Genomic DNA, 72,089 nt, shown 5'->3' on the forward strand with positions numbered 1-72,089 from the left:
AGAGCAGAGGCAGAGGTGGAGGAGAGACTAAAGGCTGAGTATGGAGAGACATTAGGAGCAACATTGAGTCCAAGACAGACTAGGCAGGGCAGGAAACAGAAAGTAAAGTTAGTGAACACAAACGTTACAACTACATATCCATCCCTGACACAACACAAAAAAAAAAAAAAAACATATGGTGTTTCTGTCCCAGAGTGTGAAGATGAAGAAAGTTTTTCTCCTGATCCATTCCGTGAGTGTGAGCATGTTTGACGTCATGGTGTGTGTGAAAAGGTATCCAGCTGGGGCAGACGTGATTCTGCAGATCACCTGCCCAGTGGACAAAAAGGAATAAAATAGTTGTGTGGATGAATGATAGCATGAAGAGTGTTTGGTGTTTCTCAGTCTGAAACAGCTGTAATGCTATTTTCTGTTTTGGAGAAAAGTACAGTTAAAAAAAAAACAGAGAGAGAGAGAGATGTGTGTTGTTTAAGCAGTGATGAGAATAATGAAAGTGTGATGAGAGAGGAACACAAAAACATACAGAAAATGCATTAACTATACTAACCCTACATGCATATACACATACAATGATACTCATGAAGACCAGACAGCATCTTAAGCATGAGATTCTGTTTGTCATCTTGTCCAAGTCACTAGTAAGATGAAAGTGATACATAGACTAGTGGACTGAATATTATAGGAGGACTGATGGTTGCATCATAGAGGAGAAAACAGAATGCTGATGAGAGGTCTTAAATGAGTGAGCTGAGTGAGCTGATTGTGAGTTTCTGGTGTGTGAAGAAGTTTCACCATGGCACACATTTAGTTACATGAGAAGAAACTTATTATGTGCTGAGACAACAGGGTTATGCTGTATGTTGTGTGTACGGCTGATTGGATGAATGTTTGAGATTAAACTGGCTGTTGATTTGTCTTTTGTTATTAAATTGAACCTGCCAATTGGGTTGGTACGATTCATCCCCCTGGCATGAAGAACACGTGTCATGACTTTAACAAGGCCTTTCTTTCCTTTATTTTCTTTCTTTCCTTTATTTTCTTTCTTTTATTTTGTTACTTTCATGGTGCACTGAAAGTTTTGTTTGATGATCTCTGTTTGAGCAGATCTGCACGATTAGAACCGAAGCGTCGTTGAGAAAACTGTTGCAAAGTGAGCTTCTCCAAAATTAAAATGGGCTCTTATTTGGGACAATTAGGAAACAAGTTCCTGTCCAAAAGGATTCAACGAGGAAATCCAGTCTAAATTCTTTTTCTTTTTGAAATGATGTCGTTTTGCTGAGCGTGGAAATGAATGCGACGATAATTTCCACAATTAGCAAAAGAAGGAATCACTGAGTGAATGAGTGAGAATTTTAAAATAAATGGGGAACTGACTGACTGACAAAAGCTGACAAGACTGACTGACTTAACACCATTGTGTGAAGTCAACCCCCACCTGACAAAGGTGTGGATGTATCTCTGTGTGTGTCTCTGTTGCAGGAGCAGAAGGAGACCACAGGAGGAAACTTGGGTCACATGACTATGTGAACTCTGAAAATTTAACCTTTTTAGTTTAAATTCTCTGTCTGTGAATTTACCATGTGTGTGTCATTCACTACCTTGTGTTGCTCACAGAGATTACTGTGAGAAAGAGTGTATACACCTGCGCAGCGCTAACATTTACATTTCTTTTTACAGCAGATGGTTAATCATGTGATTTAATCATGTGATTTACAGCAGGACACAACTTAATGATGTTTCTCTACCACAGGATTACTGAGATTTTGTATGAAGAAAACTGTAGTTACAGGCTATATGTTGATGATGAAATTGCACTGTGTTGTTGAGAGAATGTTGGAGAAAATGTGAATGTTACTGGGGAGAAATTAATGCAGTGTGAGACATACTGTGATGAGACCATTGTTACTTTTTCCACAGCGAGTGTTAACTTTACGACTTTTCACAGCTCCTCTGGAATCTGGATGGCCGACACCTGACAACCAGGACGAACCGTGTGTTTGGCTAATGTTTGTTTTTCTTTAAGAGTGCTTTTAAAGGATTCAGCACAGACAGACAAGTGACGATTGAACAGATGTGCAGTGGTTACAGAATAGTTACATAGAGCTCATTTTCTGACCACACTGTTGGGCTCATGGTGAGTGACAAACTTAAGGGAAGTCACTGATTACAATGTGGAATGACGTTGAGATGTTCAATGATTTGGAACAAGTTATGGGAAAAAGTAGGAGTTTAATGAGTTTAGAATAAACCTGCAATGATACTTGTCTCTGTGATGCTGAATACTTTATTACTCTTATGATCTATAGTTTGTTGCAAATGTGAAGTTGTTTTAATTTTAAGACTTTGTCTTCTAGGATACAGGAGCTGGGAGCTAAACAAGCTGAACATTTAAGTGCTGATTAATGTTTTTACACAGGGTTACAGCTTGGAGTGAAGCTGCTCCAAGGGACAAACCCTGGAGATTGTTTTAGGGAGACTGTGCAACACTCTTGTACATGTCTCATTGGGGAGTTGACACATGGCGAAAGCCGTGTGGCGAGAGGAGTGTCATTTTTTCAATTTGTAGATGTCGTGAGGTGCCATGACGAGAAGGAGTGACTGAGAGGATCGCCCACAAGATGGAAGCTGAGGCCTGGAGAGAGTCTTCAGGAGGATCAGAGATCACCTTCAGCACAGAGAGCTGTGCTACTGGGCTTCCAAAGGATTGTCACAAGGAGATTTTGAATAGCAAATCTTAAATAAGATGAAAGAGTTTCGACGTTGACGTTAAGGAAAACAACTAAGGTGTACGACGTGCTCTGCCCTTAAATCTTCAGCAGCGTTGGAAAATGGAACCTGAGGGAGCGTGCCAAGCTCCAAAAAGTGACAGCGCAGAGGAGGTCCAGCGATGGACTTGTGGTTCTGTGAACAGCACAAATCCCAGGTGACTGTAAAATAACTAACAGCACTTTTTCCACAAGTGAAGCCAGTAACTTACTATCCTAAAAGATAAGCTCTAGTTGCTCGTGCTTTACCTCCATGCGTGGGATCAGTATGTGCAGCAGCTTAAGCTGTACAATGTTTCAGGAAATAGTTCATTTCACCTTTTGACATTGTTAGTTCCACACGAAGTAGATGTTTACTACTGCAGACTAAACTTACATTTCTGTCACCTACAAGACACTTGTCTTTAATGTTACTGTTACTCTCACAACCACACATATTACCATAAAGTGGTGCACAATTCTGAATCTGTCCAACCCTTTTTGCCAACGGAGGAAGGGCACTTCTCATGAGTGTAGAGAGCGCGAGGAGAAGAAGTGTAAGCCGAGGGATGACTTAATAGATGTGTCACTCGTTGAGGGAAAGGTTTGGTTTGTTGATGATTTGAGTTTTACAATAGCAGAGGGACAGACTAGAACAGGTTTTACTGTAGCAGACAGTGAGAGAGAGTTATCTGTGTAGGACAACTAGCATGTTTCATGTTTGCTTGAGCAGCAGAGATGCTAGCTTTAACGGAAGCGTGTAAAGCTGTAGAGAGACAATATACACTGATAGGTAGTATACATTTGCTACTGTACATTTCTTTGTAGTGCAGTGAGTGAGACGAGGTGTGACAACCTCTACAGGGAAACCTGTAGAATACACCAAACTCTTGCAAAATCTGCTGGAGGCAGTGTTATTACCCAGTAGAATTGCCGTTTTGTAAATGTGCAGCACACATGTGAGGGAAAGATTCAGTTACATTAGGGAAAGTTTTTGCAGATAAGATCGCAAGAGAAGCAGCTGTAGTTAAACATGGTGTTAACCTTTTATCAGTACAACATCAGCAGACATGCAGGCCCACTCACCTACTGCAGGAAAACAGTTGTGACTTACAGAGGGAGCGAGCTTGCAGGATGGTGTTTATTATCTGTGTGATAAACCAATACTGCCTAATAATTTATATAAGACTGCTGCTATTTTGAGCCATGGGCCATCCCATGTCTCAACAGGAGGGAGATGAGCAGTAGTTTATACTCACTCTAGGATTATTAAATACTTTAAAAAAAAAAACTTTTTGCAGGCAGAGAGAACTAATGGAACAGTAAAGTTAAGATTTAGGAAGACAGGCAGGACATGGTTAGACTGTATAGAATTAGTTAAGCTGTACATGAGGATTACTCCAACAGAGAACGGTCTGACTCTTTGAGATTACACATGTTAGAGCATTTAGAGTTCTAGTCTTCTGTAGTGATGATAGAAAAGCAGAAGAGAGAGCATATTAGCAGATTAGATGCTTGAAAATGTTTAAAAGTAAAGTAGTCATGAGAACAAATGATCTGCCAGATGATTCTGTTTCTCCGCAGGAGCAGAGTCTGAAGTCTGGAGATTGGATGTTGATAAGGCCATGGAGAGGAAGTGCTGGTCCAGTCCATGGTGGGAAGGTCCATATCGGATGCTGCTGACGACGACCACAGCAGTGAAGATTGCTGGAAGGAACACTTGGATACATCAAGCGCACTGCAAGAAGGTGACACACATCCAGGCCAGCTCGGAGTAAGTGGCAGGAAGACCGGGTACAAAGGGGGGGGGGGGGGGGAAACCTCCAGGGCCCCTCGTCTCAATCCGGTGAAGAAACCAACTGAGCCACAGGTACTCATCAGAATGGCTGGGAATGTGCTGTGCATCTTCTTGAGCCTGTGGACCCTGAGTGGGATGACAGGGAACGCACTGGAACAGAGCGAACCACACCCAGTACCCGCATGGGTTTTCAACAACTACTGGTGGCAGTTTAAGAACACAACCGCTCACATAAAGAACAAGACCAATGGTTATGCTTGTGATGCCACTGGCTACACATTCTTCTGGACTGTGGCCTATAGCATCACTGAGAGCGAGACAGTTTGTTTGGTTGCCTTAGCAACACATACAGGAACACTGTCAACTTTTCAACTGCTCTGAACCTGAATGGAAGGTTGATTCACCAGTAGCTGGGAAGGTGAACTGCTCTGGTAGGACAGACCTGCTCGTCTGACTCCAAGAATATGACTTGTTGCAGGACATTATACAGTTAAACGAACTGGAAACAGGCCAATTGCCTATGTGTATGAAGGACAATGGATTAGCCCAAGCTGGAGATTAACCATGGAACATGGCAACATCACCTATTCTTTTGTCTTCTGCAAGAAGGATGTAAACAGAGAAGCTTTTTGTCTACATTTACATCATGAACACTTGAGGTTTTGAGCCAAGAAGATCAAAACACCTTGATCCAATTTCCTTTACAAAGCTTTTTCTGTGGTGACAACAGGACAGGAGAAGAGTTGTAAATGCAGATAATTCACCAGTTGACGCTAACCCCCACAGGATGCCTACAGTGAGATTTGGGGGGTCAATAAAGAAGGGTGTTGACCAGGCTGCAGCTTTGAAGTTAGCTGAGAGCCACGTGGACAAACAATAAAGTCAACTGATGCGTTTAAATACCTATGTCTGTATACAGTTGGATTGTAGTGACATATGATTTTTGAGAATGATGATTCTTCTTGTTTGACCTTTGACATTCAGTTGTTTACTTGCAGAAATACATAATGAATTGCACGACAGGAGTAGATCCGCCACAAGGCTGGATAGCTTGGTTACTGTCTGGTCCTTGGTGGCATCTTCTTTTGAAAATATTAATTCCTGGTTTTTGAACTGTTGACATTGATTTTCTTATGTATAGGGATGTAGTTTACTGTGCATGAATGAAATCTACACTGACACTGTCCAAACAAAGGGTGCATAAGTTGAAATTTAAGTATACAATGACAAAAAGGAGGGAAATGTTAAGTCTAATTGTTGAATGTTGCCATTGTGTTTCTTAAATTTGTACAGTCTTAGTTTAAGCAGTAGGATCAAAGCCATCCCTTTGATCCTGATCACCTCTCCAACCACTCTGTGCTGGGGGAGGTTTTTTTGTAGCTACATCCTATCTGAAAGATCTGTTTCTTTTGATGCTTCCTGACCTCTGCTGAGGTCAGGAAAGCGATTCCGCTCCCTGAAGACCAACACAGAGAGACTGAGGAAGAGCTTCTTCCCGCAGGCGATACGGTCTCTCAATCACACCACCACACAGTACTGACCCACACATATGGTTCTTACACACACACTGGACTTTCTGGACTTTGGTTTTGCACAACACTGGTCACTATATTCTTCATTTCCGGTTAATACTTGTACAGCTGCTGTTATTGTGTATATATTTATTTAGATTTAGATTTCTTCATACATTCTTATATAGTTCTATATTGTGTATTTTGTTGTACAGTTATTTTATTTTCAACTTTAATTTATATATTTATCTTTATCTTATTCTCCCAGTTAAATTTACCCTTCATTCTAATTTGTGTTGTACAGTTATTTCATTTTTAACCTTAATTTATATTTTATTCCTTCCTAGTTAAATTTACCCTTTTTAATTTTTCATATTTATTTCCTATCTTATTCATAGCCTTTCCTTTTTTTTTTTCTTTAGGTCACGAGCAGTTGTCCAAGCATTTCACTACATATCGTACTGTGTATGACTGTGTACGTGACAAATAAAAATTTGAATTTTGAATTTGAATTTGAATTTGAATTTGAATTTGATGTAAGCTTCCTGGGTTTACGACCCTTTGGTCAGCAGGAGGTCTGACACACACACACACACACACACACACACACACACACACACACACACACACACACACACACACACACACACACAGTGTATACATTTACATACAGTGCCTTGTCTTTGTAATCAAAGGGGGTTGCAGGGGGAGGTGTTTTGTAAACTATTGTTTGAAGTTTGTCAATGAAAGGCAGCGAGAGGAGGCCATCATCGGGGTCATTGTCGTGCTGGACACAGATTGAGGCCTCCCTTGCGCAAGTAATCGATCGATCGACTGTCTTGTTTTCTTTCATGGGAATAAGTCCTGGATACAGCGGGGTCTGAGTTTAGATCCAACATTTCGAAGAGAGGTAAGTGACGGAAGTGATGTTGTAGGTGACGTCAGACGCCGGAGATTTTGGCGGAGAAAAAGCAAATGGTAGCATAGAGTTTAACAAAGGTTTTCCAAGCTTCAGTATTACCAAATATACTAATCAATTGTCATATAACTAACAACATCTGTTTTATCATCTCTAACACCCTGGAGGACAACGGGGAGAGTTTAGACGCTCTCCAAGATTACATCGACCGCTGTTTTCAAGATTTAGTAATGCATAAGGCCCAGAGTGCATCTTCCCCGGCCAAAATCGAGACGCCGTCATCGAAGAGAAGTCGCCAGGCAGACTCCCCCGGTACAACATCGCCTGCCGGCAAAGACATCGCAGAAATCCTGGAGTCCATCGACAAGCGATTGTCCAGTTTCGATGCGAGGCTGTCCCTGGTGGAGATCTTACACCGGGAATTTAAATCTCTGAGAGAATCCCTGGAATTCAGCCAGCGGCAGGTGGAAACGCTTGCCGCTGAAAATGCCACGCTACGGGAGTCGGTTAAATCTCTCACCGATAACGTGACCCAGCTAAACATTGAAAATAAAAAAATAAAAGAGTCCGTTATCGATTTACAAGCCCGTAGCATGAGAGATAATCTTGTGTTTTCTGGTATTCCAGAAACTGCCGGAGAGGACGCAGAGGCAACGGTGAAAAGCTTCATTAAAATCCACCTGAAGCTGCCGGAGGACACCGTAAAGAACATCGACTTCGATAGAGTACATCGCTTGGGGGGCGCGCGGTCGCGGACCGGGAGACCACGGCCTATTGTGGCCAAATTCAGCCAATTCAAACAAAAGGAACAGGTGAAGAGTCGCGGCAGAGAGCTGAAAGGAACGGACTTCAGCGTGAACGACCAGTTCCCCAAAGAGATCCTGGAACGACGCAAGGTCCTGTTCCCAGTTCGACGTAGCTTTATCCAGAAAGGCTCCCGTGCTGTCATCGCTGTGGACCGGCTCTACGTGGACGGACAGCTGTACCGCGACCCCGGCACCACACCGTGGTTATACTGACTGCACTCCAGATAAGAACCCGCTACACTCTTTTCTTATTCATTCACACTTTCTCCTTTAAAATGTGTTTAACCTAGTAATATCAGTAGGATGTCATAGCAGATATAACACCGTCACCCTCCGTCATTGCTTTAATTGGAATGTTTCCGTTTCGTCTCTTTTTTTTTGTTGTCGCTCACAGTTCATGTGGTTTCTTTCTTTCTCTTGTCTTTCACTGCTGTGGTCACCTACTTCCCCACTCACCTACAAACAACACCCTCTATTTCTACATATTTTCACAACACGATCACGCAAACACATCAGCTCAACGGCAGCACATTCACAACAGCCTCACAGCACGCACAGACTTGCAGGACACATAAGCAAGCCACGCTTGTTCATATTAGTGAATATTCACACACATAGTCAGACTTATGGAGTCTCTCACCACACTTCTTTTTCTCTTTCTATTTACAAACAAGGGATGTTTCCATATTCTCTCCACCTGTCTAAACGAAACACCCAGCATACATCATTAGACATACACGCACAATTAAGGGCATGCTGAGGTTTGTCACATGGAATGTAAATGGAGCTGGCACCAGAGGAAAGAGGTTAAAAATATTTAACCAGCTTAAAAAACTACAGGCAGATGTTGTTTTATTACAAGAAACTCACAAACCTGTCACAGGTTTAAATGAACTTAAAACACCTGAGTTTCCTAACGTGTTTGCAGCCGGTTATAATTCTAGACAACGGGGAGTAGCAATTTTAATACATAAAAATGTTAATTTTACAGTACTCGATACAGTTATAGATCCAGAGGGTAGATTTCTAATTATTAAACTATCAATATTGAACAAAAAACTATGTATTGTTAGTATATATGGTCCAAATGTTGATGAACCCTCATTCTTCCACGGTTTTTTTAGTGCACTCTCTGAACACCTTGATTGCACACTCATTCTTGGCGGTGACCTCAACCTTGGACTAAATGAAGAAATGGATAGGCTCAACACAACAGGAACTCAGCGTAATTGGCAGTCCACAAATATAATCAAACAGTATATGAACGACTTTGGTCTTTGCGATGCATGGCGCTCTCTTCACCCCACCAGTAAGGAATATACTTTTTTCTCGCATGTTCATCACTCTTACTCTCGTCTGGATTATTTTTTGGTCAGCAGCTCACTGCTGTGTGACATTTCAGACACTGAGATTCATCCTATAGCTGTCAGCGATCATGCTCCTGTATCTTTAACACTAATGCACAAGAATAATACTACGCCAAGTAAAAACTGGAGATTTAATATATCACTACTTAAAGATGAAGACTTTATTAAATACTTTAAAAAGGAATGGACTTCATATTTAGACTTTAATGACACTCCCGGAATATCTGCTTCTGTTCTATGGGAAGCAGGGAAAGCTGTGATGAGAGGTAAAATAATTTCTTTCTCATCACACAAAAAGAAAGAAGAAAACAAAAATATTCAGGAATTAGAAAAAAACATCAAATCACTAGAAGAAGCCTACGCGTCCCACCAAGATCAGGAAACATTGAACAAAATATGCAAAACAAAACTAGAATTAAATGAAACTATTAATAAAAAAACACAATTCCTTATACAAAGACTTCGCTTGCAGAATTTTGAACACAGTAACAAATCAGGTCGATTTCTAGCTAACCAGCTAAAAATAAATAAAGAAAAAACAACTATATGTGCTGCTAAAGATTTATCGGGGAACACAATATATGATCCTGGAAGAATAAACAACATTTTTAGGGATTTCTATGAAACTTTATACTCACCACAAATAAACCCATCTAAAAATGAAATTGATCTGTTTCTTGACAACGTAACTCTTCCAAAATTACTAGACAGTCAAGCAATGGAATTGGATTCGCCACTGACGCCAAGTGAACTCCAGGAAGCCCTGATAAGTATGCCCAATAATAAGGCTCCAGGTCCAGACGGCTTCCCTGCAGAATTCTACAAAGAATTCTGGACAATTTTGGCACCAGTATTCCACAGCATGTTGCAGGAAATCGAGGAAAAGGGCAGACTACCACCAAATATGAATTCTGCCAACATTAGTCTCCTGCTAAAACCAGGCAAAGACCCTTTATTTCCCTCAAGCTATCGTCCAATTTCTCTTTTAAATGTAGACCTTAAAATAATCTGCAAAGCTCTCTCAAAGAGATTAGAGAAAATGACCCCCCTCTTAATTCATCCTGACCAAACTGGTTTCATAAAAGGTCGGCACTCCTCAACAAACACTCGTAGATTACTTAATTTAATAGACTACTCATACGATAAAAACATCGAAGCCATAATATTATCTCTAGATGCAGAAAAAGCATTTGACAGAGTTAATTGGAAATTTTTATTCGCAACTTTACACAAATTTGGTTTTGGAAACTCTTTCATAAACTGGATAAGAATATTATACAATTCCCCAACGGCTCGTATCAGAACAAATGACCAGACATCCTCCAGCTTCTGTCTCCTGAGGGGCACCAGACAGGGATGCCCACTCTCCCCCTCACTTTTTGCAATTTTTATCGAACCTCTAGCAGCAGCATTTAGACAGGCTACAACAATTAAGGGCATAAAATGTAAGAACATAGAACATAAAATCAGTCTCTATGCGGATGATGTGTTGCTTTTTCTGCAAAACACACAAACCAACCTCTCTGAGGTAATTACTTTAATAAACTGGTTTTCAAGAGTTTCAGATTATTCAATTAACTGGCCAAAATCTACAGTTCTCCCCATTAACTGCTCCTTCCATAATTCTTCCTCTGCCCCACTGCAATCCGGAAACATTAAATATTTAGGTATTAATATCTCTCCTAAGCTTTCAGACTTAACTAAACTAAACCACATCCCACTTCTAAAGAAAGTAGAAGGCGATCTGACTAGATGGAAATCTTTACCCATATCACTCATGGGAAGGGTCGCCACTATAAAAATGATGATCTTGCCAAAAATAAATTACTTATTTTTGATGATCCCTAACAAACCATCACAAGATTGGTTCAGATCTCTGGATTCATATATTTCCAAATTCCTTTGGAAAGATAAACCCCCGCGTATTAGCTTAAAAACGCTACAAAGAACCAAGGATAGAGGAGGATTAGATCTGCCTAATTTTCACCAATACTTCTTAGCCAACAGGCTTCAGTTCATCTCAGAATGGTTAAAACATACCTTCTTAGTTGAGCCCTGGCTAGATGTTGAACAGGCACTATGCAAGGATCTAGAGATTTCAGACCTACCATTTATTAGCTCAAACATCAAAAGACATGAATGCTTTAAAAGTATCAACATCAGCTTTTCTCTAACAGCATGGTGGGAGTTTCTAAAAATAACGGAGTCTTCATTAATCCCATGCAAACGTACACCTATCTGGAATAACCCTGACATATTACAAAACAATAATATGATTAATTTCCCAGAATGGAGTTGTAAAGGAATTAAATACTTAGAACATATATTAGAGGGAACAGAATTTATTCCATTTGACAGACTAGTTGAACAATATGGGATCAACAAGACAAGGTTTTTAGAATATCAACAAATTAAATCCATAGTAAAAAAGAAATTTAACCTCAGTCAAGTTGAATTACAAACACCACTAAGTGCGGCACATTTTCTTACTCTTAAATCCCCCAAATTATTATCTAAAATATACAGAACACTTTCTAAATTAGATGAATCAATATCCCTTCCTACTGCAAAGTGGGAAGCAGATTTATCAGTCAACCTAGACCAAAACTTCTGGTCTCAGATTTGCTTAAAAACTTTTAAATTAATTAAAAATCCCAGTCTGCAATTAATACAATACAAAATACTTCATAGAGTGCACTATACAGGTCATCGGATGTTCAAGATGGGCTTTACATCTTCCAACAACTGCTCACACTGTCAAGGCAATACACCAGACAATTACATCCACGCTCTTTGGTTCTGTCCACCAGTGCAAAAGTTTTGGCGCGAGATATGTGAAGACTTATCAAAATGTCTGAAATGTAACATTCCAACCTCCCCCTTAGTGTGTTTGTTGGGCAGCTTAGATAATGTCACTTCAGAAAAGAATATAGCCCATATGATCTTCACTGCCCTATGCATAGCCAAGAAAACAGTCCTCATGAACTGGAAAAATAAAAATAATCTTAATTCTAACCAATATAGAAATTATCTATTAGATTACATTAGTCTTGACACAGCCTCTGCCACCACATCAGATCAATTGCTCTGGGCCCCTTTTATCAGCTCCATCACCTAGTGGGGGTGGGGGGTCATAGTTTGGTCCCGCCTTCACTGTTGTGATTGGTGAGGGGGTAGGGACAGGCTTAGGGCGTCGGGGGGTTCCCCGGAGGCATCTTCCTTGGGGGGCTCAACCCGGGGTAGCGGTCACGTCCGGTTGAGGGCTCTGTTGGCTCTCAGGTGACTGTTTCCTCGCGGCTGCGTGCAGCGGGGCTAGGGGAGGGTCTGTGCTGACGGACGTGGGTTACTGACCTGGCAACCTGGCTGCCCCTGGGTGGGTCCGGGATGGGCGTGGGGTTCTGGGGGTGCTCCGTCTCTGGGCGGGGGCCCGGGCCGGGCCTCGGGGGCTCGGGTCCTGGTTGGTGTGTTGCCGGGGTTGTGGGCGGGTGGGTGCATGGGGGCCCGGCCCTGGAGCAGGGTGCCGCCGGTGCATCGAGCCGCCTGGGGGGCTCTTCAACTGGTGGGGGGGATGGTCACATCTGGCAGGAGCTTTCTTCTCTCAGGAACTCTCTGCAGGAGGGGGAGATACAGGAGAGGTGGAGGAAGATCTCAGCCTGGGCGTTTACCGTCTTATGTAGTCTGGAAGATGTGTGGTTGGTGGGGTGGGTGCAGTTTTCTCTGTGGTGGGGTTGGGTGGACTGTCCAGGGCTCTGTGGAGCCGGGGGGCGCTACTGCACTGGGCCCCGGTCTGATGGGCCTGGGCCCCCCTTCCCTGGCGGGTCGCGGAGGGTGGGAGTGCCTACTGGGGTCAGCGGGGGAGCTGGCCCCAGGGAGGGGTCACTTGCCCCTCCCTTCCTTCCCTCCCCATCTCCAGCTGCCTCCCTCTTCCCGCTCCTCCACAACCACCCACACATGCAGGGCCTTGGAGTGGGGGTATGTCACCAGGGTGCAGAGGAGGCTACCCCCCCCCCTGTCCCCTTCTGGCTGCCTCTGCCTCAATTTTATCCCACATCTTAGACATTCACATTATTCACACTCTCATTACACATACATATAGGATCTTGGGGGTGGGCACAATCACGGAGTCCAAATCACCATCAGGGTGTATACCTCACCCCTGACGTCGTTGCCCACCTCTCAATTTTAAATACACTTAGTCATTGAGGGTTAGCAGGAGGGACTATGCGCTTACCTGCTGCTCCTTGGCAGGTAGCTCCATGCCCTCCTGGGTTTTAATTGCACCTTAGAACACATATGCATCAACACTACAATGAGCGGGTGGAGGGAGGTTTGGAGTCTTCTCCCACCCCCATTCTCTGCGGCCTGCTGGAGCGGGAGGGCTAGTAGGAGGAGTTGGCCGTCCGACTGCGGTCTGGGGTGTGGGGCCTCCCTGCTGCTGCGGAGTCGGGGTGGTCTGCCTCTCCCCACCGCAGGGAAAAGGGTAACACCACCTGGGTCTGGGTGCAATTCCCCCCTCCAGGGGCAAGGGTACCTAGACCCGGATTGTAGAGTACGCTTGGGGAGTGTGATTGTGTGTACAGCGTCTCTTTATGTCTGTCTCCACGTTGGTTGAGTGTGGAGTGAGTGCATATGAGAGCATGAGGGTGGGAATGGATGTTTGTGTCTGTGTGTGCCTGTATGTCTGTGTCTATATGTCAGGTTGGGTATCAGACGCCACCTCTCTGGGGACACCTCAGGCCCTCCAAGGTTTGGAGGCCTATCTCCACCCACCACCACTTCCCCTGCCGGTGGCGGACTCCCTCAGGTGTCGGTGTGTTGGTGGTTCTTTGTGTCTGGGGGTGGGCGTCCGGGTACACACCGGCTCACTCCTTGGCGGCCGCTTGTCGGGGCCTGGGGCCTGGGGCTCGCTCGGGCCCCCTTTGGAGGTGGGGTGCCCCCGGCCTCTCGGCCTAGGGCTCGGTCACTCAGGCGCAGCTGGGGGCCGGCGGAGCTCACGGGCGCGTCACTGCAACCCCCCCTGGCTTCTGCTCCGCGGCTGCTGAGTGAGCCCTCATCTGGGACTCTCCTCAGCTCTTACTGGAACAGTGGCGCGGCTGCCCCTCTGTTGGTCTTCCATGGTCTTTTGTGTTCTGGGGACCTCTGGATGTCTGGAGTTTTGATCTCCTCCATACCCGCTTCACACCCTGGAGGACGGGGCTGAGGCCCCCCCACACTCCCTAGCAGATCATTACATGGAGAAACCTTTGGAATGCAAGCATGCTGATCCACACAGGTATGCACACATGGGTATTCACAGACGCGGACTAAAGCTTTCTTGGCTGCTGCCTCAAAGCACACTGTGCGCTGTCTATCTTGCGTGCTGCACAATATTGTTTATTACTTAGTAAATACTGATATCTATGACTAGCTAGTTTATTGTGATGGTGCTTTGTTTTCTCTATTATTATGTTGCTCTTTGTTGTTTGCTGTCTCCTCTGTTTGTTTGTTTGTTTGTTTGTTTTTTTTTCTCCATACAGGTGACCCAGGAGTTTTTTTTTTTTTTTTTTTTTTTTTTTTGTCTCTCTTCCCCCTCCTTCTCACCGTCTCTTCTCCCCTTTGGTTTTCTTTCTTTCTCTCCCCCTCTCTCTCTCATTCATTCCCCCTGTCCTATTTATTAAAAAAAAAAAAAAAAAAAAAAAAAAAAAAAAAAATGACAAAGGATGAACTGAAGCTCTGCCATCACGTAATGTCGCATACTGCTGTTTCTGATGTCATTTGAAAAAAAAAAAAAAAAAAAAAAAAAAAAAAAAAAAAAAGATCCAACATTTTCAAACACTCATCTCCTCAATAATTGGCTTGGCGGTAAGCGCTCTCAAACTCACCGAGTCTGTTGCAGGCTCTCATCGTGTGGATACAGTCTTTTTATATTCAGCAGTGGGGAGCTCAGTTTCTACAGTCATGTAGGCACCAGCCTGATAATGAAATTGTTAATTGCCCCTTGAGGATAAATAAAGTCTTTCTGATTCTGAATGAAGACACACATAGTGTGTCATGAAATTGAACACAGCTCACAGTTGTTTTCTCATCTTCACACTCAGTCTTTGTACAAGAAAGTTACAATTACATGTCCAAATGTCCAACCTCCAAAAAAGCAGCACCTTCAGAAAGCCTGTAGAACTCTTGTTCAAGACCACTCTGAGTCTTGTGAAATGCACTTCACACACGTACACACAGGCACAGTTGTTTGTCGCCAGACGTTTATTTCTAGTTTTCATTTGTTATGACCGTGCACAGTCTGACAGCTCCGGTCTCAGCTGATGTCCAGCTCCCCCTCCGCTCCTCTCCCGTCTCACTATAAAAGGGGAAGGAAACCATCATCAGTCCGAACGCCATCAGCTGTTCTCACCTGCGTCTCCAGCACCGCCCCGTTGAGCTCACTGCACCACTCCTCCCCTGCAGCCGTGCCCGGGACCACACCTCCGCCACAGTCTTTCTCCTGGAAAAGAAAAACAATCAGGTGGGTGCTCAAGACTTTTGGACAGTACTGTGTATTTTACAGCAAACAGCATAGATAGAGACTGGATACAAGAGAAACAGGGGGAAGGGACACAGGGAAACAGTTACATGGTATTAATTTCTCATAGTTTATTAGATAAAAGACCATACATACATAAGACAGATGTCATGGTCCTGGGTCGTTGACCCAGCGTTTTGTGTTTTGTGACTATTTCCCTCTGTTCTAGTTATTCTGTGTCCTCCCCCCTTGTGTCCGGTTCGGGTTCTAGATTTCCTGTTTTACTTTGTAGGTCTGTGTCTCGTTATGCCCATTAAGTTCCAGCTGTGTCCCCTCCTGTGTGCCATTTCCTCATTACCTGGTGTGTGTATTTATAGTTGGTGTCTGCCTGTGCTCCTCGTCGGCTCGTCTGCGTTCATCCATGTATCACTGCGTTCCTCCGTGTAGCTCTGCATTCTATGGTGTTTCGTTCCTGTCTCTGCGTCTCTCTGCCCCGCACCCCTTTTGTATGGTCTCAGGTTTGTCTTTAGTTTCTCCCAGTTTAGGTTTGTAATTGCTCATGTTGAGTTGCCTGTTTTTGCCACCACCACCACCTTGTAAATAAACATCACTCTGTCATCAGTTCGCTGCATCTTGGGTCCTCCTTTTCCTCCACACCACACGGCTCCCTCCGCCAGCCGTGACAGTACGAGCCGACCAACATGGACCCAGCAGCATTCGCACCTACCCAGGAGTTTCGGGAGGAGGTAACCGACACGGTCGCAAGGTTGGTAAACCTGTGGCTCGAGCAGGAGGAAGAAGAGTTCCACCGCGCTGTAGAAGCCAGGCTACAGCAGCTACTCTCTGCACACTCCTGGCTGCTAGACTCGCTTCACCCGCTGGCACGGGACTTCCTCCTTCATGAGCTGCACCTTCGCCCTCCAGCCGCTACCGCTTCCCAACCCAGCCCGGCGGTGAAGATTTTGCCCGGCCCGCCGGAGGTTTTGCCCGGCCCGCCGGAGGTTACGCCCGGGAGGAAGCGACGATCGCGCCGTCGGCGCGTCGCCCCACAGCCGGAGAGTAGGACTTCGGAACTGCCGGCTGTGGTGAGTGGAAAAGACACTCCGTCTGTTTCGCCAGCTCGAATGACTGTTTATTCCGGGGCTGTGTTTGTTGAGCCAGCTGCCCAGCAGGTAGCTCAGTTAGCCGCCCAGCAGCCACTAGCTCTGTTAGCCACTCAATCGCCACCTCCATTACAGTCACAGCCAGACCTATTAGACACTTGGTTACAATCCATAGCTCAGTCAATAGCTCTGTTGGCAAGAGACTCATCAGCTTTATTATCAGCTCAGCCACCTATTCAGCCACCATCTTCACCAGCTCCGCCTGTATTACAAGTCGAGTCCATCCAACCGGAAAAGCACTGTATTTCACCTGTTCATGTCAAGCAGAGAGACACACCACATAACGCAGTTGTCAGTCCGCAACAGCTGGCCAGCCCAGAGACTGTGACGCACTCCAGGGCCTCCCCAGAGGCTGGGTCCCAGCCCCCGGCCGACTCTGGACCCCTGGAGATTAAGAAGCCAGCTGAGGACTGTATCCGGCTGTCGCTGCCCGAGCTGGGTCAATGCTCTGTGCAGCTGCAGTCTGCCTTGTGTTTGCCAGAGGCCCGTGTGCCTGCTGGTTCTGACCCGTACCTGCCAGAGGCCCGTGTGCCTGCTGGTTCTGACCCGTGCCTGCCAGAGGCCCGTGTGCCTACTGGTTCTATTCTGTGCCTGCCAGAGGCCCGTGCGCCTACTGGTTCTGAACTGTGCCTGCCAGAGGCCCGTGCGCCTACTGGTTCTGACCTGTGTGTTCCAGGGGCCCCGGTGCCCACTGGTCCAGAGACTGTTTTCGCTGGGGGGCCCGAGGAGCCCGTCCAGCCTCCTACTTCGCCTGCTGGGGGGCCCGAGGAGCCCGTCCAGCCTCCTGTCTCGTCAGCTGGGGGGCCCGAGGAGCCCGTCCAGCCCCAAGACCCATCATCGCCACCAGCTGCAGCCTCTGTGTCTCCATCCTCGCCAGCTGCGGCCTCTGTGTCTTCACCCACGCCTGGCCCAGCCTCTGCTTCTGCTTCAGTCTCGTCTGGTCCAGCTTCTGCTTCTGCTTCAGTCTCGTCTGGTCCAGCCTCTGCTTCTGCTTCATCCTCGCCTGGTCCGGCTCCAGCCTTCGTGTCTTCAGCATCGCCTGGCCCGGCTCCAGCATCCTCGTCAGCTTCGCCTGGTCCGGCCTCTGCTTCAGCATCCTCATCAGCTGCCTCGTCTGGTCCAGCCTCTGCTTCGGTCTCGTCTGGTGCTGCGACGGCCACGCCACCTTCGGGTCCCAAACTGCCGCCTCGACATCGGCGGTCATCTGCCAGGCCGCTGGTGGAGCGTCATCGTCACTATGGACGACCTCCTAGACGCCGCCGTTGCTGTCCGCACGGTCGGCCGCCTGAACTGTTTCCTCGTCACCGCCGTTGCTGTCCGCACGGTCGGCCGCCTGAACGGTTTCCTCGTCGCCGCCGCTGCCGTGTGCACGGTCGGCCCCCTGAACTGCCTCCGCTCCGCCACCGCTGCCTTCCACTCGGTCGGCTTTCGGAGCTGTGTCGCCAACGTGGCCGGCCTCAGAAGATAAACTGTCCTGGACTTCTGAGCTGTGAGCCTCTGGGCCGGCCTCCTGAACTGTGTTTTGTCCTAGTACTCCAGCATGTGTGTTTTTGTTTTGGACAATTCCCTCGGTCCGCTGGAGCTTGTTTTGTTCAGTGTTGGTCCCTCCGTCCTGGGCCCCCGCCGCCCGCCCTGGGTTGGTCGTCTGTTTTTGTTTTGGGCTGTCTGGAGCCAGCCCTTGGAGGGGGGGTACTGTCATGGTCCTGGGTCGTTGACCCAGCGTTTTGTGTTTTGTGACTATTTCCCTCTGTTCTAGTTATTCTGTGTCCTCCCCCCTTGTGTCCGGTTCGGGTTCTAGATTTCCTGTTTTACTTTGTAGGTCTGTGTCTCGTTATGCCCATTAAGTTCCAGCTGTGTCCCCTCCTGTGTGCCATTTCCTCATTACCTGGTGTGTGTATTTATAGTTGGTGTCTGCCTGTGCTCCTCGTCGGCTCGTCTGCGTTCATCCATGTATCACTGCGTTCCTCCGTGTAGCTCTGCATTCTATGGTGTTTCGTTCCTGTCTCTGCGTCTCTCTGCCCCGCACCCCTTTTGTATGGTCTCAGGTTTGTCTTTAGTTTCTCCCAGTTTAGGTTTGTAATTGCTCATGTTGAGTTGCCTGTTTTTGCCACCACCACCACCTTGTAAATAAACATCACTCTGCCATCAGTTCGCTGCATCTTGGGTCCTCCTTTTCCTCCACACCACACGGCTCCCTCCGCCAGCCGTGACAACAGATGTGTGACAGAAAGGCAAACAGAGACAACTGCAGATTGAAACAGTGTTTTTTGCTGCCTCTTTTATTGTTTTAAATATGCTGTAAGCCTCCTGCAGCGTCTTTAAGTTTCTGCCTTCCTTCCCGACTGAAGAATTATTAAAGAATTGTAAGAATATAAATATAATATATGAATATATTATTTAAACACCTCAGTACACATAAAACTGTATTACTGCAAAGTAAAAAACAATTGTGCAGAAAAATGTTCCCCATCAGCATCAAATGAATTAAAATTACTGCTGAATATGTTTAGGGTAGAGCTCATTTTAAATACTTTATATTCTGTTTAATGTCCACCATCATATTCTATAAATCACGTTTGTAGTGGCTGCCCTGTGAGGACCACATGTATGACCTGAGCTCAGAAACACAGGCCTACATCTGGATTAACAGTCTGCAGCAGTATGTGACCTGGTTAACTGTCAGTGTCTACAGGGAGGATTCAAATATGAATGATCAATGAAGGTCAGTCTTGACAAAGCAGCGAGTTAAAGTTATTGCAACCAGACATTGTAACAGTTGCAGTTGTGTGGTGTTTCGTTAATATAGCACCAAAGGTCTCTTTGAGCTTCCTGCTCAAAAAGCATTTTTATCAGCCGCATTTGGAGCAGCCTTCGAACTGGGAAAGCCTTCGTCGCCTGGCTGTGACGGAATCGGCCTTCAAATGCGGCCTCTGGAGGATGCGGCCTAGGAATTGGGACACAGCTGTGGTGTCTGTCTACGTGTCTTTAGCTGGGTCCAAAATGGTGGTTGTTGACAAAAGTGGCTCTGATGCTTCTAGTTAGCTCTCCATTATCAGTAGCTATGCTGGCTATCGGCTAACAGTGAAAACTGCGGAAGGGACGGTAAGCCAATTTGTGTTTTAGCGCATTTGCCCTGCTGTGCGTTTTTGTGGTCTTCCTTTGTGACTGGCTCACTGACTTTTGGTTGAAGCATGATGGAACTTGGTGTTTTGGAGTCTGTGAGGTCTCTGTGAGCTAACGAGCCATTGTTTACCTGGTTACATGAAGTCTGGCAAATTCTGGGCTCAGTTGTCTGTGTTTAGCGGACTTATGTGCATTTACGCAGCTGCTCTTTTAATCATTGCTTGTTTTTGCTGTGTTTGGTGGCTGTAGAAATGGTTTAAATGAGCATTTAGCTGAGATTCTAAGGTTTTGTGGATACTACACATGCTGACATTTGCAAGAAAGGCTTGATGCCATGGAGGGTTGCATGACTCTTGACCTTTAACTGGTTAAGACAGCCTAAGTTAATGTTTGTGATGTCACAAGTATGTGCCACTGCCCTCTGTAGAGTGCGGGGGAATTGTGCTTGCACTTGGACGCATGGACTGAGATGGACTTTATATTTTTACCTCCTTAACTCAAAGTAACATTACGGGTTGTATGAACACTGCTCACTTCATGTATGATAAGACAGCAACTGTTCAACCAGGCCTTGTGAGGTTGGTGAAGATCATGTTTCTTGTTCTTGTTGTGACGTTGTATTGTCATGTCTGCCTCTCATGTTTCCTGTTTTACTTTGAAGATCTGTGTCCTATGTCAGTGTAGTCGGCTTTGCTTGTTATTTCAGATTAGTGTCAGCTGTTTCCCCATGTGTTTCCATTTCCCCTAATCACCCCTGTGTGTTTCTGTTCGGTCCTTGTCAGGTCATCTGTTGTTCTCATCATGTTCTCCACGTCATGTTTCTAAGTTTCATGTCAGGGTTTTTCATGTTGTTTAGTTCACCCACTTTAGGTTAATGTTAGTTTTGCTTCAGTTTGCCTTGCCCTTTGTTTGTACCTTTTTTTTTTTTTTTTAAACAGCTCGCTTTTTGTTAATACGAAGTTTTGGTTCCACGTTCCTTTTGTGTCTGCATTTCAGATCCTCTCCTCACATTCATACAGTCGGCCTCAGCCAGACTGTGACAACTGTTTTATTAGACCGGACATGTTCAGAGCTGTTGTCCCTTCTCCATTATCATCAGATTTTTCCTTTGCTTATGCACTAAAGGAGTTATTATGATGCTGTATCACTTAAGCTTGTTAACTTGTTCATATTAGTTGTGTTTTCAACAAAGTGCAGATTATTATTTTTTTTCATGCACGACAATTAGAGGTCACTTAAGCCAATAGAATCACGGTAACATCACCACATTTACACCAGTTCCACCAAATCAGAAGTTGCATGCTGCAAATCCACTTATCCTTATCAGGGTCATGGGGGGCGCTGGAGCGTACCCCAGCTGTCATTGGGCGAGAGGCATGGTACTCCCTGGACCAGTCGCCAGTCTGTCACAGGGCTAACACACAGAGACAACCATTCGCACCTATGGGCAATTTAGATTGATCAATTAAGCTATCCCCACTAACTGCATGTGTTTGTATTGTGGTAGGAAGTCGGAGTACATGAACATGCAAACTCTACACAGAAAGACCCCGGCCTGATGGTGGAATTGAACTCAGGACCTTTAGCAACAGTGCTAACCACCCTGCCACCATGCTGGAAATACAAATGACCCTAAATTGAAGGCACATGCCGTCGTCCAGTCACGTGTCTGTAACTGGGTAGAAAATGGCAATTGTTGGCTCTGAAGTATTGTTTATCAAAACATGAAGTTTATTAAGCATGAAGATTATGTTTAGCCTTCTTTTGCAGCTGGTTCAGTGCATTTTGATCAGAGCACGACAAAACTTGCAGTTTTAGAATCAGTTAGATCTCTGCTATTAGAAAATGTGTTGTTTGCTTGGTTACATGAAATCGAGAGTATACAGGGTTCGGTTGTTTGTGTGTACGTACATTTTGTGAAGTGACATAACTGTTATTTTAATTGTTTTTTGTTTTTGATGTGTTTGGTGGCTGTAGGAAAGCTTTAGATTTTCTTTGAGCTGAGATTTAGAGGTTTATATGGATACCACACATGATATTATTTATATTTACATAACATACCGGACCTCATGGTGAAACAAATGATAAATGATTCAGTTTGGTTTTCAGATTCTTCTAATTGTGTCTGTTCAATTCAGTTCAATTTTATTTATACAGTGAAACAACAGTCGCCTCAAGGTGCTTTACATTCTAAGGTTGACCCTACAATAATACATACAGAGAAAAACCCAACAATCATATGACCCCCTATGAGCAGCACTTTGGCGACAGTGGGAAGGAAAAACTCCCTTTTAACAGGAAGAAACCTCCGGCAGAACCAGGCTCAGGGAGGGGCGGGGCCATCTGCTGTGATTGGTTGGGGTGAGAGAAGGAAGACAGGATAAAAAACATGCTGTGGAAGAGAGACAGAGGTTAATAACAGATATGATTCAATGCAGAGACGTCTGTTAACACATAGTGAGTGAGAAAGGTGACTGGAAAGGAAAAACTCAATGCATCATGGGAATTCCCCGGCAGCCTACATCTATTGCAGCATAACTAAGGGAGGATTCAGGGTCACCTGGTCCAGCCCTAACTATATGCTTTAGCAAAAAGGAAAGTTTGAAGCCTAATCTTGAAAGTAGAGATAGTGTCTGTCTCCTGAATCCAAACTGGAAGCTGGTTCCACAGAAGAGGGGCCTGAAAACTGAAGGCTCTGCCTCCCATTCTACTTTTAAATACTCTAGGAACAACAAGTAGGCCTGCAGAGCGAGAGCGAAGTGCTCTAATAGGGTGATATGGTACTACAAGGTCATTAAGATAAGATGGGGCCTGATTATTTAAGACCTTGTATGTGAGGAGCAGGATTTTGAATTCTGGATTTAACAGGAAGCCAATGAAGGGAAGCCAAAACAGGAGAAATATGCTCTCTCTTTCTAGTCCCTGTCAGGACTCTTGCTGCAGCATTTTGGATTAGCTGAAGGCTTTTCAGGGAGTTTTTTGGACATCCTGATAATAATGAATTACAGTCGTCCAGCCTGGAAGTAATAAATGCATGAACTAGTTTTTCAGCGTCACTCTGAGACAGGATATTTCTAACTTTAGAGATGTTGCGCAAATGGAAGAAAGCAGTCTTACATATTTGTTTAATATGTGCGTTGAAGGACATGTCCTGGTCAAAAATGACTCCAAGGTTCCTCACAGTGTTACTGGAGGCCAAGGTAATGCCATCCAGAGTAAGAATCTGGTTAGATGCTGTGGAAGACATCCAGATAACCTTCTCCCACCAACGATGTGGAGATCCAACCCTTTTAGATCCAATTAAATTCAAGACACTCAAAAAGATTCTCTGGAAAAGAGCAGAATTCTTGGAACAGAGTTTAATACATTGAATTATATGAACAGCAGGAAAAATACATACAGACATTTAGCAAGAAAATTAGAAAGCAGAAAGCAAGCAAAGCAAAACCCCGGGGTGTACAGCCTTAAGCCCAGACAGTAGAGCAACACAGAGACGGACAGAGAGAAACAGCAGAGGGGAAAAAAGTGCTGGGGTGTCCTCTGGTCCCCTAATATATAGGGACCAGTATCCCCGCCCCCTGCTGCTGGGTAACTTTCCCTCCCGTCCTCCAGCCAAACACAGCTGCAGGGGTCAGGTAGCGGCCAAGGACTCCGGCTACCCTTTGGCTTTGGCTTATCACAACAGGTCATGACACGGTGTCTGTGAAGGTTCTCAGTCATCCAGGTCATCGTAGTCTAAGGAGCTTGGAAAGAAAAGCGTCTGGACTTCTTTAAGTTGCTTGAAGACGTTTCACCTCTTCCGAGAAGCTTAGCACCTCGGAAGAGGTGAAAGGTCACATTGACTGCCCTGTTACTGCACCACCTTAATAAAACATGGTGAAGCAAAATGTCTTGTGCTTAAGACTCTACATGAAAGTTAAAATATATATGTTCAGTGCACACAGATATATATAGTGTATATAGTTACATAGTTATACATATCATACAAAAATCTACCACATTACCATATTTCTAAGATTTTCAGGGCCAAGTACAATAACCTCAGTTTTATCTGAATTTAGAAGTAGAAAGTTAGAGTTAATAATGAAGTTAGTCAACTGTTTTCAGAGCCTCCCTTTCAGCTGCTCGTCAGTGGCTTGACTGAACCTCATTCCCTCCCTTTTTTTTTTTTTTTTTTGGTGATTCTTCATCCCAGTTAAATAATTCAGACAATTCTTGACATTTGATTGGCTCTAGTGTTCTACGGTCTTTAATGTAAGACAGACACTTTTCTCAGGCCTGTGAAGAAAGCAGTGAAGTTTGTGGCTCAAAAGCTGAGGAGCTGATCTGTGGATGTACTTAAAGACAAAGATGATGAAAGTTGATGAAATAAAAGTTTACAGTTTTAGAATAAAAAACAAAATAAGAAACAAGAGATGGACTTCATTCATCGTGAAAAACTGTCACCCTCAGCTGTGGTTTCTTTTCAGAATTAAATTACAACAGTTGAGGTGGAAAAGTTTTCCATTATTCATTTGGACATGCTGATCTAATGAAGATGAATCTGAGGGAAACTGAATTTCTGACAGCAGTAAATAAAAATGGTCCCTGAGCTCAGTATGTTTGTGACTCTGAGATGGAGGTGAAACATGTGAAGCTGGGCTGTGGTTTACTGCTCTCTTCCTGTCACAGACACTGTTTGACATCTGTTCATCTGTTGGTTTTTGTTCAGGCTGCAGGGATCATTTCTCACTGTGGGGAGCTCTCTTCCTACATGTGCAGTAGTAGGTGGCTGAATGATCAGGATTAACTTTCTCTATCTTCAACTCACAGCTGTTCTGTTTATTCTCAGCTGAAAAATCATCGAGCTGAGGATGATAATAACCTAAGTAAACATAACCACTATTCTTATTAATAAAAAGAATCACTCTGAATGTTTCTTTTTCTTTCTTCTGGTACCAGAATATCTGATCATGATCACACTTATTAATCCCTCCACAGCTGAAGGAGACACTTTGTCCAACTCTCCTGGTCAATGTTAAATCCTCCTGAATCAGCTGTTCTGCTGCCATGGTAACCAGTGCTGTAGAGACACAGACAGATAGATGAAGGTTAGTGTGACAGTGTTTGTTACAGGTTGACTTTGTTGGCTCCTGATTGGCTGGAAACACTCACCTGAACACAGACAGCACAGAGCAGCAGCTGGGAGGAAAAGCATTTTGTGCAGTGGTGTTTCCTCTGGTGAACCTGGGGAGAAGTGGCGCTCTGATGCAGCTGAGGCCAAACAAGGACGAGCTGTGAGATCAGACGAGGGCCACGTGGTTTCTAACAGGTCCTCAAAGCTCCCATCAGCCCCTGCGGCCCACAGATAAGACTGCTGCTGCTGATTGACAGCTCAGCTGAAGCTGCTGTGGTTTCATCGTCTTCATTTCAATCTGACAGCAAATCCAAAAATCTGGGTCACATGATGCACAAACACTCAGAAACATTCATGTTGCTGTGAATTTACTAACACACACTGTTATCTGTTGTTGAACAGCTGTGATGAAAACACTAAATATAACTAAACTATAAAGAAAAATACAAACATAAAAAATAATATTCTGTAAAAATCATTTAAAAGTTCATAAATTATAAACAAAGGACTTTAAAAGAATAAAATCTCATGAAACATAATTTATAGTCAAATTCTTTTTTCTTTTTTTTGTTTTTAAGGTTTTAGCTTCTGTGAAGCACTTTGAGATTTTTATCTTGAAAGGTGCTCTATAAATAAAGTTTTACTTACTTACTTACATGTGGTTCGGTTGTGTGTTTAAAATATGTTTATCTTTGTGAATCAAAATGAATAAATAATATTCACAGCATCTCATTTTTAATTGTTCTGTTTTATCGACGACGGTTTTAAGAATCATTAAAATGATGATCATCAATTCTAATATCTATAAACAGTAATAAAAACAGGGCTGTGTTTCACGTCAGCTTCATTTATTTGTACCCATGGTTAGATTTCATCTGCAGCAGGCAGTCATCCACCTTTACACACACATTTACACAACAGTACAAAAGTAGGAATATTTGGAAACATCTCTGTGATCTCTATAAGACAAAAGGATGGGAGAGGCTGGTGTGGTCTCAACACTGTTCACAGTGTTTTCCTTCAGTGCTGCTGACAGCGTCTCACAGCGTGCTGTGATACCTGATACCTTGTAAATGAGTCATTTACCTCAGAGCCGATTTTTAGGCTCTCGCCTTTAGTTCATGTTTGTTTTCATCACTCGTTGTCGTCACACCGAACCTCCTGTAACAAACTTCACTTAATTCTTCGCCATCGAGCGTCTGAGTTTGTCTGCGCCTGAGTCCACTCCTCCATGACAACATCTGTTTCATATTTGGTCTTTTTCACTTCATAGTAAATCACTTAACTTGTTAGAGATTATTTACCCTGACATAAAACACAAATCTGTGGAATAAATCTCATCAGATTTTATATTTGCATCTAAGATTTTAAAATCACAGATTCTTTAAAAGCATCACTAAAGTTCAGCGAATTTCTAATTTGTCCTCCTGCACTTGTGTCAAATATGGACACGCCTTTGTCCTCATGAAGGTTTGCCTTCACTCAGACCCATGCCCTGCTGTTCCTACCATGCCAACATACAGAAACATGTCAGGCAATGAGTTGGAATAAAGTTGAATCAAACCTTGAAACACAGAGATGGATGATATTTTATACCTTTCATTTATAAACAGTCAAAGCAGACGGGGTCATTTTTGAGCCCAAAGGAAAACCTGATTATTTGCTGCCAGTAAAAAACTTGAAGTCGTTTAAAAACAGCTTCCTACATTAACTTTGACATAAAGCCGTCTGTGATCATCTGTTAAAGCGACCGACTCTGGTTGGGAAACAATGATCACAATAACTGATCATTTCATGTATTTTTTACACTGAATTGATCGACAATTTATACTTTAAAAACACTGAAATGAAGTGGGGACATTTGTGACCCTGAGGACCACAGGTGTGTGGAAATCGGGACATTATGAGGGTTAAATCTTAATATTAATATCAACAGAATTTACAGCACAGCGTGGGTGAACTTAATAAATATTCAGCACTGGTTCAATCATCAAATTGATGAATGTTCTTTGTTTGACTTTGTCTCTCTGTGCTGCTCTTAATTATAATAATTATGTTTTATTTCAATTATATTATTTGTATAAATTGTACTAGTCTGAATAATTAAGCTGATTAATCAATGACACATTTTGATTAAACATTTTACATATTTATGATTATTAGAAAAAGATGGAAAGATGCTCAACATCCATCTGAACTGATGGTGTTTTGTGAAATTGTTTTTACAAATCTTGTCTTAATTTATTCCCTTTTTCAGTGTTTTTAAATCATAACGGTTCAACTTGAGTTCTGTGGGATTTAATGTTCAGACTTCATCTTGTATTTGTCTTTTGTGATCGTACTAAACATCAACTGTGTAACAGCTCTGAGTTCACACTTTGTTTCTCTCACACACATGAACACAGATGCTTCCTGAACAACTTGAAGCAGAGTTCATGCTTGTAACTGTCATTGTGTTATTAAAGTGAAAGCCACAGCTAACGGTGTGGAGGCTGCAGAGCAGAAACCCACACAGCCCGTCTGCTGCAGGAGAGCAAGTTTATGATCTGTGAATGCTGCAGTCACACAGGTTATGTATCACAGAAGAAATGAGAAATGCATTCTTAAAATCACAATCTTTATTTTTACTTCAGACAAATAACTACACTGTTATTTTGTTATGGTGGGATCTGAATGCATCAGCTGAGTTTTTCTGCAGAGATGTACAAAAGAAATCTTCACATAAAGAATCTACACTTTTACAAACACATCAAACATGTTTATTTGTACATTTATATTACACAGTTTAAGATGATTAAATGAGAAAAGGTCAAATGCTCAGTAATGAAACATTGAACCAACCAGAAGTTAATTTACATTTCTGACTGCTGACTGGAGGAAATCTGATGGTGAGAAAAGGCGAGCAGGAAACAGTCAGTCAGCATGTGTGCAGTTGGTGGACGCTCCCTTGTTTGTGAGCATCATCAGCAGAGAGAGTCCACAGCAGTACACCAGACTCTTCACTATCAGCACTGTGTACAGCAGGCAGAGCAGCTTCACCCTGCACTGAGACTGGAAGGACACTGAAGGACAGACAGACACAAAGAGACAGACAGACAGTCGGGTTATTCCTCTCAGATCAAGGAGAAAAAGTCCAAATAGAAACAGTCACAGCTTCTTCTTCAAGTGGATGAATTGATGTAGTGTTTGTGTCCACTTGGGGGCAGAAGAACTCCACAAGCAGCTAACAAACTGATCTCTGACATATTATGGTCTGTCTGCTGTTTGGTGCTGAGCAGCTAGTGTACAGTGGCTTTATCAGAGCTTGTTGGATGAAGATTTGATCAATTAGTGCAACTTTAAGAGCCTAAACTTGTTCCAGCTGCCTCATTGGACATTGGAGCTGTCCATGCAGAGAGGCAGCAGGTGATCTTACAGTCAGCTGGCTGCAGAGCTGGCAGGTCTGCTGGCTCTCTCTCTGGAGGACAGGAGGCTGCTGGAGCTGGAAGCTCTGAAACAGAAAAGGAGTCAAATGTTTGGAGCTGCAGTGAGAAATGTCAGTCCTCTGCTGCTCTGCTCTCTTTGACAGCATCTCCACATGAAGCTGAATCACTGCTGAACACAGTCACCAAGCCTTCATTACCTTGTTGTGTTCGGGCCTCCACTGTGCCCCCCTCGTGCTTCACCCAGCAGCTGTATTTATATGTGTCAGAATGGCTCCCATCAACCATCCTGATGGCAATGGTGCGTCCCGCCTCTCTGAGCTCCAGCTGCTCTCCCTCAGCAGGGGGCAGCTCCTCCGCTTCTCCGCCGTTCTTCTTCTGTCTTTTCCAGGAGAACTGGACCAGAGGAGGAAACATGGCTGAGGCCACACACAGCAGGGAGCTGTTCCCCTCCAGGTGGGCTCTGGATGCTGCTGGGTACACGCTCACCACGGGCTTCACTACCTGCTCATCTGAAGTTTGACAGCAGCAACAAGCAGCACAGACACACATTCACACAGTCAGCAGCAGCTTCCAGCACTGCACTGCATTCAGTCTGATCCTGGAAACTACATGGACTCTGATCACTAAACTACTCATCAGCACAAAGTTCACTACATACACTGGATTCAGCTTCATATCAAACACAGTCATCACCTCATGTCATCATGGCTCACATGAGGAACACTCAGCATGGTTTTAAAGTCAAATTAAATTCATTTCAGTTATTTCGTTATGTGCTCTCTAATGGCCAGATCATATGGTGGTTTCTGGCCCTCCAGGCTTTTAAGTTCATAGTGGTCCATAGGATGGGGGTTCAGATGGCTGTGGCTGATTTCCTGCTGGGGGTGTGTGGCGGAGTGTGGTTGGTGGCTCGGTTGCAAGGGAGGAGTCAAACAGAGTGTTCAGGGTGTGGCGACTGGGAAGGCTTGTTTTCGGAGCATAGCAAGCATCATATAATCATCCCTTCCCTTTCAGTGGCAGCCAGGCTGGAGAGAAAGACAGTTTCTGGAGCAGTGAGCACCGAAAAGTGCTAAAGCAAACAATGACATTACGAACAAATAAACAAAAGCCCAACACGAGTTTCTGCGTCCTGTCTGGTCCTTTGGGTTACACACACTTTAGCCTTTCCCACTCATTTTCCTGTTTAGAAGCAACGTCACCCTCTGCAATGTAGGCAACAGAAAATAGAGATATATTTTTTATTTTCCTTCTTTTTTTCAGATTTTAGTATAATTCGATTAAAAAAATAGACTAGAGTTTGCGTTTCCATATTTTAATATTTTTTTATCATTATGTCAATATAGCACAAGGTTCACCTAGCTTTGCACAAAAATTAAAAAAAACTTTTTTTTTTTCATTTCAACTGTTTGATATGCATCAACCAGTTTTAGCCAATCATACTTTTTGTTGGCTCCTCCACATATCCATAAACATTGCGCCGGACATTTTTTCTATCCTCGTGATATAAAAAAGGAAAAAAAATACGATATGCTGTTTCTTAATTCTTATATATAAATATGTGTTTGTTCCCCATAAGCACCGTAACTGTAGTTTAAATGTTTGAGATGTACAGTACATACATTGAACAGCCACAGCATGAAAATCACCTGCCGATCACTGTGTAGCATTAGGCACTGGGGTACTGGATCCTTTGGTCCTGTGGGTTGCTGAGTGGGACTTCCATGGATCAGGCATGTTCAGGGTCATCCCACTGATACTCAGATTGGAATAGGAAGGAGGTTGAGTCAGGGCCTTTGGTTCTTTGCTGTAATCTTTTAATTGTTCCTGAACAGTTCTTTGAGTGCAAGGGACACATTTAATTTAAAATCTGTCAGTGGTTTTACTGTTGTGGCTGATCAATATAACGTAACTGAAGTTAACATTACATTTGACCCATGGGAAGAATCAGTGCCACAAAACATTTTATGACTGAGGACAAAATATATTTTTCCAATTAATCATTGTTAATATGAGTGAGTTGCTGTGTGGGTTTTTTTTTCCCACGCTGATATCCACTTGCAATCACGCCCATTCAGATAACCAATTAAGCCAAGCCCACTAACTGCATGTCTTTGGACTGGACATGGAAACATTCTGATAGCATGCAAACTCCACAAAGAAAGAGCCCAGGCAGATGGTGCATGTGAACCTAGTACCTTCTTGCTTTCGACATCTACGTTTATCTGTATTTTTAAAATGTGAAAATAAATCCAATGCCCACACTTTTGGTTTGCAATGGGATCGTTCTGATGATTATTTATTACAGCTTGATTTCACAAGCTTCTAGTATATTTTCTCAATACTGTCACCTATTGATCCATATCCCATCCCTCATCACAAAAGCATAAAAAACATAATACAAACACTTTAACATAAAAAAAACTCATTACAGAAAATAGATATTAAGATTTAAAATATGTAATTTATTACCAATTTCCTTGAAATTGTTAGTTATAGGAAAAAATACATCCTTCCGTCCGCTTCTGCTGATTCAATTCAGGCTTAAAGACAGACAGCTTTTCACAGCTTTGATATCCACTTGCTACAAAACTAGAACTTGATTAAAAAAACGCCAAAAAAAAACTTGTTGAAATCACTTACATACAAGGTCTTCTGAAATCCCTTCATTTGTTTTACAGCGTTCACATAATTGTCAATACTGTAAAACTGTACTCTACAAACTGTTGTCTGCAGGGGCTATCACCATTTAAAGATATTCTGGCTGGCGTAAAATTAATGTAGCACGTGGCTCTCCCAGTCTGAAGCCTGGATACAATGGCTCAGTGAATTCAGTGTGGAAAGTGTGCAGGTGAATCATGGTCTGTGAAGACACTGCATAGAAGGTCAGCGTGCCAGCTGTCCAGTCTAAGAACACTCCAACCCTCTTGGAGTTGAAATAGGGAACAGATATGGGTGCATCATCATTCTTATTGTGCCACACGGTGTATTTGCCTTTGCAGTAGCGTAGACTCCAGGACTGATCATTGTAGCCAAGGACTGGTTCATTCCCTTTACCTTTCCTGCTGATTCCTTTATATGCAACTCCTATACCCATCCATTCCCCAGACCACTCTATTTCCCAGTAGCACCGATCACGGAGACCCTCATTACAAAGCACTTGTCCCCAGTCTTCAAATCTCTCTGGGTTGTCAGGGTATTTCTGACTTTCTTCCAATCGTTTCATTTTCTTCTTGTCTTCAGAAAAAGATAGTTCTGAATGTGCTGTATTCATGTTCACAGTCAGCTCTTGTGCATCTGAAAAAAAAAGATTTCAGTTTTGTTTTTTGTGCCCCCATCCAGTATTAAAACTTGAAATGTCACTGGTATGTTTGTTTAAAAATAATAACAAAAAGTCTCACATTTCTTCAGAGCTGATTTTAAGTAACACTCCCCACTGTCACTTATCCTAGGTAAAATCAAAGATGTTATTTTCTGCTAATCTAGAGTACATGAAAAAAATAACTTTTATTTAACTGTAAGTGTAATTTAACTCAACTATACCTGATAGTGAGGTGATCAGGGTCGTTCTCTATGGAGGAGAGGTGCTTCATTCCCAACTCCCCAGGATGATTGTAACTCAAGTCCAGCTCCTTCAAGTGTTTGAGGCTGGAGGTCAGAGCTTTAGCCAAAGAGTCACAGCCCGAGTCAGTGATTCCACAGAATGCCAAACTGAAATTTAAATTTAAAGCATATAGAGTTAGTTTCTTTTAGCTATTTGCGTGGCATAAATATCCTGCACCAGGATATTTTCACAAACCTAAGTTTTTCCAGCTGGCATGCAGTATTTCCCAGTCCATCAAGGAGAAGTTTCACTCCTTTGTCTTGCAGGTCATTATCACTCAAGTCCAGCTCCTTTAGACACGAACTAAATAGAACTTTGGAAAGCATCTCACAGCATTTCTCAGTAAGGTTGCATTCTTTAAGCCTTAAAAAACAGAAAAAATAACCACATGCTAGTATATTTTGCAGGGTTAAGAGGCTGCCGTACAATATAAAATAGTAGATGATGCCAAGTTAAAGCACTGTATTAAAAAATTGTTAAATAAATATTAAGTCAGGGCCAATGTCTGTGATTCCACATATTGTCGATCTGAGTAAAGCATATTAAGCTTAATTTACAGTAAGTAACATACGGTGTTATTTTTTTAATTATTTAGCTATGAAGAAGAGAGTGAATTTGATCTGGTGTGTTTGTTTCAGCTGTGTTTTTAGCATCATAATAATTGTCACATTTAAAAATAATATTGTATGTCATATGAACATTACAGAGTATTGTTGTAATTTACTCACAAAGCTATTTTGGATTCCTTAATCACCGGTAACAGCTGCTGGAGACCCTCCTCAGATCTGGAATATTTTCTCAGATCAAACTCATTCAACTCATCCTTGGATGTCAGCAACACAAAAACCAGAGCAGACCAAAGTGAAGGTGAAAGTGTGATCTCTGACAAACTACCAGAACTCAGACACTTCTGGATCTCCTCTACAAGAGACTGGTCATTAAGCTCACTGAGGCAGTGGAAGAGATTGATGCATCTTTCTGGGGAAAGAGTTTGACTGATTTTCTCCTTGATGTACTCAATAACTTCGTCATTACTTGGTAAAGTACTCCTCATGGTGGTAAGAATACTCTTCAACTGATCTGATTCCTGTGAGAGGCCAAGAAGGAAGCGGAGAAAAAGATCAAGCTGACCATTCTCACTTTGCAAGGCCTTATCCACTGCACTTTGGAGAAGGCCAGTTACTTCAGTAGAAGCCTCTCGGACAGTGAGGGATCCTTCTGGTTCCAACAAGTTTAGGTTAGAGCAAATGAAGGTGTGGAAAACATACACTGCAGCAAAATACTCCTGAATGCTGAGGTGCACAAAGCAATATGATCTCTTTAGATGAATTCCAAAATCATTCTTTGAGATCTCTGTGAATACTCCTGAATATACTGCAGTGTCGCTGACATTTATTTCGTACTCGCTGATTTCATTCTCATAGAAGATTATGTTTCCCTTCAGTAGCTGCTCAAAGGCTAGTTTTCCAAGCTTCAAGATATTCTCTTCATTCATTTTGACCTGTGATTGGGTTTTGCAAACCTCTCCACTGAGTGAATACTTCTGACATTTGATCAATGAGTTGTGCACAAGAAAATGTGTGTACATTTTTGTCAATGTGTTGGGCATTTCTCCTCTGCTCTCGTGGCTTTTTTCTTCTAAAATCTTCTGCAGGACAGTGGCAGATATCCAGCTGAAGACTGGAATATGGCACATGATATGAAGGCTCCTGGTTGACTGAACATGTGAAATGACTCTACTGGCCATGTTTTGATCAGAGATTTTTTTCCTGAAGTATTCTTCCTTTTGTGGATCATTAAATCCTCGTATCTCTGTCACGCGATCAACACAGTTAACTGGAATGCGACGTGCAGCTGCGGGTCTGGTGGTAATCCAGATGTGCGCAGAGGGCAGCAGGTTCCCCTTGAACAGATTTGTGAGAAGCACATCTACTGGAACTTGCTCTGAGACACAAGAACGAGGCTCATTGTTGTTGAAGTCAAGAGGAAGCCGGCACTCATCCAGCCCATCAAATATCAGCACAAGCTTATATTTGCTAAAATCTGAAATTCCTGACTCTTTTGCCTCTGTGAGAAAATTGTGAAGAAGTTCTGTTAGAGTGCATCTTCTCTCCTTCATCAGATTCAGCTCCCGAAATGGTAAATTAATAAGGAGCTGAATATCCTGGTTAACTCTTCCTTCTGCCCATTCAAGATTAAACTTCTGCACAGAGATAGTTTTTCCAATACCAGCAATGCCTGTAGTGAGCACAGTTCTGATGAATCTACGGGATCCACAAAGAGAATTAAATATGTCTTCGCATTTGATTTGCTTATCTTTTGTCATTGATCTCCTCGATGCAGCCTCAATCTGCCTGACCTCATGTTCATTGTTAACAGTTTCACTGAGTCCTTCTGTGATGTAGAGCTCAGTGTACACCTTGCTGAGAAGAGTCTGGTCCCTATGCCGTACTGTTCCCTCATAAATGTATTCAAACCTTTTCAGTTTTTGTCTGAGTTTGCGCTGGCAGACATCAAGCTCGCCATAAATATCTGGTTGTAAAGAGAAAAAAAGAAGAACGCAAACAGCTTATTAAAAAACATCAAAGATATATTTTTTCAATAAGAGATCACAAAAACAAACTATAAAACTAATTCTGTACTATTTGCACGTTTTGTCCTTACATTTCTCCAGTTTGTTAGCAAGCTCCTTTTGGCCAATTTCATTTAAGACGTGTAATGTAATCCTCAAAACCCCTTCACTGGCACTCGTGTCTTGCTTTGTATTTTCAGTAGACGGATGGTCTTCATCTGGCTTTTCCCTTTCAGTAGAATAGCGTGACAGATGTGGAAAGAGCATCTTTTTATACCTTCCAATTTCACTCATAAAAATCTCCATGCCATGGGTTTCCACCAGCTGCAATAGAAAAACTTTTTTTAATCCACTTTTTTTGTTATATATATGATTATTATGATTATTATTATTATTGTTTTTTTACACAAAAGCATATCCCAGCATATCTATGAGAGGCGTGATCTTAAAAATACTTTATTTTTTCAAAAGCTGTTATTAAGGGAATATAGATTTTTTTTCAGCAGACCTTAAATATGACATCTCCATCCAGCTCCTTTGTCTCTGGAAAATCATGCCCGTCCCTTAAAATGAATATTGATAAAGTTATAAAAAAAATTTCAGCTCAATAAAACCAAGTAATTGTTATTGTGATGCTGAATTTTCAATTATTAGCACAGAAAATAGACACCAACTATAAACTGCTCTGTCATCTTAAGAGTTTTTCAGTTATGAGGTATCATTAAGTGGAAAGTTTGACTTCCTAGTGGCAAAACTTAAAGAATCTCCTGTACCACTAGTGTATTTCACATGGAACCAACATTCTGCACAAATACATTGGTTATTATCTATAACTAAATAATTACCATGACATGAATGGGGGGGGGAAATCTCCATTAAGGTTCTATTGAATATCTTTTACAGTTACAAGACTGACACAGATTCAAATCATCGATTCCAGACTTCCCTCACCCCAGCCTCCTCCTCCAGCTCATCTTGGGAGACACTGAATTGTTCCCAAACCAGCTGAGAGCACCTGGGAGGTGTCCAGGAGGCATACTAGTCAAATGCCTGAATGACCTCAACTGGCTCCTTTCGATGTGGAGAAGCAGCAGCTATACTCTGAGTCCCTTTCAAAAGGCCAGGCTACAAACACCATCTCTAAGGAAGAGCCCAGCCACCCTTGGAAGGAAACTAATTTCTGCTGCTTGTATTCACAACCTCATTGTTTCAGTCACTACGTGGAGCTTGTGACTAGGGCTGCAACGATAACGAACATAATCAATGATGTCGTCTATAAAAATTTGTCAACGAAGAATTTTATTTTCAATCTGTCATATACTAATACTACGTAAATGTGTTTTTGGTACCACAATTCACTACAGGAAGCAACGGGGGGAGTATCGCCTATATCGTGTGCCAAGACTGCACTCAGTACTAACAAAGAAGAACGTACCATAAACAGAAGGACAAAAGAGAATGCAAATGGAGATTTGAAAAATGTGAAAGCATTTCACAGAAAACCAAGTTGAATGTAGACTGTTCAAAGTGGAGCTTTCTTCCGTGACAGCACTACTGCAGGAGCATTTAAAACGCTGGTGTTGTGCCAAGGTAGCTAAATCCTAAAGAATTTGTTTCTCCTGCATTGGGAGCACGCGCTGGGCAGAGAGGGTGGATCCAGTTGACGCTGCCTCCATTCCAATCAACTGTATTTGGAAGGAGTGATGTTTTACGATCAAAAAACAAACGGTTTTTAAGATCAGTGTAGTGACATTAACAGAAAATACACTTGTTGTCCTCATGTGTTATTGGACGAGATTACTTCAAAGCATTTTGCCTGATAATCATTTGTATCGTCCTGTAACTTTACTGTATAAAACGGATAAAACTTCCAAAATTTCAGGAGTAATAAGTGATTGTAAGAAGTGTTTGTGAACTAAAAATGTGGGATACTGTTTGTCTGTCATTTGGACAGCCCAGTGCACGCTTCTGATGCAGGGGAAACAAATTCTGTCATGGTCTGGGTGAATGCCAGTGTTTGTCCACAGAGCCGGCAGTTCCACCTCTGGGAGGAGCCACCGTGTTCCTGTTCATTGCTCTCACCAGTGGGTAATTAAGCTGTTGACTTGTAAGGCCAGCGCTCTCAACTTCTCTTTGCCAGCTAACCACACTATCAGTTTACCAGACGCTGCCGCCCCAGTGTTATCTGGTCACTGGACTTCTCGACAGTCTTCATAGTTACAGTTTTTGCTCACTCCACTCACCTGGCGTATATAGATATATAGATATAGATATGTATATGAGTTAAACTATTTAATCTGCATTGAACACTACACCAACAGAGAAACAACCACATTTGTGATTAGTAATGGTCTTTTCTGTTTTACTTGTATTAAGCACAGGTGTATAGATGAGTTTGTCCTGAAAAGATGCTTATGGACCTCTCAAATGGGTGAAGTCATGACAGAGAGCACCTTCAGCATAATTATCAGCAGCTGGGAACCTCATCTCAAAGATAAGCCACACTCAGAGCATGTCCACTCCAACTGTGAATTCATAAACTGAATTATCTCTAAACTTTTATTTTGGAATGAAAAATAAAACTTTTTTATTTTCATTTGAAGCTTTTTTTTTAACCTAATGAACAAGGTTTTTTCGCACATTTTTTTTTTGTTTAAATACTACTAGCACATTAATTTACATTATTTAATAATCGTATTTATTTCATTTTTATTTTTATGGTCCTATTGAGTAATGTTAAAAATACATTTGATTATTTTCATATTCATATGTTTCCTGGGTAATTATTCTAATTTGCTGCAGGACGAAACAAGAGGGTGATATTGACAGGTGGGCAGAATTGAGCAGGTGAGTTGCTGGAGCCTGGAACATGCGGTTTGACCACAAGAAGCGGAGATGAGAGGTATTGAAATAATTGTTGACTAAACGACTAACTGAGGAAAAATTTTGAAGATTAGTCAATTTAAAAATAATCGTTAGTTGCAGCCCTACTCTTGACCAAATCTAAGGGCCAGAATACAGATTAACCAGTAAAACTTAGCATTTATGTTCTGCTCTCTCTTCACAGCAGCAGATTGGTTGCACCAATGCTGTACCAACACATCACAGAGTATACAATTAAATATAACTTATGCAATAAATGCAAGCACAATTTAAAGAATGAAATACACCTGTCCATTTTTTCTTTTGTAAAATTTGTACGATTCTTCATGGATCTGTCGCTACCCATGGATATGCAGGATGAGTCCTCCAGCTCTGTCCCACTGGGAGAATCTTCAGTCTCTTTAGTAGCTTCCATACCTATAAATTTACAGAGATAAAATGATCCTTTGCAAAGCTGTCAACATTTAGAATACAATACATTTTACTTTCTCCATAAAGCAGTGATTACCACATATGAATATAATACAGAGAAGTCTAAACATTTAAAATTATCACACATATCTGAGTCCAAATATCACACACACACACACACACACACACACACACACACACACACACACACACACAAACACACACACACACACACACACACACACACACACACACACACACACACACACACACACACACAAATCTATCAGCTTGCACTAAAAAAAATGCCTTCAATCAGCTTGTCTTTTTAAATGTGAAAAATTAAATCACAGGAGTTTAGTAAGTATTTCCTGAGATTTGCTTATCTGGCTGAACAGCAAAAATCATGCAAGGGGCAGCAAAGGAATATGCGTCACGCTTGCAGTAGGGTGGAAGAAGAATGAAAGGATGAAAGGAAACTACTGAAATGCCCAGACTTCTACATTTTTCAACATTTATGTAAAGTTACCTTTGTCTAAATTAGCTGAAAAGTTCAACTAAACAAGAAGCAAAGTGAATGTGCTTTGACATAAACAAGAGGCTATTTTAAGCACTACATTAACACCGGCCCTGACAGGCAGGACGCTCTCACTTTGTGCGTGTGTGTGAGAGTGAGAGAGTGGGTGCGGTTGATTTCCTGTAACTCTTGCCGAAACCTATTCCTGGAAGTCACAAACAGTTACAGAAACAAAATGCTGCTTACAAACAAATCCATCGGTAACAATGATGACATCATATATGACCTAACTGTTAGTTGTGAAACTACTTCAAATGAAATTTTCAAACAACAGTAGCTCAGCTAAAAAGGGCAAATCGACTGTGAAACTGCTAGTACGTGAAGCCGAACTGAATTGAATACAAACGCTCGAAAAGAAGTTGAAACGGAAACTTCACCTCACATAAAAACATAAACTTTGTCCCTGCATGCGTTTGGAAAATCACCTAATCTTCACAACCAATGCAGCAACATTAACCAGTTTATTCAGCTTTTCTGTTCACATTGTCAAGCAGGAATAAAAAATTGCCTTTACCTGCTCTTTATGTGGCTGTCATTTGCTTTTTTTCAGGTTCTTTTTTTTTTTTTTTTTTGAAATGGGCGTTTCTCAAGTGTTGGCGTTTACTGAGTAAACAGTAGCATACTGGGGCGTGTCAAGAAGTGAGGCATGTGGTGGCACTTACCCAAAAGGCTGGCCTGGACTGAATTACGCACCATTGGATGAGAGCATGAATTAGACCAGTAGGAATGTAGTGCATTGGCTGACGTACAGTTTTAAAGCAGTTTATTTAATTATGCTTGTGTTATGCTATTTGTTGCTTCTGCACTTCTATAATTTGGATGCAAGTTGCTTCCAATATTTATATACTTCTTCTTTTGCAAAAGATCGAGCCATCCAAAAACAAAATCACCCCACAGCTGCAACATTAAAGTGATACACATAACAATAGTCAATAACCATGATCTAATATTATATACGTCACCTAATATTTTGAGACAAATCTGCCTTTCTGGGACCTAGAAAGGCACCTATGTAGCTGTCTATATAGGAGTATATTTAGGCAATTTAAATATATACTCAGCAGTTGTTTCATTCGTAACATTTTGTGAGTACTAGGTTGGGCACCCTTTTGCCTTCATTTTTTGTGGCATAGAATTAACAAAGTCCTAGAAACCTTAAGGATTCTGGTCTGTATTGACTGGTTCCAACCCCTGTGCCACATTCGAAGTCACTTAATTACCTTTTTCAATATTCTGATGCTTTGTTTAAACTTCAGTAAGTTGTCTTGACCATACTGTGGAGATACAGAAATTCTTTTATTGCTGCCATATAATCTGCATCATTATAACTGCATTAATAACATTCTTCACAGCATTATTCCATTTAATAATATTTCTCACAGTATTGATACTGCATTACAGCTGTTTATTGAAGATGTTCATTTGAGGATCCTTCCATTATGTTAACTTTTATTACAAGTACGGTTAGAAGTATTTTATACACATTGCATATTTGTGCTTATTTTGAGTTGATGTTCGGTTCATTAAGGGTCTTAAGCTTCACTGGCGTGACTGTCCAGGTGATACATGCTGAGCGAAACTAGAACATAGAAGGATAACTGCAATGCATGCTTACAACACATATAATCTAGGAATGTGTCAGGCCTGAGGCCTTAACTCATTTGGTGTCTCAATATATTTTACTCTACTTGGCAACAGATGACCAGAGTCAATAATTAGCCTCAGAGACCCTGAGGGCTTGAAGTTTATTACCTTGTATGAAAGCTGTTATAGAAAAGAGAAGTTCTATGTCTGCTTATAGCTATTAAAGATGTACAAGATGTACGATTAACTGTGACTAATGTCTGGAACCTATTTTAATCTGTCATTGACGCCATGGGGGGGCGTGTACCCCACTGCTTTAAGTGTCCACAACATGTATTTTGGTCAGAAGACACATGTTGATGTTTTCTCCGGGCTGTTAATAAACTCAACGTTTGATTGCACTTTTCTGGGGCCTCCGTGGTTTGTGACACTGCTCTACATTGATCGATTTCGCGACAACTTTGGTGGAGGATGCGGGCACCTTGTAGAGCGCTAGAGGTGTTGCTTTCTGCGGTGGTCGAGCCGGATTAGTGGTCAGACGGGCAGACGTCTCGGGTGATTTCTTGACTACTGTGGGCCCACATGAAAAGGTGAGCACAAACCTCTTAAACTGAAATTGTGCTGTATTTGATTATAATTCTAAAAATGTAGTCAAGAAGTTATCCATTGATCTCTGCTTCGAGTTTTGTTTGGAACGAAAGTGAAACTTTAGTGTTGCATTCAAGGTCGACTCGTAAGAAACAGTATTATATGTCTTAATGCATTGGATTGCTGCCATGGGATTGGGTGATTAGACATTTACATTAATGAACAGTTAAAGAAATTGTCGATCAGTAGGCCCACAAACCCGTATACAGAAAGTTTATTTTGGTTCTGTGATAAAAGAAAGAGGTCCTAAAGTCCTATGAGTTTCACACAGTAGATAATGCAGTTCTGGAGCTGATGTGGGTGAGAGGATTTGCCTAGTACTAACTACCTCAAACTTATCCAGCTAATGCTGTCTTCCCTGCTAACCCTGATAAGAAGAAACGTGAGTAGGCTTGACGGTCAAATCCCATTAGTTGCACCTGTTAACAGTAGCTCCTCTGTTGATTAATTGTTGCACTTGTTATTTTTGGTATGTTTCAATAGCCCGGGCAGCAGGCCAGGCTCCAAGGAAAGATTATTTTATTATGGCTAGGGTAACCTGTTAGAGCATTTTGCATAAATTAAGAATAATACTTGGATTTCTGTAATCCAGTCATAGATTACATATTGTTATAATTACATAAAATGTGTTCTTGTGTGTGTGTCATTTCTTTCCAACACTGTAAAACACTCATATACTTCATATTTAGCCACCCTGATGTTTCTGATTGCAATTTTAGTTCAATTATTGTCATCATTGTGCCTGTTTTTGCCAGCTATAAATGTGTAGGATGTGTGTGCTACATATGTGTTCTAGGGAACGTGAACACTAGCATGAATAGATCATTCTTGCTAGCTTCTTTTTCTTGCTAGGAGAGGAGCTGGAGCGGGCAAATTATTTACTTGGAGGCCTTTCCTTCTTTTACCTTTCTTTGTCAGGATCAGACACAACGCAGAAACACATCGGTTACATTTCTGCTTTTTCACAAAATGTCAAAAAGTGAATGTCCACAATTTAGCCATAATTGCAGGAAAATGTATTCAAGCAAGATCAAATAGTGAAAATCAAAAACACAATGATCAAATAGAACTATATTTATTTAACTAACCCACTCTGAGCTACTGTTCTTATCTTTGGCAAAGAAAGGTCGGTGAAAGGATGAGCGACCAGGCCTGAAGATGCACTTGTTTTGTTCTGCTGATGATGTTCACCAAGCAGCCTGATGGTGCTGGAGACGTTTCTCTCTTTCTGACGGACTGAGGCCTCTCTGACAGGAAATCTAGTATCCAGTTACAGAGAGAGGTCCTCAGTCCCAACTTGCTGAGTTTGTCAAACAGTTTTTGGGGGATAATGGTGTTGAATGCTGAGCTAAAGTCTATAAACAGCATTCTAACAGAGGCGTCTTTCTTATCCAGGTGGGAAAGGGAGAGGTGAGGATGAGGAGCCTCACTGCAGTCAAAGACAAATGTCCTCTGACTTATGATGGACAGATCATTTGGAATGGATGCAAGCCCACCACTACAACTCCTTCTCTTGCCAAATGCCCGTTAATAAATTCCAGTCATCCACTGTGTGATTAGACACAGCTGATGTTGATCAGTCATTCCACAGTCCACAGCTCATCCTAATGGCATCACACTACTTCAGAATTTTTTACTTTAAAATTTGTCACTTTTTTCTCTGAAATTTACAACTTTAATTTTCTGATTTGACAAATCTGATTTGTTTTCTTAATTTTTTTTCCCTCCAGCCCCTTATTGTCTTCTCACTTTCAATTTCCTTATAGCGTCATAATACTTTTCTTCCTTTTTTTTTCAGTAAATGAAAAAACAAAAGGTGAGCAGGTAGTGGATAATCTGCCACAGTAACAACAATCAATTCAATTCAAATCAGTTTTATTTATATAGCGCCAAATCACAAAAAAAAAGTCGCCTCAAGGCGTTTTATATTGTACAGTAGGTACAAAGAAAAACCCAACAATCATATGACCCCCTATGAGCAGCACTTTGGCGACAGTGGGAAGGAAAAACTCCATTTTAACAGGAAGAAACCTCCAGCAGAACCAGGCTCAGGGAGGGGCGGGGCCATCTGCTGGGGTGAGAGAAAGAAGATGGGATAAAGACATGCTGTGGAGGAGAGACAGAGGTTAATAACAGATATGATTCAATGCAGAGATAAGATAAGATAAGATAAGATAACCTTTATTAGTCCCACACGTGGGAAATTTGTTTTGTCACAGCAGGAAGTGGACAGTGCAAAAGTTATGAGGCAAAAATTAGAATACAATAAGAATAAATACAGTACACAACTGTACAGAATAGAATAAAATACTATATACAGTAGAATAAAATAAAATAAATATACAATAAGATAAAAATAGAATACAAATACAAATACTATATACAACTGAGTAAAAATACAACGATGACAGAAAGGATTATTGCACTTAGTATTATTGCATATGTATGGATGTGTGTGCTTGATCAGTTAAAGTCTTTATTATGGAGTCTGACAGCAGTGGGGAGGAAAGACCTGCGAAATCTCTCCGTCCCACACCGTGAGTGCCGCAGTCTCCCACTGAAGGAGCTGCTCAGTGCTGTCACAGTCTGCTGCATGGGGTGGGAGATGTTGTCCATCAGGGATGACAGCTTAGCCGCCGTTCTCCTGTCACTCACCACCTCCACTGGGTCCAGAGGGCATCCTAGAACAGAGCTGGCCCTTCGGATCACCCTGTTCAGTCTCTTCCTGTCCCCAGCAGAGATGCTGCCGCCCCAGCAGACCACGCCATAAAAGATAGCAGAAGCCACAACAGAGTCATAGAAGGTCTTCAGGAGTGGGCCCTCCACCCCAAACGACCTGAGTCTCCGCAGCAGGTACAGCCTGCTCTGCCCTTTCCTGTAGAGGGCGTCTGAGTTATGAGTCCAGTCCAGTCTATTGTTCAGATGAACACCAAGGTACCTGTAGCTGTCCACAGCCTCAATGTCCATACCTTGGATGTTCAGTGGTTGCAGTGGAGAATGCTTGTGCCTGCGGAAGTCTACCACCAGTTCCTTGGTTTTACTGGCGTTGATCTGGAGGTAGTTCTGCTGGCACCAGTCCACAAAGTCTTGGGTCAGACCTCTGTACTCCTTGTCGTCCCCATCAGTGATGAGGCCGACTATTGCAGAGTCATCAGAGAACTTCTGCAGGAAGCACTGGGTGGAGTTGTGGGAGAAGTCTGCAGTGTAGATGGTGAAGAGGAACGGAGCCAGAACCGTTCCCTGTGGGGCCCCCGTACTGCAGACGACCCTGTCCGACACACAGCCCTGAGTCCTCACATACTGTGGTCGGTCGGTGAGGTAGTCCAGGATCCAGGTAGTGAGGTGATGGTCCACTCCAGAGTTCACCAGCTTGTCCTTTAGAACCGAGGGAAGAATGGTGTGGAAGGCACTGGAGAAATCAAAGAACATGATTCTCACAGTGCTTCCAGCGGTCTCCAGGTGAGCGAGGGAACGATGTAGGAGGTGAATGACGGCATCATCCGCGCCAATGCCAGGCTGGTAGGCAAACTGAAGTGGGTCCAGTGATGAGCTTATTAGGCGCCGAAGCTGAGCCAGGACCAAGAGAGGTCTGTTAATACATAGTGAGTGAGAAAGGTGACTGGAAAGGAAAAACTCAATGCATCATGGGAATCCCCGGCAGCCTACGTCTATTGCAGCATAACTAAGGGAGGATTCAGGGTCACCTGGTCCAGCCCTAACTACACTCAACAAAAATATAAACGCAACACCTTTGTTACTGCTCCCATTCCCCATGGGATGGACGTAGAGACCTAAAATTCATTCCAGATACACAATATAACCATCCCTCCCAAACAGTGATCACCGATCAGTCCAAATGTGTGGTAGTGGGCACATCTGCTATATTGAGATAATCCATCCCACCTCACAGGTGTGCCACATCAGGATGCTGATCTGACATCATGAGTAGTGCACAGGTGTACCTCAGACTGCCCACAACAAAAGGCCACCCTGGAATGTGCAGTTTTTTGCGCTATTGGGGGTCTGGGGACCCAGAACCGGTCAGTATCTGGTGTGACCACCATTTGCCTCATGCAGTGCAACACATCGTCGCATGGAGTCTATCAGATTGTCAATTGTGGCCTGTGGAATGTTGGTCCACTCCACTTCAATGGCTGTGCGAGGTTGTTGGATATTCGTGGGAACTGGTACATGCTGTCGTATACGCCGGTCAAGCACATCCCGAACATGCTCAATGGGTGACATGTCCGGTGAGTATGCTGGCCATGCAAGAACTGGGACATTCTCAGCTGCCATCTGCCCTGAACAATGTGAACCATGATTCATCCGTGAAGCGCACACCTCTCCAACGTGCCAGACGCCATCGAATGTGAGCATTTGCCCACACAAGTCTGTTACGGCGACGAGCTGGAGTCAGGTCAAGACCCCGATGAGGACGACGGGCATCCAGTTGAGCGTCCCTGAGACTGTTTCTGACAGTTTGTGCAGAAATTGTTTGGTTGTGCAAACCAATTGTTCCAGCAGCTGTCTGGGTGGCTGGTCTCAGACGATCTTGGAGGTGAACCTGGGGAGAAGTGGCGCTCTGATGCAGCTGAGGCCAAACAAGGACGAGCTGTGAGATCAGACGAGGGCCACGTGGTTTCTAACAGGTCCTCAAAGCTCCCATCAGCCCCTGCGGCCCACAGATAAGACTGCTGCTGCTGATTGACAGCTCAGCTGAAGCTGCTGTGGTTTCATCGTCTTCATTTCAATCTGACAGCAGATCCAAAAATCTGGGTCACATGATGCACAAACAGTCAGAAACATTCATGTTGCTGTGAATTTAGTAACACACACTGTTATCTGTTGTTGAACAGCTGTGATGAAAACACTAAATATACAAACTACATATAACTAAACTATAAATAAATATAAAAATCTAAAAAAAGATAATATGGTTAAATATTTTAAAAGTTCATAAATTGCGCACAAAGTAGTTAAAAAAACAAAATCATATGTAACAACATTTAGAGTAAAAATCTTATTTTTAACAAACACATGTGGTTCTGTTGTGTGTTTAAATATGTGCACACTGTGGTTCTGTTGTGTGTTTAAATATGTGCACACTGTGGTTCTTTCCCACATCTTCTAATGTGTTTTGTTCCAAGTTGGTTTCAGACTGAAGGATTCATTAAAGCCTTTTTAAGAATCATTAAAATGATGATCATCAATTCTAATATCTATAAACAGTAATAAAAACAGGGCTGTGTTTCACGTCAGCTTCATTTATTTGTACCCATGGTTAGATTTCATCTGCAGCAGGCAGTCATCCACCTTTACACACACATTTACACAACAGTACAAAAGCAGGAATATTTGGAAACATCTCTGTGATCTCTATAAGACAAAAGGATGGGAGAGGCTGGTGTGGTCTCAACACTGTTCACAGTGTTTCCTTCAGTGCTGCTGACAGCGTCTCACAGCGTGCTGTGATACCTGACACCTTGTAAATGAGTCATTTACCTCAGAGCCGATTTTTAGGCTCTCGCCTTTAGTTCATGTTTGTTTTCATCACTCGTTGTCGTCACACCGAACCTCCTGTAACAAACTTCACTTAATTCTTCGCCATCGAGCGTCTGAGTTTGTCTGCGCCTGAGTCCACTCCTCCATGACAACATCTGTTTCATATTTGGTCTTTTTCACTTCATAGTAAATCACTTAACTTGTTAGAGATTATTTACCCTGACATAAAACACAAATCTGTGGAATAAATCTCATCAGATTTTATATTTGCATTTAAGATTTTAAAATCACAGATTCTTTAAAAGCGTCACTAAAGTTCAGCGAATTTCTAATTGATCCTCCTGCACTTGTGTCAAATATGGACACGCCTTTGTCCTCATGAAGGTTTGCCTTCACTCAGACCCATGCCCTGCTGTTCCTACCATGCCAACATACAGAAACATGTCAGGCAATGAGTTGGAATAAAGTTGAATCAAACCTTGAAACACAGAGATGGATGATATTTTATACCTTTCATTTATAAACAGTCAAAGCAGACGGGGTCATTTTTGAGCCCAAAGGAAAACCTGATTATTTGCTGCCAGTAAAAAACTTGAAGTAGTTTAAAAACAGCTTCCTACATTAACTTTGACATAAAGCCGTCTGTGATCATCTGTTAAAGCGACCGACTCTGGTTGTGAAACAATAATCACAATAACTGATCATTTCATGTATTTTTTACACTGAATTGATCGACAATTTATACTTTAAAAAACACTGAAATGAAGTGGGGACATTTGTGACCCTGAGGACCACAGGTGTGTGGAAATCGGGACATTATGAGGGTTAAATCTTAATATTCATATCAACAGAATTTACAGCACAGCGTGGGTGAACTTAATAAATATTCAGCACTGGTTCAATCATCAAATTGATGAATGTTCTTTGTTTGACTTTGTTTCTCTGTGCTGCTCTTAATTATAATAATTATGATTTCAGTTTTTAACTCAATTATATTATTTGTATAAATTGTACTAGTCTGAATAATTAAGCTGATTAATCAATGACACATTTCGATTAAACATTTTACATATTTATAATTATTAGAAAAAGATGGAAAGATGCTCAACATCCATCTGAACTGATGGTGTTTTGTGAAATTGTTTTTACAAATCTTGTCTTAATTTATTCACTTTTTCAGTGTTTTTAAATCATAACGGTTCAACTTGAGTTCTGTGGGATTTAATGTTCAGACTTCATCTTGTATTTGTCTTTTGTGATCGTACTAAACATCAACTGTGTAACAGCTCTGAGTTCACACTTTGTTTCTCTCACACACATGAACACAGATGCTTCCTGAACAACTTGAAGCAGAGTTCATGCTTGTAACTGTCATTGTGTTATTAAAGTGAAAGCCACAGCTAACGGTGTGGAGGCTGCAGAGCAGAAACCCACACAGCCCGTCTGCTGCAGGAGAGCAAGTTTGATCTGTGAATGCTGCAGTCACACAGGTTATGTATCACAGAAGAAATGAGAAGCATATTCTTAACATTCAAATCTTTATTTTTACTTCAGACAAATAACTACACTGTTATTTTGTTATGGTGGGATCTGAATGCATCAGTTTTTCTGCAGAGATGTACAAAAGAAATCTTCACATAAAGAATCTACACTTTTACAAACACATCAAACATGTTTATCTGTAAATTTATATTACAGAGTTTAAGATGATTAAATGAGAAAAGGTCAAATGCTCAGTAATGAAACATTGAACCAACCAGAAGTTAATTTACATTTCTGACTGCTGACTGGAGGAAATCTGATGGTGAGAAAAGGCGAGCAGGAAACAGTCAGTCAGCATGTGTGCAGTTGGTGGACACTCCCTTGTTTGTGAGCATCATCAGCAGAGAGAGTCCACAGCAGTACACCAGACTCTTCACTATCAGCACTGTGTACAGCAGGCAGAGCAGCTTCACCTCGTGTATAGAAGGAAGAGAAGGAAGATACAGGACTGGTGGAAGAGCTGGAAGCTCTGAAACAGAAAAGGAGTCAAATGTTTGGAGCTGCAGTGAGAAATGTCAGTCCTCTGCTGCTCTGCTCTCTTTGACAGCATCTCCACATGAAGCTGAATCACTGCTGAACACAGTCACCAAGCCTTCATTACCTTGTTGTGTTTGGGCCTCCACTGTGCCCCCCTCGTGCTTCACCCAGCAGCTGTACATGTATGTGTCACAAACATCACGATCAACCATCCTGATGGCAATGGTGCGTCCCGCCTCTCTGAGCTCCAGCTGCTCTCCCTCAGCAGGGGGCAGCTCCTCCGCTTCTCCGCCGTTCTTCTTCTGTCTTTTCCAGGAGAACTGGACCAGAGGAGGAAACATGGCTGAGGCCACACACAGCAGGGAGCTCTTCCCCTCCAGGTGGGCTCTGGATGCTGCTGGGTACACGCTCACCACGGGCTTCACTACCTGCTCATCTGAAGTTTGACAGCAGCAACAAGCAGCACAGACACACATTCACACAGTCAGCAGCAGCTTCCAGCACTGCACTGCATTCAGTCTGATCCTGGAAACTACATGGACTCTGATCACTAAACTACTCATCAGCACAAAGTTCACTACATACACTGGATTCAGCTTCATATCAAACACAGTCATCACCTCATGTCATCATGGCTCACATGAGGAACACTCAGCATGGTTTTAAAACTGAAATAAAATGTATTTCTTCTCTTTTATTTTTTTCGCTTTACTTCACAATGTAATTTATCAAAACTCTAAATGTATATATAGAGATTTGTCTTTAACTTTTTAAATATATTTCCAATTCCAAACACATTTCAACAGAGTTGATATTCTTCCATAAAACCCATTAACCTTTTTAACTTTATTCTGCACTGAAATTATGTAAATTTTAAATAGTTTTTAAAGACATATTTTATATTTGTTACAATAACTAACATTCTTCTTTCAGAGACTTTAAAATTCTTAAATCTTTTACTGCAATAATTGGATCAGCTTTAATTTTATTATTTGGTTTGATTGTTATTTTCTTCCATATTTAAATTAATTATTAAATAAAATTAAATGCAATTTAGCTAAATTTGAGAGATAAATAAATCCTTTATTTGGCCATTTGATTTAATTTATTATTATTTTTAATTAAAAAATTACATGTTGTGAATGATTGTCTATTTACTTTTACATATTTTTCAAAGACATATTTACAGGTAACATTTTTGAACTTTCATTATTATTTGTTATTTTGACTCATTAAACCTGACTAGCAATTTCATATTTTATCCAGTATTTTCCATCACATTTTAGACGTTTAACATTTCACTGATCAGTATCTATGACAATTAATAAAATAATGTTTTTGGAAAAAAAGACTTTTTGGACCAACATGCTATATCGTTCACTATTAAAAACATATCTACATTTTCTTCTTAGCAAAATTCATATTTACAAATCTGTTACTGTATTAATTTTAACATCAAATATGATCTTGTGTTAAAAACCAGCAGAATCACTGAGAGGATCAAATCCTAAATATTTGTAACATCACTAATATTTGCAGAAATAAAGAATAACTTTAGTTGTTCGGTGAGATTTCAACATGTTTTCAGAGATTATTGAGCTTTTCTTATGTAACAATGGCTGCAGATGAATTCTCCTATTTTAGTTTTTGAAAACCTAACATCTAATACCTGCAACAATAGAAGCTGGCTTTTAAAATATTTTCAGCTTCTACAATAAAACAACAGAAGGAAAATTCTTTGTTCTTACCTGTTACATACAGTTTAGTTCCAGAGCCAAAGATTCTGTTTCCCACAGTGAGACAGACTGCTACAAAAACCTGTCTGCTGCTGAACGTGTCAGCTGAGGTGAATGAGTCCAAATGAGGAAGCAGGATCATATTTCAGCTCCATGATGTGTTTCTCTAATGTTCATATCAACATGACTGTCTCTTCTTCTCTTTTCTTTAATGCACATGGATTCTTCATTAACTGATTCAGTTGATTCTGAATTTTTGATCCAGGTCAGCATTTGAGGTCTGGACTGAAACACCTGACATGAATAATGCAACTGGAATTTACAGGCTTCTGTTTAGTCTGCTTAAAATGTAGTTATTCATGGCAGTCAGTCAACTTTGTGTCAGCATTATATGGCTCACAGTCTACACTCAATACAGGATGACATACAGACTCCTTTTTGATAAAGTTAGCTATAACTGGATCAGGTGACCCTGAATCCTCCCTGAGTTATGCTGCAATCCCGTGATGCACTGAACATTTCTCCTTCTCTCATGTCGTCTTCCCTTACTGTGTTTTATACACCACTCTGCATTTTATTATAAGTTATTATTAATCTCTACCTCTCTTCCACAGCATGTCTTTTGTCATGAATAACACACTGCTGGTAAATACAGAAAGTGGCAACTAAAAGGTTAAGTCTGCTGTCATCTCCCTGCTCCTTTACAAAAACATACATACATCCAGCATTTTGTCACTGTGTGGGTGGCGTAGGTGCAATCTTGAGTATCAGTGTCAAGTTGCCAAGTCAATCAAACATTTGTGAAGTTAGTTCCTGATGTTTATTTCTTATAGCAGAATCTCTTATGTCGCATTAAGTTTCTACTGCCAGCAATATGACGGCATTTCAAAAAAGAAGAATTTAGACTGGGTTACCTCGCTGAATCCTTTTAGACAAGGGACTCGCTATCTGATTGCGTCCCAAATAAGTGGCCTTCTCCAGAGCCCATTGTAATGTGGAGAAGCTCACTTTGCGATTTTTTTTCCAGGAAAACTGTTGCATAGTGCTGTTACAGTCCTGGCTGAGGCAGACTGTATGTGTTGTGAAAAAAGGACTCAAATGCAGAAACAGAATGTGGAACGTGATGGGGACTAACAGAAAACAAGCAGTTTATCAAGGCTGAATAAATACAAATAAAGGGCATGGGTGAAACTTAGTGATGTGACGTTCTGTATCGAGGCTTCGAAGCTTGTGTTGTCACGGCGAGTGAGGTGAGCCGTGTGGAGGAAATGAAGGAGGATCCAAGTGCAGGCAGTCGTGAAGGTGTAAAGGTGGTTTATTGAACATGAAAGTAAATACAAACGGCAAATGGAGCTGGAACTAAACTATACTGGGATCAACTAAACTACAGAGCACAAACCTTAACGAGAACGACCAGAAGAGACTAACGGCGGACAGCAGGAAGAACACACGGGTGAGACATGGTAGAAACGCAGATGAGGCAGGGTGGAATACACAGGTGGTGGACACAGCTGGGAATAATCAACAAGACGAGACAAAGGTAAAACCGAACACACTTACATGAGACCCAGACCTTCACAATAGAACAGGAAATGAGAACACCACACCAAGACGCAGACCTGACACTGAGAGACAGACAGAATGACACATGGAACCTGAACTAAACTAAACGTGAGATACAACCGAGAACAAATCCTTAAACATGAACCTCAAATAATAAACATCATAAACACAACAAGAGAACAAGAAAACAATCCCTGATGCAAACTAAAACCAAAACATAATAACCTCAAACATGGAATAACAAAAACATGAAACTCCACATACTGGGTCCAACGGACCCAGACCCGTGACATGTGTCGAGTAATTGAGGGGGCGTTTCCGCGATGCGCGTATCGAGGCTTGCTTCATTTATGGGAGGAGCTGAAAATGATGACGTCCGAAGCCTCGCTGCCCGGCTGTACCACGTGACTGGTTCATGAAGTGGTTCGAACTTTGCCGCGAGCTATGACAGCGATATAAAGCCCTCAGACTTCATTCAAAATGTAGGTGTTTGATGGAGAGTTGCGGTTAGTGAGAGTTTGGAGACAGTTTGGAGGTTTATGAGAGTGAGGAGAGAAAGTCAGGAGAGAATGGAGCCAGCTAAGAAGAGGAGGATGTCCTCCCCTGTGTGGGAACATTTTGATCTTATTCCTCCCAACAAGGTATGTAAATTTCTACAGAAGATGTATTTTCATAATCCTGATGGTGCAATACAATTTATGTTAAGCTGTCTTGACTTTTGTACAAGGTGAAGTGTTTGCTATGTGCCAGGGAGCTGGGATATAACAACAACACCTCATCCATGCTTAGGCACTACAGAGCTTTGCATGAGAATAAGGGGAACACCGATTGTGGAGCAAGACCAGGTGAGCCATCAAATGCAATGATAATATAGCATGCAGTAATGTTACTAAATGATATAACAATATTATACAACTGTAATAAGTTACATGTGTGATATTTATATCTGTGCTTTGTCTTTATTGTCTCTCCTCAGGAGAACAATCTCAAATAGATGAAGACCTGGTTACCATGGTGATCGAGGACTCCCAGCCATTTAGCATTGTGGAGGACAAAGGATTCAAAAGATTTGTTAAATCATTAAATCCTAGCTATGTTCTCCCCACTAAAAAGGTCATAAAAGCAGTGAAAATTTAGTTTTTACAGAATAAAATGTGAACAGGCAGGACTGAGGCCTCAGTGTGTAGCTGTCCATACCTCAACGTTACAAAAGCACAACCACTGTCCACACCCCAACCACACCTCACCTCACAGTAAATGATCATTTCCATTTTAAACATTTCCAAATGATCATTTTCCATACTGCCAGTATAAATATACACAGTGTACTGCCATCACTACAATATACATGTTTTACACACTCCTTTTGTTGTTGACTGTTACGCCCCAGTCTAGGGGTACAGGAACGCAACATAAGTTTGAAAAGACTGCCCCGCCCTGGTCCCCAAAACCATACACAGAGGGAAACCAATTCCTTAGTGAATCGTGTTTTATTATCTACACTGCAAAAATGAAGCTCCAGGGTGAACAAAGGCCAAAATAACAAACAAAACAAGCTAAGTCAGGAGGAGGTGCTATCTAAAACCCTATGTGAAATCAAACATCAAACAAAAGACAAGCGCTACACCTAACTCCCTAACTGAGATAAACAGGAGAAAACAGTGCAAGGAAAAACAATATGGCAGCTCACCCCTTCTGTTGCAGTGCTATTTACAATGTGCTATGTACAATGAAAGCTAATATACACACTATATACAAAACTCAGAAAGGCCGCAAAAATCACAGGCACAAAAGTCTCAGGTTTTGGAGGCCAGGGTCAGGTCTGCTGCTGCTGTCAGTGGCTGCCCCAGGACAACTGCTGGTGAGGGATTTGAAGAAGATCACATGGCCAGGGGACCAATCAGCAGCCGTCAGCTCATCCACTCCAGGACCTGCAAAGACTTAAAGGCACAGACAACAACAGCCACCAAAACAGATTATGGACAGGGCCATAACATTGACATTTACAGGCTGTCTGCAAAAGGCCACACTCTTCAAATTCATGCCAACTAATATTTTTACGTCCAGTAGGTGTCCTACTAGAGCAAATGAAGCTTCAAGAAGCTTTGCGCTGGGGTGAACCAATTGGATGAAAAGCTTCAGTGCTTCATGAAGCTTCATCTGCCCATCACTAGTGAAACTAAACAATAACCTACACTGGGTGAAGTAAAATAAAACATGGAAAAAAGAAACAACCTTTAAACATGAAGAACTGGTGTGGATACCCGGAGACACGATGCGGACGAGTAGACAACCTGACAAGGAATGACTGAAAACACACGGACTAAATACACACAGGTGGATAATGAGGGAAGTGGGAACACATGGGGAAACAGTTGACACACATGAACATAACGACGTCACAAGGGGAGTGTAAAACTAAACACATAGAACACAGGACCTCTTCAAAATAAAACAGGAAACATAATGGAAAGCAGACATGACAACATGAACTTGACAACAAAAGACATGCAGACATGAAACACATAAAGGAGAAAGGAGACTTAACACAGGGGTTAAAAACACGAGGGGGAACTAAAAAAAGAACTTAGATAACCTAATGAACTGAAATAAACCATAAACATCAACATAAACTAAAATTCAAAACACTGGGTCTTCAGGGGTTTTTCTGAAACAAAACCTTTTTGTTTCAGAAACATCTAAAAAGGAAGAAACCTCAAGCAGAACCAGGCTCAGGGAGGGGCGGGGCCATCTGCTGCGACCGGTTGGGGTGAGAGAAGGAAGACAGGATAAAGACATGCTGTGGAAGAGAGACAGAGGTTAATAACAGATATGATTCAATGCAGAGAGGTCTGTTAACACATAGTGAGTGAGAAAGGTGACTGGAAAGGAAAAACTCAATGCATCATGGGAATCCCCCGGCAGCCTACATCTATTGCAGCATAACTAAGGGAGGATTCAGGGTCACCTGGTCCAGCCCTAACTATATGCTTTAGCAAAAAGGAAAGTTTGAAGCCTAATCTTGAAAGTAGAGATAGTGTCTGCCTCCTGAATCCAAACTGGAAGCTGGTTCCACAGAAGAGGGGCCTGAAAACTGAAGGCTCTGCCTCCCATTCTACTTTTAAATACTCTAGGAACAACAAGTAGGCCTGCAGAGCGAGAGCGAAGTGCTCTAATAGGGTGATATGGTACTACAAGGTCATTGAGATAAGATGGGGCCTGATTATTTAAGACCTTGTATGTGAGGAGCAGGATTTTGAATTCAATTCTGGATTTAACAGAAAGCAATGAAGGGAAGCCAATACAGGAGAAATCTGCTCTCTCTTTCTAGTCCCTGTCAGGACTCTTGCTGCAGCATTTTGGATTAGCTGAAGGATTTTCAGTGAGTTTTTTGGACATCCTGATAATAATGAATCACAGTCGTCCAGCCTGGAAGTAATAAATGTATGAACTAGTTTTTCAGCGTCACTCTGAGACAGGATATTTCTAACTTTAGAGATGTTGCGCAAATGGAAGAAAGCAGTCTTACATATTTGTTTAATATGTGCGTTGAAGGACATGTCCTGGTCAAAAATGACTCCAAGGTTCCTCACAGCGTTACTGGAGGCCAAGGTAATGCCATCCAGAGTAAGAATCTGCTTAGATACCATATTTCTAAGATTTTCAGGGCCGAGTACAATAACCTCAGTTTGATCTGAATTAAGAAGCAGAAAGTTAGCGGCCATCCAGGTCTTTATGTCTTTAAGACATTCCTGCAGTTTAACTCATTGGTGTGTGTTATCTGGCTTCATGGACAGATAGAGCTGGGTGTCATCAGCATAGCAGTGTAAATGTATGCTATGTCTTCTAATGATGCTGCCTAAGGGAAGCATGTATAATGTAAACAGAATTGGTCCTAGCACTGAACCCTGTGGAACTCCATAATTAACCTCAGTGTGTGAAGAGGACTCTCCATTTACATGCACAAACTGGAGTCTATTAGATAGATATGATACAAACCACTGCAGCACAGTACCTGTAATACCTACAGCATGTTCTAATCGCTCTAATAGGATATTATGGTCGACAGTATCGAATGCTGCACTGAGGTCTAGCACGACAAGCACAGAGATGAGTCCACTGTCAGAGGCCATAAGAAGATCATTTGTAACCTTCACTAAAGCTGTTTCTGTGCTGTGATGAGCTCTGAAACCTGACTGAAACTCTTCAAATAAACCATTCCTCTGCAGATGATCTGTTAGCTGTTTGACAACTACTCTTTCAAGGATGTTTGATATGAAAGGAAGGTTGGAGATTGGCCTATAATTAGCTAAGACTGCTGGGTCTAGAGATGCTTTTTGAGTAAAGGTTTAACTACAACCAGCTTGAAGGCCTGTGGTACATAGCTGATCATTAGAGATAGGTTGATCATATTTAAGATCGAAGAATTAATTAATGGCAGGACTTCTTTGAGCAGTTTTGTAGGAATGGGGTCTAAAAGGCACGTTGATGGTTTGGAGGAAGTAATTATTGAAGTTAACTCAGAAAGATCAATTGGAGAAAAAGAGTCTAACTTAACATCAACGGTACTAAGAGTAGCTGTAGATAATATTACATCTGTGGGATGATTATTGGTAATTTTTTCTCTAATGATAAAAATTTTATAATTTTGAAAATTTTATTTGTGAAGAAGTAAGAGGAGGAGGATGCGGAGGATGAAGGCCAAAGAACGTAATCTCTGATTACTGTAGCACAGTGCCTGTGTACTGTTCTATAGACTGTGAAAATACTGTAAAGTATGTTTCACATATTTGGGAAATGTATTCCTATATTGTATTCCTACACAGTAGGCCTATTTACAGTATTTTACAGTATACTTATATTTGTATTGCAGAGTTGAAAGCTTACCAGCACGAGGTGGTCGAGAACGTCTTTGTCTCCTGAACAGGAGACTGAATTCATAAATATGGTTCTAGAGAATAACGCCATAACATTACAGCAAATACAAAGACAAATAATCGAAGACAACAACATATTACAAAATATTGTTAGGGTCAGCTTATCAACACTGGACTGTCTGTTGCACAGAAATAATCTGAGGATGAAGCAGCTCTACAGGGTGCCATTAGAACGCAATTCAGAAAGAGTCAAAGAAATGCGATACAACTATGTGCAAGTAGGTCCCACACAATCCCACAATTGATGCATACTGTCAACACTATAAATTACAGTACTGTACAGTAATCATACTCTGACAATGCTCCACAATAGCAACCACTCCAAGTCTATATTACGTATCATGTGTGTTTCAGAGTCGGTAACTTTTAGTTGTTCATCTCCCTCCATATTCTCCATCCCTCAATTCCATTAAGGAATCTTTTTCTGCCTGAAGATGGAAAGTCTATGACCGGAATCCACACACACATATACCCGTTCCCCAAGCTATGGACGATGCATGTGGACATAAAGCAGCTGATGCTATTCATGGCTGGATTCACCTGGCTAAGCAATATTTTCCCTGCTGCTTGGGCAGGGAAAATATTGCTTGTGATCTTGATGAGGTGCTGTGGCCACACAGAAACAGAAGAGAGGATGCATCAAAGTTGTTGTTTTGTTTTGACTGCAACTGCATTCAATAAATTCTTCTGTTGTTTCTATATTTAGACCACAGTATCTAGAACTTTGTATTGGCTGGGATGAACACTGTGCATTGTTTTTGTTGGAAAAATACAGTGAAATATATTTGGTACCACATCTTTATGTGTTTTATATACAAACATTCTGAAATATTTTACAATGCACTTATGTAGGCCTATGTACTGTCTGACACCGAACAATAAAATGCTTACAATAAGTCATTATGATGACTGGAGATGAAGGAGTCATAGTGTTTTACAATGAGCACATCAGTGTTCAACTGGTGCTTATAAATGTCTATTGATGTGATGGTTTGTGTGTCATTTGCCCTCTGACCACTGGTGGTGGTCAGAGGGCCCGGTGGCGCCAGTGTCCGGCAGCCTCGCCTCTGTCAGTGCGGCCCAGGGTGGCTGTAGCTACAATGTAGCTGCCATCACCAGTGTGTGAATGTGTGTGTGAATGGGTGGATGACTGGATATGTAAAGCACTTTGGAGTCATTAAGGACTAGTAAAGCGCTATATAAATACAGGCCATTTACCATTTGAAAACAAAACGTCACGGCGAGTGAGATGAGCCGTGTGTAAATAATAAAGGAGGATCCAATTGCAGGCAGTTGTGAAGGTGGTTTATTGAATACAAAATATAAATAGACAAATGGCAAACGGAGAAAGAACTAAGCTATACTGGGAACAACTGACTGCTAAATACGAACCACAACACGAACCTGAACATGAAGGAAGACGATGGTACATGAAGGTGACAGCAGGGAGAACACACAAATGGAACATGGAAGATACACAGACGGACCAACAACTACTACAACAGAAAACACGACTTAAATACACTCAGAGAAACACAGGGAGATTACACACAGGTGGGGGAAACAGCTGGGAGTAATTAACGAGATGAGACAAGGGAGGTTTTTGAACACGCTCACATGAGACGCAGACCTTCACAATAAAACAGGAAACAAGAAAACACTACACAAGGACGCAGACTCGACACTGAGAGACAGACAAAATATAACACATGGAACCTGAACTATACAAAACGTGAGACACAACCGAAGAACAAATTCTTAAACATGAATAAACAGACACATCGAATTCTAATAATAATCAACAAAGGACAAGAGTAACAAAACAATCATTCAAAAATAAACCAAAACATTAGAACTCAAAATACCGGCTCGAACCGACCCAGAGCCGTGACACAAAATGCCATTTTGAGAAAAAATTGCATTGTTTCATTTCATTCTGCTGGAGAATTGAAGGGTTTTCCCCCTTTTGTGTGTGTATGTGTTTTATTTGTGTGTAGAGTTTTGACAACATCAGGCATCTTTTTCAGCTGTGTAAACAATTGGGAAAAAGTGTAACTGTTTGAATAGGGTGGTGTGAAGCAGACCCCTGTGGGACCAAAGCATTATAGTGAAACAATATAACCAGTCGCACAATCCGAATCAGAATACACTTCCACCACATTTATTTGATCACCTACTTGTTTTTACATTAGCTTTGTTTAATTATATAAGTATCTGAGGCTGAGACCACAGGACTGTAAAACATGATTGTTGGGCTTCGTTTCTGTACTGAACAGTCATTTTAAGATTAGCTAGTAAATAACAATTAGCTGATGTTGTTCATGAGAATAAAGTCATCTCACTGTGGTAATGTAAATATAATATGGACAATATTAAAGTTATTATATTAATGATTATTAGTTATTACAGCGGTGAACATGAACTCTGTGTCAAATACTGAGCTTCAGTAAAGATTCAAGTTGCATTTGTTTATATTTCCTATCACCTTAAAATGTACGAGCTGTGAAAACTGTGTCTGATAGAATGAAGAGTAGACTGATATATGAAATATTCCTATATTGGGTGAGAAAATCAGACCATGTCATAACTGCTTTAAGTCATACAGAATAGACATCAGAGCCTTAAACAGGCTGACGTCTGCTAAATGGGTCAAACTGGGCAGAAAGTCTACAAACACATAACATCCTTATAGAATATGATGTAACATATCATAGCTATATAAGTCCTCTATATAGCTATATAAGCTATATAGAGCTATATAAATCCAATCCATTATTATTATTATTATTATAACACTATAGATCAACTTAGCTCAGAATATATAAAGACTGAATGAAACACAGAGACTAAACACCCACAGGGATGATCAGGGCAAGAGGAAACACATGAGGAAGAACAGCTGACACACATGAACATAATGACAGGACAGGGGAAGTGAAACTAAATACAATGAACAAAGAACACCAGACAGGAAACATGGAGACAGACATGACATGAACTTGACAACAAGGACCACACAGACATGACACATGACAGGTAGACGCACGAACCAGGGAGACTTAGTACAGGGGGAGATGACAAAAAGAACTTAGAACCAGGACTAAACCGCAACCTAGAAATGAAATGAGCTAGAACATGAATGAATACAAAAAATACATAAAAACTCAAACACTGTGTCACACGACCCAGTACTGTGACAATTTTGCTGTAACTGACGTCTGTTTTTGAATTCCTGGAAGGATGGAGGCAAGGATGACTAAAAAGGGACTTGGACTTGAACACTAAATAACAAAACTGTCACATAAACCTGTGTTTTGTTTTCAAGCTTTTTGGTTAGTTAGCAAACAATAGTCGTATTAGCATGCTAACACAATTGTTAAAATTAAATAATCTTAATTATTAGAGCAGTAAACCAACATGGAGCTCAGTATGTTTGTGACTCTGAGATGGAGGTGAAACATGTGAAGCTGGGCTGTGGTTTACTGCTCTCTTCCTGTCACAGACACTGTTTGACATCTGTTCATCTGTTGGTTTTTGTTCAGGCTGCAGGGATCATTTCTCACTGTGGGTACCGACAGTAACAGTAGTAGGTGGCTGAATGGTCGGATTTCACTTGTTTAATCTCTAACATCCAGCCTTTATTTGTATTTACAGAAGAGAAGTCATCGAGCTGAGGATGAGAAGAGTAACTTCTATCTATGTCACCGTTATTTTTATTAATATCAAAAATAAATCTAAGTGGTTCTCTGTCTTTCTTCTGGTACCAGAGTATGTATGCACCACACTGTTCAGTCCCTCCACAGCTGAAGGAGACATTTTCTCCAACTCTCCTGGTCAATGTTAAATCGTCCTGAATCAGTTGTTCTGCTGCCATGGTAACCAGTGCTGTAGAGACACAGACAGATAGATGAAGGTTAGTGTGACAGTGTTTGTTACAGGTTGACTTTGTTGGCTCCTGATTGGCTGGAAACACTCACCTGAACACAGACAGCACAGAGCAGCAGCTGGGAGGAAAAGCATTTTGTGCAGTGGTGTTTCCTCTGGTGAACCTGGGGAGAAGTGGCGCTCTGATGCAGCTGAGGCCAAACAAGGACGAGCTGTGAGATCAGACGAGGGCCACGTGGTTTCTAACAGGTCCTCAAAGCTCCCATCAGCCCCTGCGGCCCACAGATAAGACTGCTGCTGCTGATTGAGAGTGCTGATTAGAATCGGCACTATGCACATCGCCATCAGACTCCTACACTTGCCTTTTGACCTGGGAAAAAGGTTTGGTTGTCTGGAAAGGAAATCCATTTAAAATCATTGGCATGCAAAGTAACTCCTCATTTTTGGGGGCCATATGAAATCAAATCTGTCATCAGTCCTCCTGCAGGGAAATTTATATTCCCATTATCCCTGTGAATCCACCCTCCACGTCTCTCAGATCAAACCTTTTCACTCCAGCCCACTGGAGTGCTACTCTATGGTGGTAAATCAGCCTTCATGTTTAGCACTTTGCTTGTTACTCCTTGTGTTAGCCTCGTCTTATGTCTCCAATTTTGATCCTGGTCTAATCTGCCATCACGCTACTGCTGCAAACTCTTCCCTCCTGCTCACCGTTCACCTCCAGTTCATTGGTCAACCGCAAAAAGCTGTTGCTCTATTTACACAAACTCAGGGTATATACACAGTTGAACAGAAATATGAATTACATTTTTTATTTATCAGAGAGGCTGCTTTGTTTAGTATTTTGATTTTGACTTTTGATATGTATTTGATATGTATGATAATGTGCATACTGCTAAACAAGCAGAACACAGACAAAGCAAGAAAATGTTATCATGCAGCATTTATGTACGCAGAGGCAGAAATAATAATGTAATGTATTATATTTAATGTAAATATTTAGACTATTTATTTTATTTGTACACTGTATTTAATTTAAACATGTTCAATTCAATTCAATTTTATTTATATAGCACCAAATCACAACAACAGTCACCTCAAGGCGCTTTATATTGTACAATAGATCCTACAATAATACTTACAGAGAAAAACCCAACAATCATATGACCCCCTATAATCAAGCACTTTGCCGTAAGACAGGGGTCGGCAACCTTTCTGATGATGAGTGCATCTAAAATTTCAGTGTGCCATATGATTGCATTAGCAATAAATTCAATAACGCTCTATATTAACAGTTACTCACTATATAGAACCACTTTATAGAATTATATTTGTTCACAGATGTCGGCAGCTATCAGTGAATAGTTATCAGATATTTTGAAACAAAAAAGACTTTTTATCCATAACAGCAAATGAACTGTACAACAGAAAATACAATCAGAATGGGTTTATTGCCAGATGTTGAGGTTTACAACATTAGGAAATTGCTATCTATGGTCTCCTCACAACAATGATAAGAAAAATAAACTGGGCCAATATGGCATGTTTGTTAATACAGAGACACACATGTTACTGTGATCTCTGGTCTCTCACTCAGAGACACAGGTCTCCCAGTGTCCAGCATTCAGAGGCTGCCTGAGGACTCGTGTGAGAGAAAATCTGCTCACACAGACATGTAGAGCCAAACACTGTCAGTAAGGCCTCTGCAATGTTCTGAAGACAGTTAAACCTGTCAGGTAGTGATGTCCAGCAGGTGAACAGCTCCATGAACACGCACAGCTGTGGATTCCAGCTGTGTTTCGATGTCGTATTAACTGGCATTAACTCAGCCAGTTAATACGAGACAAACCAGCTGCTCACTAAAGCTTCTGGTTTGATCAGAAAAGAAAAAAATGGTCCAAACACCTGAAAGTCCCGAAAACACATTGTGAATTCTGTCTGTGAATGCTGTGCTGAGCGGACAGCTCCTGAAGCTTTTGAGGTGTCGGAATGTGGAAAGCTAACAACGTCCCTCTCACCGGTAGGCGAAGTTATTTTTAGCCAATTACAAGTTGAATCTGGTAGTTGAGGTTGTTAGCTAAGATACTGTCACTGGAAAATTGTACTTAGTAGTCAGTATAAGCTTTAATGATATAAGTTTACATGTGATAGAATACTGCATGATGACCTTTTCCTTGCTTAGAACTGATCTTTATAAAACTTGTTCTGATATTTTTCTCTGAGTCTTCCCACAGCGATAGTAAGAAGCTGAACAAGCAGTTCTGAGCTCTTACCAGGAAAAAGGGCAGCTTCCCACATTCCAACACACACACAATCACATACGCACATCACGTATCAACATTCCACTGAACAAATGTATTCATTTTTCTTGTGTATAAATAAAGACAAGTGCAAGAACAGAGCGCTGATCACAGGGCCCCCACTCTCGTGTGAGCGCTCTGTGACCGCCCTGCAAGTAAAAACTACAGCGTGTGTGTGTCTTCACTCTTAGACTCTCAGCTGAAGAAGTGTCGTTTAGAATAAATCTCTTGACAGATACCGTCATTAAGAAGCGGCACAACTAATGTGTCTATGCGAGCTCATTTGCATTTTATTTTTTGATGCACCTTCTCAGATTAATTCTCTTCGTGTCGTGCCCAGGGCTGGACTGGGACAAAAAATCAGCCCGGGCATTTTGACCAGAGACCACCAGGTATTATAGGAAAAGCCATAAAGAATGAAAAAAAGCCGCTGTTGTGACAGTGATGTACAGTCTTGTTGGTATATGTATGATTTCTATACACTTTATATCAGATAAAAACTTTGGTTGTAAGATTCAGATAATTATTAAAAGAAAGTGAGACATTTTAAATGAGAACAAGAAAGAAAAGTATTTCTTTGTGCCCCCCTTTCCCTGTTAATGCCCTACATGGACCCCTGGCAACACTTTGCTAGACCCGCCCCTGCACAGTTACCAGCTGTCAGCCACTTAGAAAAGGATCCTGGTGTTATTTCTCAGAAACAGTTCATAACCTAACTGCTGTTGTTTAGCTCAACATCCGCTGGTTTCGTCTTTCTGATCAAAGTAGGAGATAAACAAACAAGAGAGAAAAGCTGATCAGCTGATCATTGATCAGTTTCATGATTGAAGTGACAACAGTAGACGGAGGGGGAGAGAAGGAGAGAAAAAGAGGCCCTGCAGCGTAAAGACCAGAATAACTCCAGCTTTGTGTCTTTTTCCATTCTAGCTGAAGTCTGGGACAAACTGTGTTTAATTCATGAAATGTGTATTTTCTCTGAATACGACACGAATCCGTTTTTTTACAGGACGGTTGGCAGCTCTACTAACTAACCTTATGAATAAAATAAAGTTCACTATCAGTAACATCACAGCACCCACCCAGCTGTATAGAAACTCCATCATACTAGTTTTCATTGTTTATATCGTTACAAACAAAACAACAACAACAATAAAAACCCCATCGGCTCATAAAAACTAAAAATCAGTCCAGCTATGAGCGTGCCGGCACGCGTGCCCAGGGTTGCCAACCTCTGATTTAGTGTCTTCGTTGTCACGTTGTCTTTCATTCATGGTTGTGTGTTTCTTCGAGTATTTTCTAGTCTAGTTTTGTATCACCAATCAGCAAATAAAGCTTGTTTTTGAGTTTATATTTTGTTCCTGAAAGTCTGAATTTGGGTCCTTTCCTGCCTGCCCACAGCCGCTCCATGACACATAAGATAATAGTTGAACCAGACAAGGAAGTGTGCTGGAGGAAGCAGATGGCTGCTGAATGCCACAGAATTCTTAAGTATAAGAGAAAACTCAGGTCAAATAGTAAAACATGGAACATTAGCAGGAGGCAGAGGGTTCAATGCCTTTTATCATTATTTCATCATTCTTGAAGCAGAGTTCATGCTTGTAACTGTCATTGTGTTATTAAAGTGAAAAGCCACAGCTAACGGTGTGGAGGCTGCAGAGCAGAAACCCACACAGCCCGTCTGCTGCAGGAGAGCAAGTTTTGATTGGCTGTCAACATCTTTTTTTCTCTCGTCTAATAACCACTGAGAACAGATTCATATCTGAAGCTGCACGCTCATCAACTCTCCTCCCTCTTTGTACTTTAGATTTTCTGTTGTTGTCGGTAAACCTTTTCCCCACTGAGCCCTCCACCCACACACAGCTGAACTCAGTACAATCACCCACCTGAGTCTATGTCTTAAAATGACACAGAGGAGTTTCTTTAAAAATCAGGTGTTAGTGTTGTTAATATCTGTCAGGACGGTTAGAGGAGCATCATCATTAAAGATGTTGTCACTGTCACATCAACTCAAACTTATTTTGTATCAGTGCAGCAGTCTATTTAGAAAAAACAACGTTTATTGTTGTTTTTCAGAAAGTCAAGAGCACGCGTATACCATATTAACACATGAAGAGAGAAATTCATTTTTAGTCATATTCCTGTTTCCTGTTTCCTGCTCATCATGGCCTGTTGTGAGCGAAAACTTAACATTGTTCTCAGACAAACAAACATCAGAATTGATGTCATTTCACTTCATATCGTACTGTGTATGACTGTGTACGTGACAAATAAATTTGAATTTGAAACATTAGAAGCAAAGTCTAAACAGTTCTGGCAAACAATGATCAGCAGAGAGCGTCCACAGCAGCAACCGTGGCTCAGGGGGTTGGGACTCGCATCTGTAACCGGAAGGTCGCCGGTTCGATCCCTCTGTCCTAGTTGTTGTGTCCTTGGGCAAGACACTTTACCCTACTGGTGTTGACGTGATATGGCAGCCTGGCTTCTGTCAGTCTGCCCCAGGGCAGCTGTGGCTACAACTGTAGCCTCCACCAGTGTGTGAATGAATAGTGGTATTGTAAAGCGCTTTGGTTGCCTTGAAAAGTGCTATATAAATCCAATCCATTATTATTTGTAAAAACCAAGCCAGCAGAGATTCTGCTGGAAACACAGTCGACTGCAGCTTTTTGTCACTTCCACATGCAGCCTCCTGCTCTCCTCCACTTCCAGGTGAAGTGAAATTCATCTTCAACCAGCTGTCTGGATCTCTTTGGACTTCCTGTGACTCACCACAGGATGGCGCTCCTTCTCCTTCATTCTTCATTTTAAACTTTATGCTGTGAAGAAAATGCCTTTAGTCAGGCGGCAGTCTTATCTGTGGGCTGCAGGGATTAATAGGGCTTCATGGTCTCTCCTTTGATTCCATTAAAGTTCATTTGTCAGCTGTGAGTTGAGGATTTGAGCTGTTTCTCTCACAGGTGAAGAACACAGATCCTTCCTGGAATCATTCTTGAAGCAGAGTTCCTGCTTGTAACTGTCATTGTGTTATTAAAGTGAAAAGCCACAGCTAACGGTGTGGAGGCTGCAGAGCAGAAACCCACACAGCCCGTCTGCTGCAGGAGAGCAAGTTTGGATACAGTCAGTTTGTGCTTCACTCACACGGGTTGTTGTTGATCACACAATGAAAGTAGAATCAAACTCTTCATCTTCAAATCTTTATTGTTCACACAAACACAACTACACTGTTATTGCTGTTTGTTCATAGCTGGACTGGCCATCGGGCATTTGTATGCCTGATGGCGATTTTTTGTTTTTATGGGCCGATCGATTTTTTTTTTTTGGAAGGGTATAAATAATGAAAGGTGTTGGATTGGCCAATTGGTCATGATCGACTCTGGGCTGGACCAATTACAGCCGAGGAGGTTGGATGCACCCTCCCCCTTGTTTAGCAATCTTATAGACGAACTAAAGAAAATGGAGAACAAAAAAAGGAAAGGAGGTGCAGAAAAAATTAGGGCCAAAAAGAAACAAGCCCTTCAGGCAGACGCTGCCAAATGTGTAAAAATAACTGAATTGTTTGGTGGTAGCTATGGCATAGCTTCCACAGATTTAGCAACATCAGCAAGTGGTGGAGGCCAGCAGGTGGATAAGGGAAAGGGGAGGCAAGAGGAGGAGAGACCCGAGGCGGCCGCCGGTCATAGTGGCAGAGGAACAGAACTTCTAGTAAGAAGTTATGGGAGCATTTCAAGTTGCTATACATCAATACAACCATTACAGCCTAAATTTTAATAATGTGTATGCATTAAGTATATAATAATTACATAAATTGTAAAAAAGTGCAATAAACTACAAAAAAATTGAAAATCGTTTTTGTTTTTTAAACATATATTTCTAGTTAGAGAAATTTAAGAGGCTTATCCCTCAAAACTGTAAATACAAAAAAGTTGCACAAAATAGTTTCCTACCACAGGAAATTTATTTTGAGTGTCTTCATAGTTTTATTTTTGAAATACACCAATTTTTATACACTGCAGGAAAAACGAAAATAAATATTATAGTGCAAATTTGCAAAAAAGCAGCATATGCATCAAAATAAAATATTTCCAGCAGTGCAATATGAGACCTAAACATCCCAGAAACGACACAGAAAGTCATAAAGTCAAACATAACTTTTAAAAACACAAGTATAGGCTCATGAGGCCCTGATGGTAAAAAACTACATTTCCGCAAAAACGACGTCACTTCCGGTTTCGGGCAGGTCATGCCGGACATGTGATAGTTCGCGCTGATGGACGTAGGAAGTGTTACAAACAGCTGATCGGATCAGCAAAGCGTGTTTCTGGAATATTCTGTTTTTGTTGCTGCAAGCGCTTTTTATGCAGTTTTTGCAAAACTATATGTGGAAGGAAACTGTGACCGAGGACAAGCTGATGGCATCAGATGTAAGTACAACTCCTCTGGTTTCATATGCAAAAAAAATTATTGCGCTAGCTTACGTGGTTGCAGTGCTACCGGGATTTAAAAATAGTTGCGCAAAACGGAGCGTGCTGCTCCGACCGGCTTTAAAGGGTTAAATGTAGTTTTCACAGAATTTTGTGTTGTTGATGATCTGGGAGCAGACACACACTCACACAAACAGGCTCAGATGAGGTTTTGTGGGATGACAGGAGGAGAGAAGTTTCAGTGAGGTGTGTAAGACTGCAGCTCTGCTTCCTGATTTCAACTCTGGATAGTCACATTTCGGGGGATTCATCAAATTTGGGCAGTTTTCTAGAAATGAGAGCTTCTCCATCCAAAGTGGGATGGATGTGGTCTCTGCTAACATGAACTGGTTTCTCCCAGAAGGTTTCCCAGTTATCTCTGAAGCCCACATGACTTTTTGGACACTTTGGTTCCTGCTGGTCTGATTGTGGAGGCTCAGAGAAAACTATGAAGTCTGACATTGTTTTGGTAAAGTTACACATGACTAGTAGTAGAATCAAGTAGAATCAAATTCTTCATCTTTAAATCTTTATTATTCACGCTTACAAACACAACTACACTGTTTGACATTTGAAAATCAACCAAAAATTAAACAAAAAACAAATAAAAGGGAAAAATATACCTGAATAAAAAGGCAGGGTAAGCACAACACATCATAACTAACATTTGTGAACACTGATCAAAGTGATGAATGAGATGAAACGTCGCGAGCATTCGCTGGGCACAGAGTGCGGATCCAGTTTGCTCCGCCTCCATTGCGGATAATTAGACGTGGAAGTAGTGACGTTTTAGTTTTGTGAAAAGAAGGAAAAGTGAGTGTCGTTACATTATCATTCAGTTTGAGAGTTACAACAGAAAGTTATATATTTATTGTTTTCATGCGGTATCAGACGGGATTATTTTAAAAAATGAAGGGCATTTTGCCTGATAATTATTTTTATATTCCTGTAACTTCATACAACCGTATAAAGACTTCATGAACCTCCAAAGTTTCAGGAGTAGTTAGTCATCATAAGAAGTGTTTGTGAACTAAAAATCAAGACTGTGGGATACTGTTTGTCCGTGACTTGGAGAGGCCACGCAGAGGAAACCAATTCTGTCGGGGACACGTACCCCAGCACGACACATGGCCAAACAGCCCCATGGTTCAAAACAAAAAAACATACTTTTTTCATACTTGTGTTAAGTTTTGTATAGAAATTACACAAAATTCAGTCTCAGGTTAAATGTGATAGAATCAGCTTACACACTGATGGATGTCATGAAGCCGTGTTTGCATTTATTTGCACTGCTTTCCACTCTGCATGTCTATTTATGTTAAGCTATTAAAGGGTCCATTCTACAACATTTGAGCTGCACTCGTGTTTTCAGAACCAAAGAGTTTTTGAAATTGCATTTTAAATAACTTTTTGAATGTTACTTTAAATACTTAGATTTAAAGATCAGTATGGCTGAACTGTGGAATATTTTGGGCGCAGTATGTTTTTTGTATACAAGTATAAAAGAATAGCTTAAGTGTTTTGTCTTTAACATTTTAGTATGAACTTGTACAAAATGCAGCAAGACATTAAAATCTGTGTTATTGAATATAAAATTTTATTTATTTTAACACTGATCATTTTCAACACATAATGCTGGATGTTCTGACCGTGGACAGCTGCAGGGACTTCAGCTTCCCTCTGCCCCACGTCTCTCGACATGCTTTGGTTGGTCTGAGCAGGGAGAAGAAAATTATTTACTTTGATTATTAAGAATGAACGGTGGCCAATGCTGACCACACATAAAAACTGCAGACAAAAGCTGATTACACTGATTATGTCATGGATATTGGGGAGGACACAGGCGCAGACAGTACAGGTTTTATTTACAATATATATACATGTGGAGGGGAATCCGGGGTTCCACAGGTCCAGGAAAAGGAAAGTTCAGGAAAAGTGAAGGTTCTCTCACACTCACATTCCACGATTCTACACAGCCAATCATTCATGTCCCAAGCAGCAGGTAGGTCACAGGTCCAGGGAAAAGTGTCTCGCACAATCATCCAGTGATGAGAGGATCTGCGTCCTGGCCTTAAATGGCAAACACAACAGCAGCGTAATGGGAGACAGGTGCGTGAAGCCCACAGTGAGCTCCGCCCAGTCAGAATGACGAGGAAAAGAGAGAGCAAAACAATAAACACATGTGGCCTTGTGGGGCCAGCCAGGCAGACACAGGGACCACGACAGATTACACTGATTACACTACCCTGCTACAGATAGACGATACAGTGCCAACGTCACAAACATAGAGTTGGTTGGAGTCACACTCATACAGACACTTGGACACCAAAAAGAACAACATACAGAAAGAAATACCTACAAGCTTTTGTATCAGTCCCTTCAAACATTTTACTAAAAACCAGAAGGACTTCAGTATCTGTAACGAATTTGGGCTGTTTCATCAACGACTACATTTGTAGGCAAATCAACATCAGAATTCACACTTTTGTGAAACCTCAGATCAACAGAACCACTGATCTGAAATCAGCTCTCACCTTTCACAGTAACCTGAACAGTAGCTTCAATCATGCCCACACTAGATATGGCCACACATGTGTAGTTAGCTGACTCTTGAATGTTGGTGAGCTCCAGCACACTGCGCCCTAATGGCATCTCGTCTTCTTTGGACAGGTCCACCAAGCCCGTGGTCCACTTGATATATGGCATTGGTGAGCCCACTGCTACACATGTTAGACTGACACTGCTGCCTGCCATCACTTCCTGGTTGGAGGGTAAAACGGAGAATCTGGGCGGGACTCTTCGTGCTAATGAAATAAAAAGAAAAAGGAATATGTGAGGTCATTATAATGCTTTTTGTGACGTTATGAATAGTTACGCCCATACAGCATCTCGAGGGCAAAGACTGACTCAGAACAGCTGACAGAATGCAGGGCTGATTGCTTCTGTCCAGATGTGCAGACAAGCACAAAGAGAATAATGGAATAACATAACAAGCACATTTAAAGCAGGTCTCACAGCAGAGTGTGTTATTGGTGGGCGTGAGAACAGCGTTTGATCACTCATCCATAAAACTGCCTCTATGATACACGACTGTATGCTTTTAACGAAATCATGAAATGTTAGCCGAGCCCATCTCTTTCTTACCAAAACACTAATAAGCATTTTATAAGTATAATGAGTGATTTGTCTCCCTGTGTCAGGGGCAGCTAAAGTTATACGAGAAGATGCCATTAAAACACTGTCTGCACATTCCCACAGTAGGGCTTAAATCAAACCATGAGGGGCGAGGGTTTAAAGAGTTGTGTGATTTCATGAGATATCACAATGACCTTATTGATTAACTCCACAAATGAGAGAAACATTTTACCTCGTACGTAGAGATTGGCGGGACCAGAGTAACGCACACCAAGGCTGTTTGTGGCGACACATTCATATTTCCCCTGATCCGACTCCTCACTGTTCTCAATTTGCAGCGCTCCTGTGTAGAGAATTAGTGAATTGAGCTGTTTGATAGTGACTTGCTAGAGAGTCAGTAGCCAACTGTAACCCAGTATAACCCAGTTCATGATCAGACAGGATTACAGGTTTGGCAATAAAATACTTAAAGCAATACAAACATCCAGCAGATCAGGAAATATAAAACATGTCTTCTTTACCTTTCTTTGTTAAGAGATGGTTCATTGCAATGAAGCTGCATTTAAAAAAGAAAAAAAAACCTTTCCTGTGCTCTCATTTTCCCCAACATGAATTTCTGAAAGCCAGTGATTGTTTTGGAAGTGCTGCAAGATGTTTTAATTTTCATTAAACATTAATGTATGTAGTGTTTCTGTAATGTTTGAATCCAGTTTGTGCTACCTCCCAGTCCAGCAAGAAGAGAGGATGTGTGCTTCTGAAATACCTTTGGCTGCAGACACTCGTGCTGAGGAAACAGACTGTATGCAGATCCATCTATTTCAGTTTACAGTGAGTCTGCTCACACCTACAGACTAACCTCATACTGCATAGCGTGAACTTTCCATGAATGTGACAACGTGAACATGGAGGCTTCATGACTGAAAGAGCCTCTGGTCAGTTTTCTCTTCTAACTCAGCACCAATCTGAACCTGTCACGGTCCTGAGTTATTGTTTTTATTAATCTGTGACTTCATGCGTTTTCATTACTAATGTTTTGGTTTCTGTTTTAGTGCTCTAGTCCTTCTTTGATCTGTTAAGTCTAGTTCTTAGGGTTCATTCTGGCGCCTCCATGTTTAGTGTGGGTTTAGTTCTGTCCTCACCTTTGTTCTTGTTCCCCAGTCAGTCGTCTCTCATGTTGCTCCTGTCCCTGTACTCAGTGTTCCCTCTGTGCGGTGTCTAGTGTGGGCCTCTGTGTCTGTCGTGTACTTCCTGTTTTATTTTGACAGTCCTGCTTTATGTTCGGCCTCTGTTCCCCATCTCGTCTGTGTAATTAGTCCCAGCTGTGTTTCCCTTCTCATTTTCAGACACACACTTTAGTAACAGTGTGTGTGTGTGTGTGTGTGTGTGTGTGTTAGAGAGTCAACAAAGCAACAAGTCTTTTATACATGTGGAAAATGTTGTGTGGAGTGACTCAGAGTTACAGACATTCTGTACTTAAGTAGAAGTACAAATACTACTGTTAAAAACTACTCCAGTAAAGTACTGGTTCAACTTCTTTACTCTACTAATGTCATGGTCGTGCGGCCATGACTCAGTGACTTTGTGTTTGTGTTCCTTATTGTTATTATTCATGGGCTGTTTTGGGATGGTTTGTGTTTTGGGATTTTAGATACTGGGTTCTGGGTTTGTGCTCCCTCTATTGGTCCCTGGTGTTAGTGTTCCCCTGTCTCGTCAGGTTAATCAGGTCCAGCTGTGTCTCCCACCTGTGTGTGATTTCCCAGTGTCTCTCTGTATACTTATAGTGTGTGTTTGCCTCTGTTCCTCGTCGCGTCGTC

At 41.8% G+C, this 72,089-nt stretch overlaps 2 protein-coding genes across 2 annotated transcripts; both read right to left on the minus strand.

Moving 5' to 3' along the window:
* Positions 1–27,905: 27,905 nt before the first annotated feature.
* Positions 27,906–29,096, minus strand: LOC308383368 (uncharacterized protein). The gene is made up of 3 exons (XM_080861285.1): positions 28,663–29,096; positions 28,456–28,530; positions 27,906–28,102 (listed from the first exon to the last, which is right to left on the minus strand). Exons 1-3 carry the CDS (start codon positions 29,012–29,014, stop codon positions 27,954–27,956), a joined length of 576 nt encoding a protein of 191 aa, XP_080717411.1. The 5' UTR covers positions 29,015–29,096; the 3' UTR covers positions 27,906–27,953.
* A 1,825-nt stretch (positions 29,097–30,921) lies between these two features.
* On the minus strand, positions 30,922–39,045 carry LOC308383633 (NLR family CARD domain-containing protein 3-like). The gene is made up of 9 exons (XM_080861678.1): positions 39,024–39,045; positions 37,809–37,938; positions 35,147–35,201; positions 34,731–34,962; positions 32,795–34,598; positions 32,262–32,429; positions 32,006–32,173; positions 31,864–31,910; positions 30,922–31,759 (listed from the first exon to the last, which is right to left on the minus strand). The coding sequence occupies exons 2-9, from the start codon at positions 37,934–37,936 to the stop codon at positions 31,212–31,214; spliced, it is 3,150 nt and encodes a 1,049-aa protein (XP_080717804.1). The 5' UTR covers positions 37,937–37,938; positions 39,024–39,045; the 3' UTR covers positions 30,922–31,211.
* Between the last annotated feature and the right edge of the window lie 33,044 nt (positions 39,046–72,089).

Source organism: Rhamphochromis sp. 'chilingali', assembly GCF_963969265.1.
Source record: "Rhamphochromis sp. 'chilingali' genome assembly, chromosome: 16".
Lineage (NCBI taxonomy): Eukaryota > Metazoa > Chordata > Actinopteri > Cichliformes > Cichlidae > Rhamphochromis > Rhamphochromis sp. 'chilingali'.

Bases quoted from the DNA above. Each gene is read 5' to 3' on its own strand.
- LOC308383368 (XM_080861285.1), bottom strand. From the start codon at position 29,014: ATGTGTGTCTGTGCTGCTTGTTGCTGCTGTCAAACTTCAGATGAGCAG. The intron at 28,531-28,662 runs GTAATGAAGGCT...TTTCTGTTTCAG, and splicing joins GGAGGCCCGAACACAACAAG to AGCTTCCAGCTCCAGCAGCC. The intron at 28,103-28,455 runs GTAAGATCACCT...TCTGTCCTTCAG, and splicing joins AGCTCTGCAGCCAGCTGACT to TGTCCTTCCAGTCTCAGTGC.
- LOC308383633 (XM_080861678.1), bottom strand. From the start codon at position 37,936: ATGGAAGCTACTAAAGAGACTGAAGATTCTCCCAGTGGGACAGAGCTG. The intron at 35,202-37,808 runs GTGTATTTCATT...ATTCATTTTAAG, and splicing joins ACAAAAGAAAAAATGGACAG to GGACGGGCATGATTTTCCAG. The intron at 32,430-32,794 runs GTGAGTAAATTA...CTGTTTTTTAAG, and splicing joins AAGGAATCCAAAATAGCTTT to GCTTAAAGAATGCAACCTTA.